Source organism: Hyalella azteca, unplaced genomic scaffold (genome assembly GCF_000764305.2).
Source record: "Hyalella azteca isolate HAZT.00-mixed unplaced genomic scaffold, Hazt_2.0.2 contig12726, whole genome shotgun sequence".
NCBI lineage: Eukaryota > Metazoa > Arthropoda > Malacostraca > Amphipoda > Hyalellidae > Hyalella > Hyalella azteca.
In genome coordinates this window covers 325,926-398,014 of record NW_025942676.1, presented here as the reverse complement: position 1 = coordinate 398,014, position 72,089 = coordinate 325,926, and the positions used below count along the sequence as shown (strand labels likewise).

The window sequence follows — 72,089 nt, the reverse complement described above, 5'->3', positions numbered from 1 at the left end:
CCTGCCTGCCGTCCGCCTTCAGTGCTGCTGCAGACGCGGCGCTGCTCCTGTCACCTGCAGATCCTGGGTACAGTGCCTTGTATCTTGTTGAAACATGTACGTGAGCAGAGAACGCATTATGTTCCAATTTTCAGGTAGTCAACTTTCCTTGTATATCTGTATATTTATTGCCATGAAGCTGCTTCATTAATACTATATTATCGTTGTCGCGTCATAGCATTTTTAGCGACAATTATGGTGATGAAATGTCTCGTATTATGAGAGTTCAGGGAAGAACAAAACAACGCTGTCATTTGGGCAGCACCTCGCAGCTGGCGACGCGCGTTGACCGCGAGGCGGCGCGGCTGCAGGAGCTGCTGCACGCCGTCCTCTGCGCCGCCCTGGACGCCGTCGCCCCCGACGCTGCCTGCCAGCTGGGGGAGGAACTTCCTTGTGGCCTCACGTGGCAGACAACTAAGGTGCGTCTGGCCTTTTTTTTCCTTCACGCTGACCTCATTATAGATTATTTGGAACTCGAATATTCACTTTTATTATTAGTAGCATGATAATATTACTTAATTAATTTTTGGGTAAATGGTTATTAATTTTTAGGTAAATGGGTAATCATTTTTGAGTAAACAGTTCAATTCTATCCAAAATACTTTTAACTGTTTTTTTTTTCGTTAATCAAGTTCAATTCTAGACTGTCTTCAACTTTGCCCGCCAATGTTTGGCGTTCAACTTCAGTACTTGTACAAATGTACTCGCGCCCAAGTCAAACATCCTTGCGCGCAGGCCATAGGCCAGCCATCCCGTGCCAACTTCCGAGCCTCCCAACCGAGTTCGCAATGCAGCGGTTTGCTTATGATGCGAAAATAACGAAATGGTCCACATATCATCTTGATTTTTTGTATTTAGCTTGCTCGTGGGTTAATGTGTAAAATTCAACTGAAGAAATGCAAGTTTACTTTGCTTAAGTTTTCTGTGAGTGCTCTTGACAGAAGTTGGCCAGAAATATGATTTTTATTTGCTTGCTCAGGGAATATTTACTTTTTATTTTTCATTTTTTACATCCCAAGTAGTATTATTTTATCCTGTTTTGGAATTGAATCGCCTGTTTCATTATTTCAGAAAATGAAGCGAGACCTAGAACTCCACGTGTCGGCCCTCGCTCGGGATCTACTGCTGGAAGCGGAGAAGATCAATCGTAGGACGGATTTCCGCTCCATCATCGACAAAACTTTCGGAAGTGGCTCCTTGTTGAGTTTGTTGGACGCAACTAGCCGACCCTTGTTAAATGTCATGCCAGAAATTGACGCGTTAGTCAACACCATCTCGGGCCAAGTAGGACTCTTGCGCCACTGCTGGTTATACTCCGAGGACGAAAGCAAACCTCGTCATCAGCAGCCTGCAGAAGAAGTTTCCTCTGCTGCTTCTCTGACCCACCGCATGCGAGCTTGCTTGCTCTTGCTGGATGACCTCAAGCCTCTACTTGAAAATTTATCCTCAATATATTCATCGTTCCCTACAAACGAAGCTTCACCAGACAAGCTGTTGATCATAAATCAAACGTACGATGATATTCAAACTAAATATTCTAAAATTAATGATGAGCTGAAACTATGTCAGTTTGATGCAGATGTTTTAGGGTCGAGCTTGTCGTCTCGAAAGTTGCGTTTGCTGGGACGTTGTGGTGTGATGAAGAACACCAACGCAGACACAACAGGTGCGGCGTCAGTACCTGATGTCGCTCCAAACGCGTCGACCTGCCATGCTGAGGATTTGAACATAATTCCTTTCATGCCTCATGTTGTAGAAGACGAATTCTTTGAAGCCACGACCGATGGCGTTGATGATAACGTCGAAGAAACTACTGTTTGGTCCGCGGATTTTGAGCAGGAAGAGCAGATCAGGAAGCACGTCATAGCGTGCAACAGGCGCGTGCTTACCGAACTCCAGCCAATCCTCAGTAAAAAGAAAGAAGAATTTAAAAATCGGGAAGAGAAAGCCAGGATACGTATGAAGGATGAACGCCTGGACCAACGTGCTAGTTGGCAGCGTACGGAGCCAAGTGAGGTAAACTGCGCTCGGTATTGAAAATAGTTCGTTGTTTAAGGCAGTCGTGCGGAAGTTTGACGTTCTGTCTAGGTAAGGTGAAAATAGGCTGAGTTAAGCTCTTGCAGAAGAAATCAGAAACGCATGAAAGCTCTCGTTTTTATATCCGCAGAGTAGAAATTATGTGTCATTCGTATCTCGAAAACCGTTTGCAAATTTTAAGTGCTAGAAGTACTTATTTGAGTCAGAAGGTTGTGGAAATTATCGGAAGATGTATGACTTGGTCATTTAAGATTCCTTCTTCGGTATAATTTCATGCTTACATGCTCGTGTCTGTAATTGTTTTCGATCGATTTTTGGTGATTTTATCTTGGTATGAATTATCAATGACATTCGAATATTCAACTTATTTTTCTCTTTTAACTTTGTTTTGATGGCCTTGAACAACGCATGTGTTTGTCGAATATGTGATTTGGAAAAGAGGTGGGCGGTTCATGCTTGATCTTCATTCCTTCAAGACTTGCTTGCCTAGCCTAAATCTATTTCCACAGGTCCTAGCGGCGTCTGATGGACCTGGGGGCGTCTCGAGCCTGGAAGTATTAAACGTGGGCGACGCAGCGGCTGCTTTGGACGCCTCGAAGACCGCAGGCTCGTCATCGCCCGTCTTGCGCACCGACGGAAAGAAACAATCAATAGACGCGGTTCATACGCGAGATTCGTTGTCATCTCTAGCTAAGAAAAGTGAATTGCATTCCAAACAATATCACCAATCTATAAGTGCTTGTGAAAGCATCCACAAAATAAAAGATGATCAATTCAGTCAGGCTTCAGAAAGTAACGAGCCTCATATTCCTGTCAACAACAAATGTGTGGTGAAACCGTTAGTTGATCATTCTGGCCTTACAATGTCAAATGAACAAGATGGATTTGTTTATGAGAGTGCGGATGTGCCGATCAAACATGATATTGCTGCTGATGGCTGCTTATCTAAGCTCGAAGAATTCATATCTGATCCCAACTTGGACGACACAGGCGGTGAGTTGGAGTGGCGAATGCCCGGTAAGCCTAGAGACCTTAAGGAACGCCTGAAATTGATGATGGAGAACCAAAGACGAGAACATAGTGATGCTGGTCCGGACGAGGACGTCACCTACGAGTCATGTGGCGGCAGTCGCTTCCATTCTCTGCTGGCGGCTGAAGCGGTGCGTCTGTCGAGTAGGTTTGGTGGCGAGGTCGAAACATTCGGGGGCGAGGGCGAGGGCGAAGAAACGCTCGGGGACGAATCAGACGCCAGCAGTGAGGAGGGCGCTAGCGAGAAGCCGGGTGGGCAAAGTGAATTATGATATTTACTTTCAATTTGAGCCGAAGGGACTTTCACTGTTGAAATAATTGTTCCTTCGAACAATAATTATTAATTGTTCCTTCGAAACCATAGAAGTCATGTGACGGCTTCTCGTCGTGGCTTTGTTGGCTATTTGTTATCGCGTGATTTACCACAACATAATTGATCGATGATTATACTTTATGCTATATATGTTATGATAATGTGATGATGAAATAATGTGCGATTCTTGTTTATAAATCTTTTTGTAAAGGATGTTTACTTGAACCTTTACTGTTTACCTCCATTTTAGACGCACTGTCACAATTTTTATGTAGGAAATGTCAGCAGTGGATTCAGTAAAGTCAATTAATGTCCCAGTTCTGTACAAGGAATAATTTATTCCTATAATTCCTGCGTACCCAGAACATGACAGGGGGTACGCAGCCGTGCACCACTAAATTTGTGCACCAATCAGCCTTGAAAGGAACGCCTAGCATATTTCCGGATGACCACCAATCAGCCGCGGAGAAAGCCATCCGTCGGTAACCAGCCCGTGACATCATCTTGCTTTAAATATTAGGAGCTTTACGCCACCACACTCTGAAGCGAATAGCCCAGAGAGTAATGGTTATGCACCACTGAACGTTGCACCGAATCATCACTTCATACCCTGACTTTAGCTCGAACTGTAACTTGCGGACAACGGACTGCGACCAACCAGCCCAGGTCGCCAGTGGAACTGCATGCATCCTGNTGAGCACGCGCGTTTTTGAGCTATCACTAAACTATTCCACAAGAGCACGGTCGCTAAGCGCTGCGTGCTTTGTGATTAGTAGTGACGGTTATCTAAGTCTGGGGACGCCTGTCGGAGACCACCACTGCCGTGCTTCGAATGAACTCTCATGATCCCTTCCCTGAAGAACGTAGCCTACAACACATCTTGACTGTAACATTATCAGCCGCACGCCACCAGACAGATCACATCCATTGAATTAGATCAATCAGCCCACAGGAAAATAAGCCTGGCGGCGTAGGGCCCAGTGTCGTCTGCCAACACGCTAGGCGTTCCAATACACGCTAAGCGTCTGCCAATATACTAGGCGTTCCTTTCACGGCTGATTGGTGCATAAATTTGGTGGTGCACGGCTGCGTACCCAAGATTTTACGTGTTGACAAACGATGTTAGTGCATCAGACTGAATGACTCCCAAAAAGCTACGACTAAATTTACTGCAAACTCTTTTCAGCAATTGTTTTCTTACTGTTTTTCTCATTTTTTTAGAATTGGACTTTAAGTTGGCTATAAAAGTTGAAAGATAGTTTTCCGTATTTCATTTTCTTACGTTGATGTGACATTTTTATAAATATAAATATACGTTGTTGGTTCTACGGCGGTGACCGTCGCGCACGTACGGTCTGCAGCTATCGGACGTGACGGCCGCGGCCGTTAGGCCGGCGGTTTGTCGTTTTCGAACAATGACGGTCGCGACTTGCGAGAAACTTAGAATAGAAGTGTCGGCGTTGAAGAAATAGGCCCATGGCCTGTTGCCGATTCTTGAACTTTTCGTGACTTGGTTCACAAGGGATCCGGCCTTTTCGAGTCACCGACATGTGGAACAGCCTCCCTGATAGCATCGTTGAAGCTCCGAGTATGAACATCTTCAAAAGCAGACTAGACGAAGCTATGCAGGAGCATATGTTCAGTCTTAAAATGCCTAGCAAATTACGGGGCAGGCAATAAGTCCAGCAGCTATCTCAATCAATCGTCAGCTATAGAAAGATAGGGTTCCAAAGGCCGGATCCCTTGTGAATCAAGCCACGAAAAGTTCAAGAATCGGCAACAGGCCATGGGCCTATTTCTTCAACGCCGACACTTCTATTCTATTCTATAAGTTGACATTCAGTAAAATGAAGGTTTTGACACGCTTAAACTTGAGGTTTCGGAAGAACATAGGTACAAAAATTGTGTTTGTATTATAGCTACAACCTGAGAACTTTTTAAAAATTAGTTCTAAAAATAATTATTTGTCGAGGTCCACGCAACCGGTAGTTTTTGAATTGCTAGCTGACGACGAACCATTCTTAATGGGAGCCTCAGCTACTGTTCGTTTTGAAGCGTAAAGACATCGCAAGGCTAAGCTTGTGCGAGCTTCCAGTGCCCGCGTGTGCTTGATGATCTCGTGAGCTGGTCTCCTGTCTTCGCTAGGCCATCTTGCGGCTCGTTGGGCCACCATGTTTCGTTTATGCCATTATGCGGTTCGTTGCGCCATCGTGTGGTTCGCTAGGCCATCTTGCGGTTCGTTGGGCCATCATTTTTTTCGTTAACACTTTGACTACGATTGCTGCATCTTGTACTATTATTTCGTTTTTCGTACTGTTTTCTAACAGGGCTGCCAGACGGTATTTTTTCCGGATTTATCCGTGATTATCCAAATTCCGTGATTTAGTTTTCCTCAATTGCGTTGGCCGGCTAAAATTTATGATATAGGGGTACTTCCTAATTAAATTTTAAATACTCTAAAAAGAAAATAAATGGAATTTTCATAGCGGAACCTACAAATAAACTAGTATATATTGAGTTATCTGTCTTTTTTTAGCCTTTTTTGTTCTCGGATTTGGCCGATTTAAGGCAACCTGAATAATGTACCACTACGTCCTGGAGAAATACATTTCGTGGTACGCATCTGTACCACTTCGGAGTCAACGTGTTAAGGCCATCGTGCGGTTCGTTTGGCCACCATGTTTTTCGTTACCATTGTTTAATTCGTTGGGCAATCGTGTGGTTCGCTAGGCCATCTTGCGGGTTGTTGGACCACCATATGTTTCGTTAGCCATCGTGCGGTTCGTTGGGCCATCGTGTGGTTCGTTAGGCCATTGTTTGATTCGGTGGGCCATCGCGTGGTTCTCAGGGCCATCGTGCGGTTCGTTGGGCCATTGCGTGGTTCGCTGGGCCATTGTGTGATACGGTGAGTGGTCGTGTGGTTCGTTAGGGTACGCGCTCAGTGAAAGCAGGTTGCCAGCGTGCTGGTTACCTGCTCAGGCTGGCGCCTGAAACCATAGAATACAGAAGCCTATTCGTACAGGTTTTCACTGTGAACTTACTGTGTGGCCATCGTGTGGTTCGTTCGGCAACCTTATGATTCACAGGGCCATCGCGCGGTTCGTTGGGCCGTCGTGTGGTTCATTGAAACCTCGTGCGAAACACTTCTGATAAAAATGATGCAAGGCATGTAACGTACGAACATGCACTACCTGGTGGGTTTGAGCTTTTATGGCACACCCAACAACTTATCACTTGAATGATTTCGAACAATTTGCACAATCTTGGCCACAAGGCTTGCTACGTGATTCACGTTCTGCAACAGGTGCAATGCCAACTCATGTCTAGAAGAGTCAACTTACAACGGGGAAGTCGAAATTAATTCCTGTACCTCAATTTGAAGTCTTATATTCGGTAGCTTATAAGCTAAGGAATAGATTCTATGATTGAATGACGAGAGAATCAGAAGGCCCAAGGCACGATGTGTGTGCCAAAAAAAATAATTTAAAATAACCTTGAAGGCTTTTTATTTCAGAGTCTTTCGCGGATCTAAGTTTATCAGAAATATGTATAATAAAACAGATCAGTATTTATTAACGTTAATTTAGGTTTTCAAATGAATCAACAAATTCAATGACATTTAAGTAGCCGTTCCCCTCGGTATCGCGATCAGACAAGCTTCAGGGCTAGAGCGCTGAGGCATACATACAAAGCATGAACTCTGCGCGTGCCCAATCATTTTGATCGATACGTCATCGGTCTATAGTTCACAAAAGGTGCGAAGTGGAGACTACACTATTTTTAAAAAATTACCTGGAAATGTCTGCAATTCCTTATGCAAAATCCTTCATTAGGCTAAAAAGTTATTGGTAGATTGTCACACTTGATAAAATTATTTGATGAATAGCGTCAGAAATACTAGAATGATGCAAAAGTATTCAGAATAGAAATTGTAACAGTAGAACTAATGATATCACCAAGCCTTTCATAATGATCAGAATCATCGGTAATTTTGTCATCTGCCTTTGCTCACATAGTTATTCATTTCAAGGCCAGCGTTCATTGACGCAAAATATTTGAGTAGGTTCATTTTGAGTGTTCAGTATTGTATCAACATTACTAATTTTATGCAGAAAAAAATTAATCAAACCAATATTCTTAAACACATTGACGCGAGCTGAAGCCAAACATTGGGTATTTCATGTGTATTTTATATTTTGAAGGCATCAAAAACTTTTTGCATGCATGTGCGTGAAATTCGTTTGAATCTAGGTTCTACGAAAATTATATCTCTGCAGTCTTTTATTATTTATTCTCACGTTAATACGAGATAGCATCAATAACGAAAACAAAATTTATTCTGCATCGGATTCAATGTTTATTTGGAAAAAACTTGAATACGAATAAAGATCACACACTCAGAATACCCATCGATTTACTCGTGCATTGAATATTTTGCATTCTTTTATAACAAAAATAAGAAGAACATCTGGCGCTACATGAGAGGATTGTTAAAAAATTAGGGGGTTGTACTTCAACAAAGAGTGACGGGTGATCTCGACGTATCAAGTTAATCTGTATTGACAGGGGTTGACCGTCAAGCCTGATTTGGCAGGTGATCTCGGCGTAGCTGCTCCACCAGATTGATATATTTAACTGTGTTAAATCCTGCTATGAAATGAACGGAAACGCAAAGGAAGGAAACGCAAAGTTTCCTGTAAAGGAAACGCAAAGTTTCCTGTAAAGGAAACGCAAAGTTTCCTGTAAAGGAAACTCAAGTTAACATGGATATCTTCCTTCCATGGGTTCTAGCTCATGCGCATCATAATAATCGCAATGATATCTGCTCCTCAAAAGTGCAAGAAAGAACACTGTGGTTTCTATCATAGGCGTTATACGGGTGCGGCGCGGGAACTTACTTATTTGAATTGCGCGCCACGTGGCGGCCATTAGTCCTAGGAAGGTGGCTATGTATTGAACAGCATGGAGGTCACCTACAAGATGTAATATTCAAGAATTAAACTTGTAAGTAAACCCAACGAAACTTTAAATGTAGCTCTTTGTAAAAAAGAAAGAATTAAAACGCTATCTTTAATACTTTTTACTTTGTGATTTTTTTAAAAGAGTAAGTTCCCACGCCGCACCCTGTAGCTAGGCGTTATATATGCAACTGAATTTGCGCTTGCTCCTATTGGTTGGCCGGTTAACGATCGAGATTATTGAACCGGAATTGCGTGGTTTTTCGATGTTCTACGTGAGACGATAAAATTTTTACGATGAGTGCTCAAATGCATATGATGGCATGAAGAAATTCTAATTGATATAATTCGATGACATTTCCTCTTCAAACAGACCATCCACCACGATATATGGTTTCAAAACCCACACAAACATTAATAAATGCTACATAGTATGAAGATGCTAATTACTGAAAATGCTTACGCATATAGGTGATCAACTCGTGCTCCTCTATAAAATAGTTCGAAAATTTTTTTCGTATCAGCTAGATATTTACCCTCTACAGATTTTAAAGCTAAAATGGTAATATTTAAATTAAATCTTAATGTTAACCAGAAGTAAAAGTACGACGTTCGTGGTAAGAAAGTTTGACGCAGGAAAAATTTATCTGTCTGAACTTTGAATGAGGAATCGGTAGAAAAAATTAAATATTACAAACAGATACATGAAATTCAAAACTTTTAACAGTTCTTTTCAAGTAGAAGGAATTTTCCCGAGCAAGCAAAATGACATTTGAGGTCAAGTTTCTGGGTTAAGATTACGGGGTTACTTGCAAATTTTGTTTTGCACGAGTCGTCGCTTTGCATATTCAGTTATAATGAGCTTTTGAAACGCTATGAGACATTGGTATGAAATTTTAGTTAATTGTTGTTTTTTATTTAATTTTTACGATTCAATTAGCAGATCGAGCTCACAAAACAATTATAAATATCAGTTTGCAATTTTTCAGCTGGTAGCGTGACTCGTAACTTCAGAATTTGACATCGATGAGTATAATCCGGTGGTAATCGTTAAATAATTTTCGTTCATAGACTCTGATCGCACAGAAGTGCTAAGTGTAAGCCATTTTCTCACTATTTAACTTGTCTTTCATGCTATTAGCGAATATTTCCCAGCAAGAAAACCCCTTACTGCTTCTCGGAAATCAGCATGGGGGTTCTTTGCGCGTTCTCTCGGCAGTGTTTTAGTACAAGTCGATGACTTCAAGTTCCGCTACCTCCATGACGTAGGTATCGAAAGGACGTGCGATGTGTTTGTAGACGGCGACATAGCGGCTGCAGCGCGGAGGCGACACGTCAAACTCATGCCACTTTTCCACCCTGGGTACGGGGCCGTCGATGGCGCCCACCAAGTCGTACTGGCTGAAGTTCATCGCGGTCGGAGGCTCGTCGTTGCCAAGTAGAAACTTGGAGCAAATTTAATTATTTCATTTCCTAAACTTGATAACTTTTAAAAACTCAATTACGAAAACTTATACGCAAGTTCACACGTAAAATGGTCGAATTGAGTTAAACGTCAAACATTAATGTCAAATGCGTAATTTGTATGCAAGAAACTACAAATTTTTGCTTTAAAAAGTTGGCTTGGCAGTTGATAAATATACATGAATTTGGAAAATTTTATATATTTTCAAGTAGCACACATCATAACATGCAGTTTGTCAACTTTTTAAATGTGTAAATTCGGGTAAATTTCAATTTACCTGATAGTCTGTAACGCGGTATGGTTTTCCGCCAACGTAGGGAAGCACTCTAATTTTCTTCACCCACATGGAACCCACTAAGTTCACGAGCAGCCATGGCTTAGGATTCGCCCCTGTGGTGTCCGAGTGATACTTGGTGTCGTTGCGACCGTCCACGGCGTTTTCTTTCACACTGGGCAGCGGATCGTGAGAAGTAAGGTATTACAACAGATCCTTTATGTTTAAAAGCAATAGGGCATTAACCGTTGCCATCATTTAAGAAATAATCAATTTTTTACAAGTTATGCCAGTTGTTATATTCCAGAGTTGAATTGTTAGGTTTGGTGTTTACATAGAATAAAGGGAAGGCAATTATCCCTGGTAAGATTAGCCTGATATAACACGAATGATGATAAATGAACTCATCAATGAGTGTATATCTAAATAAATAGTCAGCCCGGACTTTACTGGTCAGCCCAGTTGGGAGAGGCAGTGACGGGCCTGCCGCGCGCCACTTCCCTCGAGGCGTTGGTGGGCGTGGGAGGTCTGTAGATAGCGCCCTGGCTTGTCGGCAACAAAACTTTCGACATCGTGCACACGCCTAATGATAAATTTGTCAAATAATAAACCATTTACCAACTATATCATACCAGGCATGATATTAAACAGAGCTGAGTATCTACCAATAGCCAAGAGGTGCATTTAAAAAATAATGCCGAGGGAGCGCCGCCGTGCACCACCAATTTTGAGCACAACCAAGCCCTGAATCGAACGTCTTGGATCTCTCCGGACATCCACCAATCAGCCGTAAACCACTCGGCTTTGTCCACCTCCAGCCTGGCATAAAACCTGCCGTGCACCACCAGGCCGCGGATCGAATATGACTTCCGGGCATCGTTAAATTACGTAATTTTACGTTCACCGTATCTAAGGTTAGGTTTCAGATAGCAAAGTTATGTTCCAAAATTTGTCGTCCTTCGACGAGTGGCCGCTCGACCGAGGGCTGGTTCGACCCACAGCCTATAGATACGGACGGCTTGAAGTGTTGAAGGCTACGTTCCGAAAGGCAGGAATCATGATAGTCCATTTCATCCAGGGCAGTGGTGGTCTTCGGCAGGCAACCCAATGCCGAAATAAAAGGATTTATCTCAAAATGTTTCATAAATGTCGGTGATAACATTAGTCTAAATAAATTGCACTGTTTTAAACTAAACAGTCACAAGTTCGCTAAGAATATATACAATAACGAAAAACTAGATGTATCGTCAAATAACCGTATATAGTGAAGAACAATTATACTTTACCACTACATCCAACAAAGTCAATTCTTTAAAAGTCAACCTCGAGTGTACATCTCTATGCATCAAAGCATGCATGTTTATTAACTACGTTTTCTCGTGGTCAAATATAAGTTGCAACGCTCAGTATCTAATATATAAATAAATAATTTAAACAAAATTTTAGTATGTGCACTTACCGTTTTCAAATTTGAACGCTTCACAATTCCTAACAGCACAGCGCTTGCTGCACACGAGTTGGCTGCTGGCTGCAACAACCAAAAGCTGGTCCGACTGCGCAAAGCATGTCGTAGGGCGTCGGGAGTCAACCCAGAAGGTGGAATTCACCTCTTCCCAAAGAAGAGTGAGCCAGAAAAAAATGATGGCAGCCCAAGCACTCAAGTACATCTTATATTTAGTTGATTTAATGATAAAATTGTCTAAAATTTAACTCCTGGATTAATGGAGTCTCTGCGAATCAATCAATTTATTTTACTGCAAAAAAAAATATAAAAAGTGTTTTGGCTTTGAGTCAGAACTGTGGACTGACTAGAGATATATTAGAAAAGGTCGATTTGACACAGCAGAACTGAATAGCTGCTAGTCACGCTAGATGTAAGCATGAATAAAGCTGAACAATTATTTGAACGTTAACTCATTGCTTCCCTAATGTCCCAACACCTGGTTAAGTATGAAAATTTTAATCGAACTCTCATGCTGTGTGACGGTTAATTGAGTCTCAGAAATTTACCTGTGATTGATTTTAATATATATAAAACTATTTTTCATTTTTGGGCTAGATGCTAATCATTGTCAGCGAAATAAAAGCTACGATACTCTTTGCACCAAAAAATTCAAGTTGAAATTCCAATTCATGCTATGCACCATCTGATCGCAGCATTGATAATGATATTATTGCTTACCCGCTCCACTGTTTCATACTTTCGCTTGCTCCAAGTATCACCTACAGCACAGACCATTGCAAATGAAATGGGTTGCAGATCTAATGTTCTAAAAAAATTCCATATGAATTTAAGTTAACTTAATATAAAAAATTGTCACGAAAAAGTTTTGTACTACCTTAACGTTTTACTTCAAGGAAACATTAATCTGTAATGTGGATCGTATTATTTCAATAGATTTCTGTATTTCCCCAACTCCTTTTAGGCGTTTAATGCCGCTGAGTTCAGCAGAAGAGACTTGTGTATAGCATCTCGGAATTAGGGAAAAATTACATGGTTATTTTGCACCTAAATTTAATTCAAATCTCGAAAGGAAATTCAGGCTTCATTCAGCAATTAATATTGTTTTAGGGACTGCATCAGCTGTTTGCTTTAACTAAAATTTCTGATAGCGCTGAATGCTGAAACATAATCAAGGTATTGAATGGAATAATTTTATACGTAGTTTTTAAGGGCGTGCAAAAATTGCTACCGGTCAGATGTTAAAAATTGTTCGCATTTAATAAGCTGCTAATGGTGCATGATGTTCGCACCGCACGCACTTCTGTCACGCACTCCACCAAAGTGAGGTGGAAGTTTTTCCCGTTCTCCACCATTGCTTGATCATAATTAGGCAATGGTGGTTCAATAGGGTTTCTTAATATTTTAGGCAATATTGACGCAATCCCTTTTAGAAAGGATTTATGATCTAAATCTTCTACCACTTAATGTTATCCAATGAAAATTTATCAATAAGGATTTTTAGCATAATGTACGACTGATCACTAAGGGTTTCGCATTTTAAAGGAATTTTGGCAAGTACGAATAATGACCAGTTTGTAGGCTGGTCGACGTCCTGGCGCGATGGATGCTTCAAAAACTAATTGATTACTCAATGAAGAGTAAGACTGTGGGCGGAGCTTGGTGATGACATGTTCTAGACTCGTTCATGCAAGAACGTGCGTTTTTGCCCACTGCACAACTATAAGTGTTACCGCGATTGGTTCAAACTCTTTAAGCTGCACGATAAGCGATATATTTTATATTATGGATGAATTTCAGGTAAGCTACTTGGCTATAATAATTTTAGGATGTTATCTTCCGAATCGATTGGGACGTGTTAAATCAGATACTAAATTTTTATACTGCCATCAAAAAGTATCTTTGCACGAGAACCAACTCATGTGGGAAAATGTTTCTACCAATGTTGTATGGAAAAGGTGCAACGTGAATCCTTGCGTATCTGGTGGTAGGTCACACTACTAGAGAATTACTTAGAATAATGGCATCCCTAAAATTTCACCCGATTTGAATATTAAAAAATAAAGCTTATTTATTATGCAAGATTTTACTGTTATACTACTTTTTATAAGTTTCATTTAATTTTCTGAAGTTGTTTGATGTTGTGATGAGTCTTGGTGGTAGGTATACCGTGTATGTTGTGTAACGCATTTTAGTTGTGCTTGACCTTGTCGGTGTGTCGGGTAATTTTGACTATTGCGTGTGAGGTGGGTTGGTAAATGGGGGCTCAATTTAACCAGCATGCTCTTAGAAAAAAATGATATGCTAGAAACGTCGCAGCATTGCCAGGAGTGCCTTTCATCACCATCAATAAATTCGGCTCTGCACTTGAAGTCGTAATTATCTGCTGTGCTTTCCTCTTGGTCGAAGAAAAAAACGATTCATTAAGCAGTGTATAGTTGCCTTGCAAGGCTGACGATGTGTGCTTTTGGCGTCATTGCTGTCAGTTTGATATGTATTGTGTTGAACCGTCTTGGATTGAATTTGAAGCAGGATCGGGTTCCAAAGGCCGGATCCCTTGTGAATCAAATCACGAAAATTACAAGAATCGGCAACTGGCCATGGGCCTATTTCTTCAGTGCCGACACTTCTATTCTATGCTAATGAAATCTTTTCATGTCAGACAAGTAACGGTAAATCCAAAGACAGCAAATATAAACAATCTTATGTATTTTTTTTCGTGTTTAATGCCGAAAGATTCAACCGTAAAGCTGCAATCAAGAATAGGAATGTAATATCTGCACGAATAAATACCTAAATGACATGAGTGGAATATTTTTGATAGAATATTTTTATCGAACCTGATCGAAATCTTGACGCCATCGTTGCGGTGACTTCAAAGTTTGGAACAGAAACAATTTAGAATATTACGCAATTTGACGAATAATAATAATATACTAATAAAGGCATTTTCCTTATGAGATGTGGCACGTCAATCCTGTTCGTCAGCTCGCCTTCGTGTATATAAATAACATTACGATTTCTCAAAAGTACTTTACAGTTTACACTAGTCAGCGTAGAAAGCAAAAAATAGGGAAACTCAGCTACAAGATAACGGCAGAAATTAATCTAAATCAAACCTGGTCGAAAACCACAATTTAATTCCACAATACAACAGACGAGGCCTGTAAAAACTGATTACGCATGTAAAAATCCACACTGAAGCCTAAATAAGCGACCCTGACACATAAATTTGGAAGTCCTCCAGTGAATCTGGGTGGTCTTAAGCTTACGCGTCACGTACAACCTCCCACCCCAACGTTTTGAACGAAAATGAAACGATGCGCACGCCGCACGGGCAGGCGCCTCTCGCTAGTGTTGCCACCTAAACCGAAGTGTTGTCACAGTTACGTGTCGAAATTTGAGTGTACTTGTCTTGGGCAAAACTGAATTATAAGTGGAGGACAAAATTATTAAAAAAAGTTGAGAATCGCATTTTTCATAAAAAAGGCCCAAAAAAACAAATAAATTTTATCAGGCCAATGCATTTTAAATAATATTCGTTTAAAAATTACTTTGCAAAGACAACACTTCCAAAGAATCCAGTGTCTCTAATCATACAGATGTACAATGAATTTCTCATTTAATTTTCGAATAATAAAAAAATTAGTTTTTCATTTTTTATTATATAAATTTTTTTCCAAAATTAGTTATTCTGTTAATTGATTCATGCATTGCCTCGGATTTCACACAAGTGTGCAAAATTTCAGATCAATTACACAGGTAAAAGTGTGTCAAATAACAGTTATAAGATTTGTAGCTGACAAAATTATTTTTTCAATATTTTTACAATTGGAAAAAAATGTTTTTTCAATTTTTTAAATAATTTATTTTGACATTTGATTCATGCATTGTCTCCAACTTTACACAAGTGTGCAAAATTTCAGATCGATTGGACTGGTAGAAGTGTGTTAAATATCGATTATAAGATTTGCCCTGAAAAGGCTCACCTAACAACACTGCGCACGGCGGCACGAGTATCCTAGTTACTCCGAAGCAGGGCTTGGCGAATGGTTCTCGGAAAATACGAAGCACTAACAATAAAAGTCTTGATATTATCTCGTGAATACGCGACACAGTGTTTGTTGCTCTAATGTTGTTGTGTTTAATGAATAGACGAAACTTTTTTGTAGAGCCATGTTGTGCGTATTCGTTTTTATCCAATCTTATGCTCTATCGCGTTTATTTGCACACAATCAAACTTATGTGTAACGTTCTCTTCAAGTTTGCTTAAACCTTCGTAGAATAATAGGGTAACATGGGGCAGCGAGCACACTGCGGGTCATGGGCCCATAGCGGGTTTCCCGCTAAGTATGGCAGATATTGGTGCGTGTTCTCTACCGCCGGTCGACAGTTTCACTGGGATGAAGTGTACGGATTTACGTTTTGCTAAGTGTTTGCGTTATTAAGTTATTTGTAAATAACTTTTAACCCAGCTAAAAAATTTTTTGCTGCTAAACAAAAAATTTTTCGATTACTGTAGATGAAGCTTTTGAAATTACTGTGAATTTTATTTTGAAAGTAATATTTATAGGGATAATTTTGAGATCAAGTTTAGACTATTAGCTTTTAAAATAAATTGTTGACACGATATAAATTGAAATGAGTATTAATGTCACTTATTTGCTTAAATGATACCTAGGGGGGCAACGGGCCCACGCGTGTCACGAGGCAAAGCGCCCATGGTGAAGTCTTGCGTTATACATCATTAGATTTGTCTCAATTATTGTCATTTGCAAAACTATGACTAGCGTTTGAATTACAAATTACATTTCATATTGCATGATTTTTTGATTTGCCGCGTCAAGGCAGCAGGTTTAGTTTCTAGTTATGCGTATTTATGACCCCTTATCGAGTTATTGACTCTTGTCTTGCCAAAAGTTGATTTCAGACAACACCAATGAGCCAAAAGTTGATGAGAGTTTTTATGGTGTTGGCTGAAATCACGATTAGGTACGAATTCTCTGCACATAATATCTGGATTATAGATGAAACTAGAACGAAGTTTTTTTCTAATCAACTAAATATATTTTTTCTAGTCAAGGATAAATTTTTTCATGTCAATGACGAATTTTTTATCGCAAGGATATATTTTTCAAGTCAAGGATATTTATTTTTATGTCAATGAAATATTTTTCTTCACGTCAGTGATAGATTTTTTAAACCAAGAGAATATTTTTTCAAGTTAAGGATATGATTTCTTGAGTTGTTAATAAATGATGAATGTCATATTTTTATTACATTTTTCTTGTTTTTAACTGTAAAGTGTTGTTTTATCATTTTTAAACGAAAAATATGCAATCGTAGTAAGGGGACCATGGGTGGGCGCCTTGCCCCAAGCCCATGGGCCCATTGTCCCAAGGGTGGGGCAATGGGCCCATTTTGACACTTTTTGCAAAATAGTGTATCATTAAAAATTGAATAACTCTATAGGCGTCTAATTCACATCATACATTCCTCATTAGTTGTACATTTAAACAAAACAAAGAACTACCTCGTATCAATTAAAATTTCATCAAAAATTTAGTTTAAAAAAAGGGGGGGGCGCTGCCCCATGTTGCCCTATATACAATAATAGCATGTTGGGCTATTCCAGAGTTTGTTGTTAAGACTTCTCTGTTGCTTGCTCTATATAGTGTTATTTTTGTTTGTTGACGGCTTCTTTCTATGAATGGGCATTTGACAGAAAGTTTTCTGTGTCTCTGGTGGCAGTCGAAAATTTTGTATGTGTTTTTGTATTTTGTGTAGGTGTGATCGTGGGATGTGCACCACGAGCAGGCTTTTTTATGGTGGAGTATCGATGAGTACGGAATTCTCCAATTTAGAACACGTGTAGCAGATGGGATGCAAGGGTATTTTTAGTGTTCACACCGAATGATCATCTTAATAACGTTTTTATAGTGATTGACTTTGATTACGTCTTGAATAGAGATCCAGTTCTGCAGTCCTGAGATTTCGTCTTTCATTTCTGTCTGAGTCTTCCTGCCATATGCCTTTGTCTAGTTGACGTACAAAAATGGCTAATTTGGATCGGAGGTCAGTAAGGTTAAATGGTTTTAAGTTAATTTACCGAATATTACCTTTCTATGATAGCATTTTATTGATGACTGAGGCGTTGTACGTAATGTATAATGATCAGTCGTGGTGTCGGAAAGGTCTTCTAGTTGGTAGTCAAGGGTTGATAAACTTAAGTTGAACTATATCTGTCAGGTTTCGAGCGGGTAAATTCAATTGGTGGTTGTGGTTTGAAGGATGATAATCGTGCACTGTAATGTGATGTGAATGAGTGTCACTTTGTGGTGAAGAAGGGACACTGCCTTTAGCCCTCCGCGGCAAACCATGTCGGATTCGGAACGTGAGTGTGGCAAAAACAAAAACTCCAGCATATGCTGGTAGTGCGACCTGCCGCGAAATGGTAGGCACAGAAAGAAATTTCGGAATTGGTTTTCATTGACACGCAATTCCTAGTGACGCAGTAGCAAACAACCCGATAGGCTAGAGGGAGACAAGTCATTGAAAAATTGAACCACATTTAATAGTCATGGGGGCCTGCAAGGAGAGCAATTCCAAATGCGAGTTTGTTTTTAACAAACAGGACATCGAACAATGATTAGGATTTACACTGCAAGGACGGTGACTTTGACTTGGCTTCGGTCATTAGGGAAGAGGTACAAGAAGGAAACGGGAGCGCAGCCGTGCACCACCAATTTTGTGCACCAATGAACCCTGAATCGAACGCCTTGGATCTCTCCAGACCTACAACAATCAGCCGTGCACCTCTCGGCTTTGTCCTCTTCCGGCCTTGCACCACCAGGCCGCGGATCGAATATGACTTCCAGGCATCGTTAAATTACGTAATTTTACGTTCACCGCATCTGAGGTTAGGTTTCAGATAGCATAGTTCTGTTCCAAAATTTATCGTCCATCGACGTGTGGCCGTTCGACCGAGGGCTGGTTCGACCCACACTGAGAGAAATGGGCGGGTCTGGATGACCCACTTTGATGAGTCAACCGCGTCCGAAAATCGATGCACTTTTTTGACTCACTTGCCCCATTTGTGGGTCATACTGACCCATTAAATTCCAGGCATGACTCACTTGTGACGTCAAATCCCTTATGACGCCACCCGTAGCATGGATACGTAGTTAGCATCTGAGCGTCAGAGCGATTTAACGCCACAAGTGAGTGCTTGAAATTTAATGGGTCAGTATGACCCACAAATGGGGCAAGTGAGTCAAAAAAGTGCATCGATTTTCGGACGCGGTTGACTCATCAAAGTGGATCATCCAGACCCGCCCATTTCTCTCAGTGCACGGCCTAGTTACGGACGGCTTGAAGTGTTGAAGGCTACGTTCCGGAAGGCCGGAATCATGATGGATCATTACATCCAGGGCAGTGGTGGTCTTTGGCAGGCGACCCCAGGAAACTTTCGTCGATATTCGATTTGGTGACTGATGCGCCTCGGGTCGTTATGAGGATGATGTGGGGAACTAGCATCGACATACGACACACACATTTGCCTAGTATAAATTTCGTTACGTAAATTCTGTTTCAACAAGCAATAATTCCATAATTTAATGTGAATAGGCAAACTTGACAGATTTGCACCAGTATTTTGATCTCTTGAGTAAGTGCCGATTACGTCAACACCTGAATAGATTCATCCATTAGATTCATACAATACAATTCTGCATCTTTGGGTGGCCAAAAACTGTGATACAAACCTATGCAAAGAGTTTTCTTTGAATTCTTAACAGAAATGCATTAAATACCACACTCTGGTGTACCCTGAATATTTTTGTGCGTCGTCAATTGTGATCGTGGACACGATATTTCCAGAACTGCAATCAAAAACTCGCTAATGAATGGTGCAGATGGCAGCATCCGTTCTGAATTGAGGAGGAAAAATGGCACATGAGGTAGCCACGGTTAATAAGTATGTGAGTTCCTTTACGCGATATGCAAGCCTATAATCTGAACGTAGGGTTGAAGGTTGCATTATGAGCACAATAGTTCGGCTAAATTATTCTCTATCCGAAGCTCTTAAGGAAAAGAAAATTAAGGAAATTGTATATACTTTGATGGGTCAATATTTGAAAGTGAAAAGATCGCTGATATCTAATTCTCGAGTCAATAACTTTTCAATAGGAATGACGCCCGTTCAAGAATTTTTCATGCTAGTCGCTCAAGACTCGTTATACCAATGATATATTAGTGCGAGTTGACGTATGACAGAACTCCTCACCTCGAGACCTCGAGAAAGAAATCCTCTGCTGACGTTAAACTAGCATGTCAAGATCGAAGTCTCACGTGTTTCCAACGTCCGATGAGTAAAACAGTCATTAAATAAATCAAATGCTATTTGAACATTGTCTTTAAGTTCTGTCTGTTTAAGTGTTTAAGTTATGTCTCTGTCTTTAAGTTCGGAATTTATTCAGATTACTTGTGTATCACATTCGGCACCACAATGGATATCATCGTAACAGTTTCAGCGTTTATTAGGCTGTAGGCCTGTCGTCGATTCTTAACATCGTAGCAACTTCACAGCTCGTTGCGGTCTCGAACACCCAAGTCACTGCACCAATTATTGATATGCTTAATTAAGGGGGTCGTCTGGGTCTAAAAAATGTTTTGTATTTACAGGCCGATCTTTCTGAAACTCGACAGCATATGCAAAACACGAAAACAATAAGTTTTTGTTCGTATAAATTTTTTCCAAATCATGTAATCATGTGCAATACGCCTTTTCATCTCCTACTGTCCTTTCCATTTCCCCTTCCTCTTTCTGGTCACACTGCTCCACCTCTTGTTCTCTTCCACTCTTTCCTAGTGGCACCGCAACAACAACAATGTGCACGAGATTGCAAGTGGCTGTCAACTTAAACTGTTATACCCTGGAAGAATACACGAGATCGTATAATGACTACCATGAGACGGCAGCCGTTAAACTGATCAGTTCTGCACATTTGAAAGTGCATGGAGATCCAGCGTCTGGCTGCATTTGTATGATTTCCACGCATTATTCTTAATTAAGCTAGGTTTAAATAGCTCATTCATTATGAGGTGTTAAAAAAAATTATTATCCCACATAGATTTAGAGATTGCTTAAAAGAAGACTTGTCTAAAAACAAGTACCTAGGAAATTTGTGCAATATATCTTAAATATTTACGGGATTATGAATATTTTTAAATACCTCATAATTATGTCTACTTTTTATCGCTTGTGAAGGTCCATATGTTAAAAGTCACACGTATGGTCGGTACTTTATGATTAAGTCAGTGAAAATTAATAATGTTCACTGGAAATTAAAGTTTTAACTTAGAAGTAAGATTTCGTGCAGATATTTCGGATGGAAAAAGAAAGGCACTCAACGCATAAGTAATTACTGATGAAATATATTAAAATTATTCGGATTTTCTTTTCGATTTGCAGCCGTGTCGTTTGACAGGAATTGTTTATGGTTTACTTATGGTTGTTTATGGTTTATTTATAGAAAACAACATGTAGAATTCACCGTTGTCACTGTTATGCTTTCTTAACTTGATCTCGTCTTCTTCTTTTCACAGATGCCATGAAACAATCTTACGCATGTCGTGCAAATTCCGCCAAATACCTAAATTTAAGCAATAAATTTCTTGCTTATTTGTGTTCAGTTTCATAAAATCAGTACGGGCCCACTGAAACTTTGTTAGCGTGAGGCATTCACTCAGAGCCAAATTCATTATTCAGTAAGTCAACGATTGTTCACAATAATCAATGGTTGTTCACATCGATCAGTGGTTGTTTACATTGACCAATGGTTGTTCATACTGATCAATGGTTGTTCTCATAGATCAGTGGTTGTTTACATTGACCAATGGTTGTTCATACTGATCAATGGTTGTTCACATTGATCAGTGGTTGCTCACATTGATCAGTGGTTATTCACATCGATCAATGATTATTCACATTAATCAGTGGTTGTTCACATTGATCAGTGGTTATTCACATCGATCAATGATTATTCACATTGATCAGTGGTTGTTCGCATCGATCAATGGTTTTTCACATTGATCAGTGGTTGTTCACATTGATCAAGGATTATTCACATTGATCAGTAGCTGTTCACATTGATCAATAGTTGTTCATATTTATCAGTGGTTATTCACATCGATCAATGATTATTCACATCGATCAATGTTTGTTCACATTGATCAGTGGCTGTTCACATTGATTAGTGGTTGTTTACATTGATCAATGGCTGTTCACATTGATCAATGGCTATTCACATTGGTCAATTGCTGTTCACATTGATCAGTGGTTGTTCGCATCGATAAATGGTTGCCAAAACTTTGCCAATTCATATCTTACAACGGAATTTATTTCTGCATGCTGATAAAATATTCCAAATTTCGCCCCTGAAACGAATAATTTATTTTATGCGACACAATATTCATAATGTAGTTTCTAATTATTCTTCTCTCCTCCGCAAGGAAGTTACACACTTGAGGGATCTGCAGCGCAGACACTAGGCAGGTATCATTCAGTGTGAATGTCTCGCAGATATTTACAGCATATTTCCGTTGGCATACGTTCAATCCGATATATGTATATTCCTACGTACGTCATCAGAACAGAAGTTGCCTGTAATATTGAACTGATTTTGATCAAAGTTCGAAATAAAATAAAAACAGACATTTTTAAGAGGCTTGATTGAGTGGAGCATTTCATTTTGTTTATAAATAATTAAGGCTTATCAGTATACTAAATCCTACATTAATACCTAATACCGACACGTTGTCTGCACAGAAGCCTGTCTCTTTGCTTACCTGAGTGTGCCCAAAGTTCTGGTCCATTGTTCGACTATTTGTGCTTGGGAGGTTTTGCGCTCAATTGAACTTGGGAATAAAATTGTTTTTATCAATCGTTGAGCGCCGCATAACACATGCTGGCTTGATTTGCGAGAGCAAATCAAGCTTGATTTGCTTGACTTGCGAGAGCAAATCAAGCTTGATTTGCTTGACTTGCGAGAGCAAATCAAGCTTGATTTGCTTGACTTGCTTGATTTGCGAGAGCAAATCAAGCTTGATATGCTTGACTTGCGAGAGCAAATCAAGCTTGATTTGCTTGATTTGCGAGAGCAAATCAATAATGATTTGATGATACATTTCTATAGCAGCTAATGGACGTTTAATATTGCATGAGGTCGACGGTTCACTGAATATTCAGTGTTAATGAATTTCGATTCGAGAGTAAACCTAGCGTGTAAAGTACTTGAAACCGCGCAGTGCAATTATGCTTCAGGTTTCATCATTGGGACCTCACGATCATGGGGAGAATTAATGTTTGATTTTGGTTTAACGTTCAGAAGTCCAACGAATCAATTGTACAAAGAGACAGAGCAAATATCACTGCATTACGGACGAAGGCCGGGAAAGTTGCTTTCATTGTCCACCGACAGTGTTGCGCACTGTTCGTCACGCAAATCTGACAGAACAAATTAACGTTCATTGATCACGAATATTCTCTATGCATTCGAATTTTTTAACATAAATGGAAACAACAACGAATTTTGCTTTATAATTCTGATTTTAACGCCTAAAATAATCAACAATCAAATTAATATTCATCCCAAAAGCGAAATAATCAGGTATTTCACTAGTCAGAAATGAATGGAAATGAATTTAATGGCTTTGATCAAGGGATTGGCTTTAAAACCGATATCATTTCAGAGAGGCACCTGATGCTCCTGTACTGAGCACACCATGCCTCTGTACTTGAGGTCTGGAGTTTAGTTCTATATTATTATCAAATACCAATTATATGTTTTCAATTAAATGGAGCGTGTCGGTCAGCAATCGATAAATTTGGCTTTTCAATTTTTCTTGGCTTTTTTTTGTAGCTGTTGAAAAGGCGCGCCTAGCGCAGCAAACCGCATGGATGTGCGTGCTCTACAGTTTTTGTTTAATGCAATTTCATAAATATATGAAGGAACATTTTTAAAAATATATACAAAGATTTTTTTTAATTAAATTTGTATTTATAAATCACTATACTTATTATTTGAAAAGTGGCAAAGTGTTTAGACTCGTTTGAAAGTTACAAGCAAGACGCGTTCAACAAAGCTAAAACCATGGATGCACATGCTATAATTTTCGCGTAAGTCTGTTTTGAACTTTAAATAGACGAACATTTTACAACAATGTATACAAATTTCATTTAAAAATGGTATTTATAGATATTTATTCAAAAATGTTTGCACTCGTTTGAAAGCTACAAACGATGCGCGTTCAAGAAAGCAAATACCACGGATGTACATGCAATGTTTTTTTGCGTTAGGCAGCTTTGAACTTTTACAAAATGAACATTTTTTATATATGTATAAATATCAAATTAGTCACATTTATAGCTTATTATTGACGTTAAACAGGACAAGAATAAGTCTAAAGACGCACGCTGGTGCCCTAAATGCAACTAATTGGCAATGGGAAAGCTTGGGCTACAATATCAAGCATTTGATGGCATATTCACTATATTTTTTAAAGAAATTTTACTTATTTGGCTCCCCTGAACAATTAAAATTTCCAAAAAAGCCGTCTTAAAAATCTATCTCATCTTATGATTTGAATTACTCAAGCTACAGCATTGAGAGATACACCATTCGATTTGTAAGAATAATCGCAAGAGATCATCTGGCCAATTTTTTTTTTGGCCAGATTTTGATTTTTGTTTTGATTATATATTGAAAAAGGAAAGGAGTCAAAATTGAAAAAGAAATCAGGAAAAAAATCGTAAAAATTACCAGATGATCTTTAGTCGTGGTCTTTACGCATCGAATGATATGTCTCTCGATGTTGTAGTATCCTTTTTTTTGCCGTTTTCTATGAATTTCACGTTATATGTTTTTCGAAAACTTGGCATGAACAAAAAATTCATTGATTTCTATTTTACATGTGTGTACTAACTTTCATAATGATCCGTCTGTAAATAAAGAGTTTTTTACCGACATTCTGCAATTTAAGGAGTTTCAAGGAATCAGAACGAATACTGACAAAGCTTTGATAAACACCTAGCATGAAATATATAGTGTGTGAAATAACGAAATTTTTTAAGAACCTGATGTTGCGTTTCGCAGGAAGTTGGAGTGAAATTTTAACTATTTATGAAACACCTTAAAAATTATTCAATTTTAATTTAATAAATTAGTAGGAGTTATAGTTTAATAAACAGTGTAACTTAAAATCAGTTTAAAAACTGTCGAAAATTAAATTCAATTCGCGGTTCCGACAGTTCAAGGTGGATGAATACGGGATTATTAGACAATAACTGAGTAGCTTGTGAATAATCGCCGAAACGCGATGACTTGCCCAAAATTGAGCACGTCCCAGTGCTTTTGAACACCAAGATGATCATTTGATCGTTCAAATTCAAGAAAGCTACTGTCATGGGTCAATGATCAATTTGATATGTCAAACTTCCATGGATGTGGCTCTGACGTTCGTAGAAAAGAGGGAAATTAGTCAATATGACCGAACTATGCCGACAAAATAAATGAAACACCTGAGAAATCTGTAAAATATATTTTGGTATGGTTAAATCCACCTTTTTGGCAATTACAGCCTCAATTCTACGAGCTGTTGATTCATAAAACTTGTGTATTGTTTCCAAAGGAATTTTAACCCAGTCTTCAGTTAACTCCCTCCAGCTCTTTTAAAGACGATGGTGGCGGGAATCGACCTTTGACTTGCATCTCTGAAATCGGTCATCAATGCTCGATAATATTCAGGCCTGGTGATTGTGGTGGCCAAATGAGATGCTCAACTTCATTAGAATGTTCTTCGTGACATTTTTTTAACAATCCTAGCTGGATGGATCGGGGCATTATCATCGTGGAAGATGGCGTTTCCCTACGGAAACAGTGCTTGAACAGTTAGATGAACTAGGTCCTCCAAAATTCCTAAATAGTAACGGTTGTTGATTCTTCCACGAAGAGAAATAATTGGTCCGCCGGATTTCCATATTTCTTGGAAATCCGGCGGACCAATTTTCTCCAAACGTAAACTCGACAGAGGTTGGAAATAAGGTAAAAATAAGGTAAATATTTTTCAGTGACCGAGGGACCATCTTTGGATGTTTTTAATCCACTTTAAACCCTTGAAGCATTTGTATTTGAAACCAAAGATTTTCTAATTGCAGCTCTTCCATAGAATCCAGATCTGTGCAGCTATCGGCAGACATTCGTTATGGAAACTGGGTTTTGTAGGAGTCCATTGAGGTCTGCAGTGATTTTAGCAACCGTGGTCTCGCGTCCCTCACACATTGATTTAGATGCTTAGATTTAGACCCTTGGCCAGACCTGTACTTTGCTGAGGACGTTTTTCTTCTCTTTCAAAAGCTGTCATTACTTTAGAGACAGTAGCTCTACAAAAGTCAAGCATTCGGGATTTTTTTGTCACATTAGCATCTGCCATACGGGCACCAACAATTTGGCCTCTTTGAAAGTCAGAGAGGTTTGCCATTTATAGGTTATAGGTTGAAAAAAATTGCAATAAATATCTGCGCAAGGATAAAATATCAGTTGGCAACAATAATAAGCAATAAAACATTAAAATATTTCTCGCTTTCATTATTTGTGATAGGTTCAAGAATTACGATATCAAAATGTCAGGTGCATCTCTTATTTTGTCCAACCCTTGTAAATACAAGGGTATATGCAGATGGATTAAATTCCAATAAATTACAAACAAGCTTCATATGTTTTCTTCATAATTAAACCGCAACGTTTGGGACAGTTTGAAATGATTATCAACCTCCTTGACATGCAGAGCTCTGAGTGGATAAGTAGGTACAATAATTCGATATTGCGTTTGCTTCATTTAATTTAGCTTATGGAACGAGTTGGAATTGTTGGTTAAACTACTAATTTTCGTATGTCACACAAATCCTAACAGTATATGCAATAGAGTTGAACTAAATACTTTATCCATAAATAATTTCGGTCGTATCATCTGGAATTCGTCCTTTCCGTGTATTTGATCGAGCAAATACTATAAAATGTATAACGTCGCCGTAGGTTTAGGGATATAGTTAATGAACGCAAATAAATGTTTAAAACTTTTTATTGACATAAACGAACAGAATTCAGCAAGCAATAACGTGGAATTCAGCAGCAATTCTGTTAACTCAATGTTTGTGAAAACCCTTCATTGAATGCCCGACGTTCCAGTGAATTACTGGGCTTTTTACTTTCAATTGTAATAAAATACAGAAATTCAATGGTTACAATGCCTTCGTAAAACAAAAAAATGAACATAATCATGAAGATTTTTTTCTTTTTGATCGTTAAGAAAACAAAGTGTACCGAATGATCCTCACGTAAATAAAATTACGTGTCATTGGAATGATTGTAAAATTAAGTCAATTGGGGAAATCTGTGGAAGTTACTTCTCAAATTTAATTTACTATTGCACACCATGAATGGACAGATAAATAAAATTTTGGGAATGTGTTCAAATTGCGGGAATATCCGGAACCGCGGCTTATTAAAGTGATTCAGAACGACGTTGAATTGAAGTAATACATACCATAGAATCGCTCGTGTTTACATTTCACCTATTATAAATGATATTTTTTTATGTACTACGTGTCCTGATATATTAGCGCTGATTCTTCTTTTGGCTTTACAAGATAATTTGCAGGAAACAATGACCCATATGCAGCATGAAAAGTTGTCAAAATAATATGAGCAAAAAATTATAATATAAGATACGATGACAATGCGAGGTGATGATACACATTTTTTTTCGCATCATTATATTTCGTTAATGGATCTTGTGCGGTCGAGAAAATTTCGTCGGAAAAATATTAAGGAGCATGAAAAATATAAACTAATACTTATGCTCAATTTTGCATCGCTTCCGCTTGAATTTCTTTACGTTTTTGCAAGATGTGTGCCAAAAAAGAGCAAAAACAGCATAAAAAAACATAAAAAAAAACATGAGAAAAAATGCTTCTAAATTCGCTAGATCTTCGCTTAATGAATCGAATGATATGTCTTTCATGGTTGTAGCTCAAAAAATAAAATGAAATAACATAATAATAATCTATACATAAAATTTTTAACGAAGAAATTTTTGTAGAGTTGTTTTACAATTTTCATTTTTATTCAAACTAGGAACTGCCTCATGCAAAACCTGAAGCAAGCCCATACATACGATTTTCTGCGTTAAATGCGCCATTTCTGCATCGTCAAATGAGCTCAAAATCAAATAATTATCGCGAATTGCAATCTTTAAATACGATTTTCCTTGAAGACTATTCTAAACATTGTTATAAAATGTCCATTTATACAAATTAGAGATAGCCACACGAAAAAAAGCACCCATATACACACGGTCTGCTGCGTTAGATGCGTCTTTCTATAAGCTACAAAATGAGATAAAAAACGAAACAAGCCATATTTTTCTATTCTTTACCCAGACGCTTCTCGAAACAGTTCGTGTTTTTTGTGGCTCTTATCAATTGATCCTTTTGTAGTCAATTTAGTGTAAAAAAGTACTACCTCTCGACTGCGATGATATCGACCCCCTGAACGGTTCGTGTTTGGCATACCAGCCATCAATTGATCCCACTAGCTTGTGAGTCATCTTGGTGTAATGCAATATTAAGTTCCGTACATTCAAAGCCAAATATTACTGTTGAATATCTTAAATGGCTGCATACACTATTATAAGATCTCTAATTTGCGTGCAAGATGATATTATTTATTCATTCAAAAGTCGCTCTCATCAAGCGTCGGAATCAGTAGCGTGTGGAAGTCGATGCAATTGATGAATCCTGTGGATGATGAGATGTATGTTGTTCGGATTGTGAAGGGTTCTTGTTGAGAGTCAACTGGAACGGTTATTTGTGTCATGTCGTCTACAAATGCTATGAAATCCGTGTTGACTAAAAGGAGATCTTAAATGTAAAAGCTTGAATGAGTGGGGTAGAGGCGTAGTTGATGTAGGTAGTCTAAGCGGTGCAAGATGTGCAGCATTCCTATTGTGTCTATTATAATTGCGAACATAATGAATTCTAATGTAGTTTAATTGCTAAGACTGCTTCGGTGTGAAGTTTTTTGTCTGTATTGCAGGTATGGACATTTTAATTGAATATCATATGTTGGGTGAAGTCATCTGTAATCCAGCGATCGTTGAGGTATATTATGTTTGAACCAATTGGTTTATAGGTTTCTGCTAGAGTGAATCTGTTTTCTGTACCAGTAGCGAACAATGTGTGGTACTATCTGTTGTTAGGACTGATGGATCATTGTGCAGGATATTTGATTGTGTATTGTTGCCATATGTAATAGATTGTTCTCCCATTATTATCGATGCTTGCGAATTCGTCGTGTGGGATGATGTTGATTAGTTTGCATAATTAGTTTCAATTTTTTATATCTCTGGTAGTCGAATACTTCGGAAAAGTCTACACCTTTCACCGAAAGCTTTAGTCCGTAATAATTCTTTCACAGTTCATCGACGTGCCAAAAATTGGGAGGGGTTAAAAGGATTTGGGTGGAATCTTTTAAATTGTTTGATGGTGATTAGTCTGTCCAGTCCTGGTTCGGTGATGGTTGAGACTCCTAAACTTTTCTCCCCTGATTTTTATATTTCCGAGATTTCAGTTTTTGTGTTAAGTCAATACTACTGAGGTCGAAGGTCATTCCTGGGGGTTTTCGTCGTCAGCTTGTAGTCGTGGCTCAGTGATTGATCATCCTAGGTCTCGCCATGTGTCGATACAGTTCAGAGGTTAAAGTTTGTGTCGGGAATCTTGGTCTCAAGTCTTGGTCTCACAAGTTGCTGTCTAACCCATCCGGGTGGCAGAGGATGGCGACGAGTATAGCAGCCTTCGAGTATAGAAGCCGTAAATTTTAATTGCGTCTAGTCGGTCAGCGTCAGCATCTTCTTTGTTGAATTGCTTGTTTGGCTATTATATCCAGATATGGCCGGTGGGTTGGTTTAGGTTTTATGTTTTTGTTTTTCTTCATTGTTTTTAGTTTTGTATTTGTTGTTTGGCGGCTAGGGTGCGGTGATAGTTACGGCAGTTCAAACATTTTTGTAGGTGTTATTGCAATGGGTGAAGGTGGCACCTCAGGTGGCACATTCGGAACAGTAGGGAGTGATGGATGTGCATTAGTATACAGGGTGATCTCTTATGTAATATTTGTAGCATATAAGTGGGAGATGAAAAATAAGATACGTAGAAGCGTGTACTGTTCCTGTTCACCTTGTGAAGGCGTTATTTTAGTGTTCTATATGTAGAATCCGTTTGTTAGTAAGCGCTAGGCTTTTTTTAGTATGGTTTTTGTTAGTATGGGCTGGTCTTTTCCGTGTTGATGAATTTTATGACATACATGCTACATTTATTTTTGATGACACCCTGTATGGGTAGCCAGTTTTGTTTTGTAGTGAATTCGTGCTATATTTTGTCGTCGTTCGGTATCCCAGGGTCGATTCTTTTAAGGTGGATGCGGGAAGTCTTGGGTCTCGAGCGATCATATCAGGTGGAAGGTTTGATGAAGATGAGGGGCGAGTGACGTGACGAAAGATGAAAGTCGGGGTTGTTACTGCATGCTTCTCGCCTTCTGGGGCAAGCCCGTCGGGTTTGAGGCAGGGACGCCCTGGTGGAGGGGGCATGAGGACGAGGAAAGAGGAGGGAACTAAAACGCATGTATATAATGGGGTTGCAGTAGTACATACAAAAAATGTTAAAAACAAAAGCATAAAAAATAATAAGTCACACTTTCTTAGAGACACGCACTTTCTTGTGCAAGGCTGCTAAAATTCCTTAAGCTTTGGGAGAGTTCAGGCACCGAGGAATAGAACCATAACTCATGGTTCTATTCCTCGGCACCTAAAATATGGCGGCACCTAAAATACTCTCAAACGGCGACACAAAATCCCTCATTCGTCCTCACTGTGTGCTTTGTATCGTCAAGGTGGCAGTTGAATGACCCGTCAGATTACCGTTGCAAAGCCTGACCGTGCGACTTTACCTACGACATCTTTCCTATCGTCATCCCCGAACGCCGGACTGTAGCAAGGTGGCAACGAGAGTCAAATGCCTGTGGACTGTCAGACTGTGGTGGCATTCGTTGAGTGGTCTGACTTAGCAGCTTCCGCCCAGCATGACTTACGGGAAAATGCACGTCTAATACGTCGATAACGCACGATGCTCCGCGGCATCACGGTGGCGTGTTGATATCGCCTGAGTCTCAGTGCGAAAAATTAAATTGTTTCATTTTATTTTTGCAGATGATCTAGGACGATAAATGCTTCATTGCCTAACACCCGTCTGATAAAAATCATGAGCAATTTTGCACAGGAGTTTCCCTACGAAAGCTTGGAAATGTCAGTGCCTCCAATAGACACCAGTGAAGGTAATGTAGCATCGAAAGCAGCGATCACGCAGCACCTCTTTTCACAAAAGCTGTCTCCTTCGCCTCCATGTCGAACGTTTATTTTTTGATATAGCGGGATCTTGGGTTAATAATTTTCGATAGTGCCTGGCATCGATAACAAGGTTCAAGGTTTTCACATCACTGTTCATTGTTTCCCCATTATCGTCTTATTATGCACGAACAAACTTATAATTTTGATACAAGCCTAGATGTTCACGGATGCTCCAAAAACTTCAAAATTGCTTCATGCTTCCAAACTCTCGGAAGTTAATGGACTAATTGAAGCTGACATTTGAGCCACCGGAAACCACTGCAAATGTGTGTTATCTTCTAACAGCAATCGCCAAAGTACTCAATGCGATGGGTGTTCACCCATTCAAACGTTCCTTCTCGCATCCGTCGACCTGGAGTACTGCATCACCTCTGCGCCCTGCAGCAACTTTGAGACGATACCCTACGAGCTCACTTCTCCCCCTCCCATCATATTGCGTTAGTAGAGTCCGGAACTGTAAATGGCAGTTGCAGGTTTTTATCTCCATTTGACAATATTCAGACTGAGCCCTAGGTGATCAAACGCGGCTTGCGACGATGCGCAGGCAGCAAATTTCCATGCAAAGGTAAGTTTCATTTCTCAGCATTCGTCTTGATTCAGTCCATCTAGCAAGTCTCGACTGTTCACTTTGTGCGATGGGCACATGACTAAGGTCCAACGTAAATCTATCAATATCCATTGAATGAGAGCTTCAAGGCTCAGTCGAATTTCCCGAATTTCAGGTTCAATGATTTTGATTTGCGACAGAAGCTTTTTTCTTTACTGTCGATTTCATACGGTTTAATACAAATCAACCACTACTACGAATAATACATTCGTTTTCGCGTGTTTCAGTGAAGAACTGCGGCCAGACGATCAAACTCCCGGTCTTCAGCCTGTACGGGATTTATGTCATCTCCCATCCTGGGCTCGGATGTCGGTATTTTCCCAACGAGGCTGTGACAAAATGTTCTGTGAAATTAACGCACACGGCGAACCCCGAGGCAAAGTTCAAAGTAAAATTCGGCCAGTCTGAGTTCAAGGGGAATGACGGGTGCGACGGGTACAGCGTTGAGGTCGACACGGACGGGGCGGAGGATGGCGCCAACATCAACTACTGCAGCAGCAGTGAAACCGTGAGCGTTGAGCGCATGATTGTGCCTGTTGTTGGAATATTATAGATATTCTCACATTATCTATTCAGACGCATATAAACAGTTTCATTCGCTTCTTTTAGGTCTGTGTCTACTCTTGGGCTCCCGACACGCTCGTTCTCCTCAATCATCGTGTTAATTCCCCAAGCTCATACCTGACCTGAATTATATCCCTTTACCAACAAACATGCTTCAAGGAGGTATTTGAGAGAGTTGCTTGTGGAGGTGTTGTGAATTAGTGTTTGTTAGAGGAGTTGCGGAGCGTTGCTGGGAGAGGTGTTTGCAACAGGTCATTTACTATCCTATTAACGCAATGTGTTTGCTTGGCAGGAGGCTTCGTTTACGGGAGAGCTCACCATCTTTCTGAAGGTCTTGTCAGCTAACATGAAAAAGAAAATTGGTTTCGTCTTCTGCATCGAATTTGGTCAATCCATCGAATAATAGACTGGCCATGAAATGGAAGTTGAAATTCGGGGCTATGGATGCGCAAAGGACTGTCTTGCTCAGACATCGACGGTCTGAAGCAATGCTCAGGTGTTAATTCCTCTTCAAGTTACTCCCCTGCCTTTAATTAAGTCATCCTGCCATCAGCATAGGTTTTAGTTCCCCTCAAGTAACAAAGCTGTCAGTGTAGGTATAAGTTCACATTAAGTCACCCTGCCATCAGCGTACGTATCAGTTCCCACTAAGTCATTCTATCATCAGCATCGGTGTCAGTTCCCCTTCAGTCACCCTGTCATTAGCGCTGTTGTCAGTTCCCCTTAATCTTGCCATCAGCGTAAGTGTCAGATCCTATTAAGTCACCTTGCCATTAGCATCGGTATCACCTCCCCTTAAGTCGCCCTGCCATCAGCGTAGGTGTCAGTTACAAAGTGAGTAACCACGTCATTAACGTAGGCGGCAGTTCTCCTAAAATGACTAAAATGACACACGGTCAAGTTAATAAAGCCAATAAACGACTTGGACTGATCAGACGCTCTTTCGAGTTCCTAGATGCAGGAACGATGAAGCAGTTGTTTGTTGCTGTCGTGCGCCCGAACCTAGAGTTTGGAAACGTCGTATGGTCACCGAAATTTGAAAAGGACAGAAATTTAGTAGAGAGTGTTCAAAGACGCGCAATCACGAAAAGTTCAAGAATCGGCAACAGGCCATGGGCCTATTTCTTCAGCGCCGACACTTCTATTCTATTCTATATAGTCGACATAGACGCCAGTTTCCGCCTTGACCGTGCTGCGGTCTCAAGCGAGGCATTACCGAGTTAGATAAACCAGCGAAAGCGTCAGGCCCATAAGGGCACTAGTTCCCCTTGACGTTTGGTCATCGTCGAGTCTCGCATGATGTCCCAAGATTTTTTAATGCAGTCTTGAGTGCTGCATTGATGTTTGTCGTGAGATCGCACGGTGTTCTGAGTGAATAACACTTGATGCCATTCTGTTGTGTGTCATTTTACCTTAAAACTTCGATTCTACCATAAGTCGGGTGAAGTTCTACAACAGCAACGAAAGGACATCACACTTTACCCGAACAATGTTCCTCCTGAGAGTATGCGTGTAAATTTCATAACTAAAGGTACGTTCTTGATGGGACATGAAGGTCGAAAACAATGTCATCGGATGATTTCAACGGCGCGAGAGGGATTTCCAGCACAGTAGCTCATAAACGATTTTTTAAATTATGCCTTGAGATATGGAAGAACTTTGCAATCCACTAACGTGATCACGCCAATAGTTGTGATCGTGCCCCGAGGTATCGTAATGCTTTGCGATCCACTTTCGTGATTCGTGCACGCAGTACATTTGCTATCGTTACTCGAGGTATCGTTCGGCTTTGTAATTCTCTGACGTGATTTATAAGCGTCTAAAAGTAGTCATCTTGAATCTGCAGAGCCTTTCTCTGTGAGGCAAAGTGCAGGACGTACATGTGTCTACAATGATGATGTTTCGCCAGCTCGTCGAGCTGTACACGGGGTAAGGCAATTAATAACGACCACATGAGAGCACTTAAATTGCAGTGAAGTCGACCTACCAGTAGCTTGAAAGATTGAAGAGCATCGAGAAACGTCATTCTTGTTTATTCATTTTATAGTTACCACGGAATGAAAAACACACAATAGAAAAAAATGAAAAAGTACCCCAAATGGATGCGCTGTACCGATACATCTTTCCGAATTGTGTGTTGATCTGCAGTGGACCATTTCCTGACGCTGCGCGATACTCTGCAAGCGAACGGCGCTCTTGGTAGCTCGGCATTTTTATACCACGGTAATGTTGCTCAAGTCTATGTCACAGCGCTTCCCTCGGCATTATTTCTGCTGTCATCAATTTCTGTAATGATTTTATCGTAAGCGGTACCGTGGGAAAACAAACGAGGAAATGCATCGGCAACGATCGATATTCAAATTTTCGAGCATGTCGTGCTATTATGTCGTACTATTGCGCTTGAATATTACATTGCGTTAATTAAGCGTCATTCGGCGTTATCCGCCAAAATAATGTTACAAGAGACTTGTGAAGCATTGAAACTGACACCTGGTAGCCAAGTGCGATGTATAGGAATTCCCTAAACGCACAAGTCACTGCGTGCGCTTCTTCTTTATATTGTACTTTAGATTACTGCATGCGCTTCTTCTTTAGTAATGTGTGTTTAGACGTCTCTCTGTATTACTGAACATTTTTGATGCGATGGGTCAACTGCTTTTTTACCCTAACTTATGATATGTCTATATGTGAATGATATGTCTATATGTGAATACAAAGTTCAGGGCTCTCATTAACTATTTCAACATTCGATCCTTGGTTGGTTTTCCAAAATATTTATTAATAGTATGTACGGTGTTCATTAAGTTGGCTGACTTTCAAAAGCTCATTCCAAAAAAATCTCCTTAATTTCGTCTTGGTTCATAGTAACATAACATAACATAGCGATGTCGGCGCTGAAGAGTAGGCCTGATGTGGCCTGTCGCCGATTCTTGTACTTTTCGTGACTTGTTCACGGAAGATCTAAACTCGTGTCATTTGACCGGAGCTTTTCAGGACTGACGATAGTTTGAAATAGCTACTAGACGTCCACCGGATTCGATATGGTGCTAGACATTTCACATCTGAACATTTATTTTTCCACAGCTAGTCTGTTATTATTTAGTTGTCTAGCTCCATACGATTAGAATCATTTTTACTTGGACATCTGCGTGAAAAATGCAAAAATCCAAGTCTAATATTTTTTTTAAAGACATAGAAATTACCACTTATCTATAATAATTGACGGTAAAAAAAAGAGAAGAAAAAAATTGTTAGCTGTGAAGGCTTTACATAATTTTGTATCGAAAATGCATTGAGACTATTCGATATAAAGACTAACATTTGCTTGCAATTTCTAACGTGAATATAAAAAAATTTAGCCCGTGACAGAAAAAAGATTGAAATTTATTCACTAGTGACACGATTCACTTATGAGAAACGATTGAAATTCATTCACTAGTGACACGATTCACTTATGAGAAACGATTGAAATTTATTCACTAGTGACACGATTCACTTATGAGAAACGATTGAAATTTATTCACTAATGAAATTTATTCGCAACTATAAATTATCTGTTTGGATATGAACATAAATCTTCCATAGTTGGCCGTTTTATTAGTGACATGAAGAGTTCCAATCGATTCACACTCTAAAAAGTTATGAGTAACTCCACTAATTACGCAACATCAGAGTTGTCATGAAGTTACCTACTACTTGTTGACGTAACTTTGCGCCGAAATCTTTTGATAAAACCACCATTTCAAGTTACGTCTACTAAGTAATAATTATGCTCTGCGTAAGTCGCTACGTGTACTTACAGGTCTTAAGTAACCCCGAATCTTTCCTCGTCTTTTATCATTTATTTCTCTCTATCCTATTTCTGGATATTATTTGCCACCTTCTGTTTTTCCATTCTTTCGTTATGGCATCGCAGAACATCCAAATAATAGGCTAAAAAATAAAAAATAGGGCAAACCTGTATATATATCAACCAACCAAAACACACGTTATTTGTTTAAATTAACAACGCTCCTCTTCTATTTATATGAGAAGGCAACTTTCAAAATTCGTTTGCCTGGTCAAATCTAATTACGATACGATACAATATGTAATATCCGTTCGAATTTTTATATGAATGATTGATTAATCAGAAAGGCGGTGTCAAAATATTGCGTTTTTTGTACGCCTCTCTTGCGATGTTGTGCAAGCGCTCCGCGGTGGCGTCGTCGGCCTGGCGCACGAGGCGCGAGAAGAGCGAGGCGCGGTCCTGCAGCAGCGAGTGCGGGGCGTCCAGCTCCTTGAGTGGTAAAGATCTTATGGGAATTGTTCTTCTATGAATTGTTGCTCTCAGGCATGACGAGATGAAAGCTTAGCTACAGTTGAGCAATATCATTCTGATTATCAAAATTTAATGTTATCGATATTGATATAAAAAATTGCTAATGCTCTTGTCGTGGTAAAGATCTTCTTGGAGCGATGTGTTTAAAGCAGGAGTAGGTGCAGTTTTAGGTATATTTTAACTACGTAACTTGAACAAAAATTCTGTACATACCGAAGTATCAAAATAGTTCAAATCAATCCTTTAGAAGATCAAACGATAATTCACGATAAAGTTTGAAGCTTCAATTGCACACATTTAGGCCTGATGTGATTAGCATAAGAGTAGCAAGAAATGTCCTGGAACAAATTTTAAGATTTAGATGAGTGATTGAATCAACATCCGGGGCTGGAAATTAAATTTTTCTCATATTTTTTAACTTCTCATGAATTCTACTTCCAAAGAAAAATTTTCGTAAATTTAATAATTTTCGAAAACGTTCCGATGAACTCTGTGCAGCAATATCACTATTTGTATCATAGTTATAAGCTGCGGTATGTAGGACTTAATCAAATGGGGATGGGATTAAGCATGAACTTGTGTTAGGCAGGTCAATATGAAACTGTCGGTATGAGATATTTAAATATAAAATTTTTTCTTGCCATCTAAGTTGTGAATATCTGACTCTTGCGCAGGATCCTTTCTATATTCTCTAATCGTCAGCTGTAGTTAAAATAAACTGAGTTCATTTACCCTGTTGATGACTATTGGCAAACGCGTACAGTTACAATTAATACATATCAATACTACTTATACGTTTGATAAATCTCAATAATATGTTTCTCTGATCTGAGTAAACACGTAACGTAAATCTAAGATTCTTATTTTATTTACTGTCTTACATGGATTTTTCCAGCACTAATCACCATCACTCTAGTGCTGTCCATGATAGTTTGGAGTCTGTGGGCCACAGTAAGCACCGTGCACTGCTTGAACTTCTCACGAATGGTCCGCTGAATCAGCTCGTCTGCCCTATAAGGTCATAGTTTCTAGTTACAAAAATCATAATCCTAATTCAGATAATCAAGAGGAACATCATTTCGATATACCTCAGAGTACTAGATAAAGTAAATATACATTTTTTTAACAATCGAAATTTTGAATTTATTATCGTGAGGTCGCCAGATTTTCAATCATAACAAAATGTATTCTCTGGATTTTATTGGAAATAATTTACCAAACTTGAGTTTAAAAATTGTAAAACATGGTAAGAGAGGTAAAATTAGTTTCTTGTAAAATTTATCCATAAACTTTTTGAGTGCAAAGTTTTGGAGGCAGAGTGTTAAAGTTCATAATCGTTCAAGGACGATGTGATTCGTATTAAAGTTCACACGGATCCAATTGACAAATTGGAAGAGAAATTCTAAATTAAATTGTGAGGTTTTAACATCTGTCTCTAAGAAATGCACTTGGTGAAAATGAAATGTAAAAACAAGAAGCTTTTGAAACTGAGCTTTAGAAACTAAACGTCCAAGAAATCCTGACTCCATCAACTGTTTTTTTATAAAAGAGCGAAATGTTTGAGAATGATTTCTCACTCGGTTATGGAATGTGTGTTCTTCTCTTCAACTAAATAACAAATAACTATACAAAATGGGAAACAGTATAGACCCCTTTACCTACAGCTTTTTGGGTGTGAGCTGAGTTTAGTTTTTGCATTATAGGGTAGGCGTTGGCGCCAGGGCTTGTTTACGAGCTAAATTTGTGGTGCAGGGCTGCGCTCCCTACAAAATTAGAGTCAAATTGAGTAAGAAATATGTTCGCATGTCGATTTCATTTAATATCAGAGAATGAACATATAGTTTATGTCGTTTTATAAAATCGTCTCAATTCGGGCATTTTTATGAACTTTGCTGTCTCCATGCAGGACAAGAAAGTCTCTTTCTATACGAGTATACCCGTCAAAAATGCAGATTGCTCTACGTTCACGCTGCTCTTTTCTTTTAAACATGATCTCTGATTGTCAGTAATAAGCAATGCTGTAGCTCAACATTTGCCTTTTTTTGCTTCATCGCTATTTGCCCTCATGAATACGTTAAGTGAAATTACTTTGTAAAACAATTAGCGAAGAACGAACTCCATATATACAAGAAATCAACGTAATTCTCACTTTGAGTCGACGTTGGCGGTTGCCTCATCGATGAGCAGGATGCGGTTGTGCGAGAGGATGGCGCGAGCCAGACACACGAGCTGCCGCTGCCCCACACTCAGGTTGCTGCCGCCCTCCTCCACAGTCTGATCCAGACCGTCGGGGCTCGCCTGCACCCCCTCCTTCAGTTGCACCTTCAAACATCAAAGGAACATTAGCTACTCGAGTGAAAAAACTCTTCAGGAATTTGAAGCGTAGTGCTTGAGCAGATCATTCACTTTTTGAAGCTTTCCACAGCTCTGCTAAGTTGATGAAAATCAACACTATCATAGCAGAACAGCCATACATTCCGCTGTCCCTGACGGAAAAATTTACACTTTTATCAGTAAGAATGGATAATCGGCTAGAGATAGTTTCTGCTCGCTCAAGGCTCACAACAAGGCTCACTTTTCCCAATGAATTTCTGTGTTCGGGAGATCTTAATCTTTTAGCTCTACATCATATGATGCGGCGAATTGAATAATGCAAAAATGGCAACTAGATTACCATACCTCGTTGAGTGCATTCCATAGTTGATCGTCTGAGTACTCGTCGAACGGGTCTAAGTTCATACGAAGAGAGCCATTGAATAATACAGGGTCCTGTGAGAAAAATATACACATATCTATAGTACCTACTAATATCATATGCGCGCATGCAAAATTGTAAAATGATTGTACAACTTAACTTTCGCAAAGAAAATTGAAAAGCTACAGAAAAAATAGTATCAATTTAAAGTAAGGTCAATTTAATAAATTTAATGCGCAAATTAAATTAATTTTTCTTCCCATCTTGTAGACGAAAAATGTGATTTACACCACCTACCAGATTTTCAAAATAACCAGGTTATCCTCTGACCACAAATAGAAATCCTGGCAATTCCCAAATGTCCCACTTGAGGGATGATGGAAATGTTCTTGCGGAGAGTGTGCAGTCCGAGCTTGCCGATGTCCACACCATCGATGTTGATCTGTCCGGCGGGTTCCGTCAAGCGCAACAAGCACGAGATGAGCGATGACTTACCCGCCCCTGTACGGCCCACGATGCCGATCTGAAATAAACATCGCCGGTAACTAAGACGAGTTATTATCGAGCAGAAAATTTGTTCCCACATAATTAAACTCATAACAGCTGCCTATAACGCGTTCATTCACCACATACTTGAAGAAGTACATTATGAAAAAATTCGACATATTTTGATGAGGTCGTTCCTGAGTTTAGCTTTATCCTTATAGCTAAGAAGTACGAGCAATAAGAAATCATCATAGAAATTAACGCAGGAATTTTAAATTTATTGTTCAATATAAAATTTTTATTATTTAAGCAAATTTTGATTGCTTTTTCATTGTTTTTACCCGAGCTTCTACACGAATGAATTTTACCTAAAAACCTTTTGATTGAATTATGGGAACATTTCTCGGTATTTTTTCAGTAAAGTTTTAGTAGAAGAGTGGTTTACCGATCACATGATCTTGATATTTTATATTATTTTGTTGGGCACACACCATTTCCAAAAAATTAATAAAATCGACGCACTTTTTCACCTGACGAGATGGTGAATGAGATATTTTTCAGAACCATGGGCTGGTTTTCCTCATAACGAAGGCTTACGTTCCTGAAGTCAATTTGTCCAGAGGTTGGCCAACCAGGCTTTATGTTGGCGTCTGAAAACCAAGTGTTACAAATTTTGACAAAATTTAATAATCATAAGAAATATTACTCCAGTTGATTTTGCTGTAATATTATTTGAATATTCGCAGAAACATTAAATTGTAGCAGTTGACACTGACGTTTCTCTGGCTATATTATTACAAGCAATTCAACATATACAAGTACAGTAGATCAACAGATTCGATTTGGATTTAAAGTGATTATTATTCAGATTTTTCATTATTACCTGTTATATACATCTTTACAAAATAACGTTATTTATTATGAGAATAAAATGATAATGATAAAATGGGTAATTTGGGTGTGCCCTCGACCCACTAAAACGATTGCCTTTCATAATCTTTTCATGTTTCGAAAAATTCACATGAAGAAAGTGACATAGTCATAATACATATTAATGAACCATCCTTTCATTACGACGAACTTGGGTTACAATCGTTCATTGAAGCCGACTGAATTTTCACTTCACAAGTGCTTCTCTCCAGCCATTTCATGCATTGCCTTCATAACTCTTGGCGTTCCATTACATCAACCTTTTTCGCTATCAGAAACAATCGTTCAATATAACGGCATTGGTAAAATAGTTTTGAAACACAATATCAGAACTGAAACACATTATGTGGAACAGATATTATAAGCGGAAAACGGCACTGACATGAATAAACACAGAAGGTGTCAAGTCGAAGGGGACGATAATAATGAGTCTAGGCTCAGAAGGTGCATAAAATCTTATAGTTACTGTGCATATCTTAATAAATTCGTTCAAAATTATAGAGCGGAGGGTTTTTTGGCGATTAGAATATTCGTGGGAATTTTGTGGAAAGATGATCAGGTTGCCCTTTGTTCTGCTACAGCCACTCTCTTCTTGTTCAATGCGTGATTTCAGGCCAAAAAACTTTTTTATTGAATTATCTGCATCTTCAACTTTTCTTATCATGTGTGGAGACAAAATTTCTTGAAGCTGAAATTCCTCAATTCCAAAATTACATGTCACTAATTCCACAGATGAACAATATTCACAAAATAAACTACAAATTTATAGAGACATCATGAGGAAGTTAAAAACAACTCCATTGCATTACACGGTGTTTGACGAGCAATTGAAGTGATACAAGTTGCGTTGTAGACATGACGTACCATAAAACGAATATCTGAAATGTAAATTTTCATGCATGATATTTTCTTATGTTTGTCAATAGTATGCACGATATTTTCTTATGTTTGTCAATATTCGCAAACTTTGTTGAAAAGATAAGTTGCTAGAAGCACCCTGCAAAGCCTTTTGTTGTAGTTATAGTGCCACGAAAGAAACGTGAAAAAATTGAGGCACAAAGTAGCCAGAAAGAAAAAGCACAACCGAAAAAGGAAGTCAAAGAATATTATAGGTGCATAGCGAACAATTATGTTTGTTATGATGTATAGGATTAATTTGGGTTTGGAGAGGGAAGAATAGAACCCGGCCGTCAGAGCTTTGGAAAGTTTGCCCGAGGAGTGATGGGAGGGACGATATTTTTTTATTACCTAAGAGCACCAGCTCCTAGGAAAACTTCTATCTACTGCGTGACTCGCCTTCGTCCGAGATCAGTGAGGCCTCTGGCTGCAGTTCACTAAGCGCCAGCACCCGCTCCACAGAAATCATTTGGTTCTCCACCTCGGCTGACTGCCGAACTCCCCACTGAAGAGTGTTGGTGAGCATCAGTGCGCAGTAGATGGCCAGTCCAATGTCTCCACTGCGGTGGCCTGTTTGCCGCATTAACGATCGTCAATGTTTTACAAAAATATTTGCATTCAAACAATTTTCATATAAATGAAATTGTATTTGTGTGAGTAAATGAAATTGTATTTGTGTGAGATTTTTATATTTAATGCTAAAGGTTATTTAATTCAGACTTCCGGACTTCTATGTCTAAGGGTACACAGGCCTGCTAGATTCTAAAATTACCACATAGTTATGAAGATGATAATAACCTTGCGCATGGCACCCAAAAGATTGATTACAGAACTGAATGAACAAAATTTTTCATATATATGAGTTTGAACTACTTTCAGAAAAGTAGACTGTCAATATCATATCATTTTAGGCTGCTAGATGCACCTTGGCCGTACGTATTATTCACATAACAGTCATACAAAAAAATTAATCCACCGTCATCAATAGCTTTAAAAAAAGAAAAAAGGCAACTTATGCTAATGGCTATTTCGTAGGTATGTTAAACAATTTGGAATTTCGTTAGCAGAAAAGCAGAAAATCCATGAGTAGAAGTTGCATCAAATGTGCGCTATTATTCCTCAATGTTTAATTAATTTGAACTATATCATATGAATGATTGGCAGATTTGCTCGAGAAACGAACCTTGCTCAGCGATACAAGTGATGATGACGCAAGCGACAAAAAACGCTGAGAGGCCATCAAGTGAAAATCCGTACCATTGCGTCGTCGCTGTAATCATCGAATACGACGACGTGTGCAAATCCTGCGCATCCAAAAATATCCTACGGTCAATTTTGTCAAATAGGGCTCTTCAACCTAGACTCATTACATTCAAAATATTCAATTCGAGAAATCTAAAATGTTGAATCTAGAGCGAATTGAAGTAATCGTTGAGCGAGTGCAACTGAATGTAAACAAATATATCACCCAAAACTGCACAAAAACTGAATTGTTCCAAAACGATGTTAGCACAGCAGCAATGCAAATGAACTTCTAATATGAAAGCAGTGTATATAGGCTATTGGTAAGCATGATTTGTCAAAATCTACACACTGGCACGGATATTATGAAAATATGCAGATTTAATTGGTCCAGTGCAGAATTTTACTTCACCGATATGAATTCAAACTCTCTATCAACAGAGAAAGTTTCATATTAATTACACTTTAGGTCTTCTCCGAGTTTGTAATTCCTCTTGTTCTACTATAGATTATTGTAGAATTTTTTTCACATTGCACTAAGCACCATATCGGATCAGGCACACGACTCTGTTTTAATCCGCAATCTGCAGTTAAAAATTTCCAACCGTCCTGTCTCCATCGATGAATATTATTTTTAATTTTTCCCTCAATCAGAAGCTCTATTTTTTCAGCGAATGTCAGGATATCAGAGATAACATATCCACTCTATACTATTATAGTAGAACTCTGCCATAACACAAATGGACTTTCGATGTATTTGAGTCCATTGAAGGCTCAATGCACAATATTCGTTTAAAATGTATGAATTGCTTGAGACAAATCGAAAAACCTGTGTGTAACTCTTTAATTTGATGTAAAATTGCAACGACATTAGTTAATCACGATTGAAGTAAAAATTTAACGATAGATTTCATTGCTATTTAGTGCAAATTTATGAATTTCAATAGTCAATTACGAGAAATACATACTCGTTATAGCGCAGAACTTTTTCTCCACTTTGGAGCAAAGGCTCTCGTACAATGACGAGTTCATAACCCCGTGCCTTGTGACAGTAATTTCCGTTCCCGGTCAATAGATACTGGGGCTTCAGATCAGAATGTCATTGAAAAAAATTCGAGGTTTGAAAATGTTACAATTTAAATGTACATATAACAGAGGTGAGAGGTACATGTTGAGATATCAGATGTACCTTCCTTTACTCATTATTTTGAAAGTTCGTTTAATGAAAGCTCGTTTTTGCTTTTTTAGCTGGAATTTCATTCAAGCTGTAATTAAGCCCTGCGTTGGAGAAGCAACAAAAAAAAAATGGCGAATTGAATGATAACATAGCCAGTAGTACACTCTGAATGCTCAAAAAATAATTGTGAAATTATAACGTCCATAAATAAAATTAATTAAAGTTACTGATTGAACCTGAATGTGAATAATTAATCAAGATGCACCAACACGATTTTCTCACTTTTCAAAGCGCACCGGGCGGGCCGTTTGCAAGAAAACTTCCATACCATTCACATGTAATGCTAAGCGGGATTAATGAACGCAAATGGTTCCGATTGGGACTAGAAAGCCTGATAAAATAATGTATTTCTCAAAATAAATGTGAGCTTGGAAACTTAGAAAGAAATAATAAGGATTTGTGCTTACATTGTATACACACGAAATACAATCAAAATTAACTAATTCCTGTTCACACTTGAAATTCGATTGGATGAAAACAGTTACATTTGCATCGTTCCGAAGTAAAAAAAACTTGTGGTGCTATGAAAGCTATTTTTCATAGAAGCTATTCTATTACCGTTTTCATTATCAAATACAGATACATTTTATATGAAGAGAAAAAATTAGTTTTATTATTTAATTTTTTACGGGGTTCTGAGACTAGTTAAATCATGGTTGAAACTCAAATTTTATGGCGTTGAAATAAGGTTTTGTTTAAAAAAGGCTCGAAAACTTTTATTTCGAACAGTCGTTGTTCTCTACAACAGGATTTGTTTTCCTATTTATTTAGTACTAAATTCTTTTTATGTATTTTTCTTTATAAACCTATATAGTGGCAACAATCTAGAACACTCACATTATTCGGTGGCCGGACACAGACGACGACCAGGTTACATTTGCACTATCCCAGTTTCACTTTTTCAATGTTGACTTCGAAATATTAATTTAGCGTTATCTTGGCCTGGTTATACGTATAGTCTTATTTATGTACATTTGCTTTGTCATTTGGTTTTTACGCAGATATTAATTGATTAATCACTTAAAGTTGTGCGCTTAGAGCCTTATTGCAAGGAAATTGATCTGTGACAAACTTTCTCACTTAGGATTCAGATATTTATAGTTTTAATGATCAATTTATGAAGTTCTTTCATATAACGACACTATTATTGTGATATGTGGTTATGTGGGTCATTGTTCATTTCATATCACACTACTTAGTTCGATCTTAGATTTATACCGTCGTTATTTTCAGATCCACTTCACACGAGTATTTATCAAAGCCAAAAATTTGGACGTTTTTTAATCCTTTCGCTGGTAAGGCCAAATAAAGTTTGTGCCAGCGTCATACCTGAAGATGATCGAAGCCTCTGATGAAGGAGCGCTGGGTACGGAAGGCCCTGATGGTGGTCAGGCCGTCCAGAGATGTGCTCAGGTGGGAGAATACTGGACTGCGCGCTGCAGCAAAATTATTCTTTGCAGTTTGTAATGAAAGCTTGTTAATTAAGGTGTCGATCGAACGCCTGAATATTTCTAGACATTAATAGCTCATGTTTACGTACAATGATATGCAAAATATTGACGAAATGCTACCTAACTTCATGCTCATGATTGACACCACATTTTTTCAACCTATAGTTATTTCAGAGCAATTGATTGACGTTAAAACTAACATCTTTGATTTAAATGTTGTTAAAAAATCCTGGAATATTTCTAGAATTGCTAAAATGGAGTACACGGTCTTGACATCGAATGTCATCACCTGAATTAATCAACTCACATTTTTGTGGTCGTCTGTTTTTGGTCGTTCATTTAATTCTAAAAGAAACGAGAAAAACTAAAATCCCCAATTATTGCAGCGTAAAACGGAGTATGAAAGTACAATAATTTGTGGTACTAAATAAGTGGATTAAATGAAAAATCAAAATAAAATAGAACGAGAGTTTGACCACACCTGAGGTATCTGGCAGCAAATTAGCAACGAATTCGCTCAATCACGCATCCGCGGGGAAATGAGCTTAGAAAATGAATCAGAGCTATCATATATAAATTAAAATTTCATTAAGTTGACTTTAATTCCCGCAATTTTTTTCGAGGAATAGTGAGAAATTATTCGAAGAAGGTTCAAAGTAAGAGCTCGAAACCCTGTTCACAAAAGATTGTTAGTAAAAGTTGTGTGCGTCATGCAATGTTCAACTCTCACTGATTGCTTCCAGCCTCCTGATGTCTCGAGCGGTGTGCAAGTAGAGACGTCGCAGCAAGATAAGCACGACGACGAACACGGCGGTTGGGATGAACATGTAGGGGAAGACGAACCCGATCATTGCAATGATTCCCACTGTGTTCAATGATATCTGGCGAGAAAAATACAAATGTGCATGATGGGATGATTCAAAATAGTATAGCGCCAGTTTCTGATTAGACAAAAGTTAAAAATTATGATTATGGACATTAATGCAAAAATAATGCCAATATTATTGTTGTTGTTGTTGTTGCGGTACCACTAGCAAAATAAGGAAATAACGAAAGTTTATGCAGAGTGACCAGAAAGAGGAAGAAGAAATGTAGAAAACAAGAAAAGGCGAAACATCAAAACCTCGTTGAAAGTTTGCTTAACAAGGTTTGGGTGGGAAGTTTCGCTGTCTTGCATGGTTTGAAGATTTTCAATAGTACAAGACTAAAAATATGACATTTCAGATTCAGCTGTATGATTTGGCATTAAAACATTGATATATTCAAGTCAATTTTTTAAGCTAATTCACTGCCCAAGTGGAATATCGAAACAAGAGACTTACTGTCAAAAAGTCCCACAGACACATCGGCATAAGATCATCAATTTGTCCCATATCTTTGGTGAAGCAATTTAGCACATGACCTGAAATTTTGATAAAAGACCTGTTTAAAGCTTTATAATAGGAATTAAACTGTATTTTGAGTCTCATTAAATATGATTGAGAAACTTGCTCTCCATTTGTTTCAATTTCTCCCGTACCTGCTTATACATGCTGATCGTTTAGAATTTATTAATCTCAGAATAGTTAATGAATCCGTTATAGTTAAGATTAAAAGCATTTACAACGAATGCGTCATATTCTTCTCCTTTCCTGATTAGACGAATCTACTTCACTACGGTAAAAACATCTATGTATACAAGAAGCAGTTTTTGCGCTTTTCACTGCATTTTTCAATGAATTAAAAAAATATTTTAAAAATATCCAGACCCTAATGAAATTAATGTATTTTTTATTTGAAAAAATCATTGGATTGATTTTCCAATAAATAACTTCTGATTGATCTTATGAAAGAATGAGTCAATGTTCCCTGATCATTTTTAATATTATGCTGGAACTAATGCAGTTATATGGCATACAGATACCAATAGGCTGAGTATCGAAGTATCTCATGGGCGCGCGCATGACCGCTTGAAACATGTTGTCGTGTAGGCGTCGTGACGACACACAGCACATCATGAAGAATAACACAGTCCGTCCCAGAGACAGAATGAGTACGATACATACCAGTGCTGCTCAGAGATCATGAGAAGTTCAATATTTTATTATTGAAATAAATGAGACTAACGCATATAATCATGAAGAATAACAATGTTCGTCCCAGAGACAGAATGAGCACGCCACATACATGCTCAGAGATCACGAGAAGTTTTATATTTTATTATTGAAATAAATGAGACCAGCGCCTATAATTTTTTAGGACTAGACTGGTTTGCTGAACGTTTCAGAACAGAACTAACAAAGAACAAGCTCCATCATGCTTCCTTGAAAATCCTATTACACGATCTCAAAATTTTCTCCCATCGCCTTAATTATACTTCGCTTTCCAGAATATGATTGATGACTTAATTAACATATAAAAACTGCTAAAGGATTTAGAAGCTTCGTACGGTATAATTTGATGATTTCAAACCCAGAGTTGAGATTGATAAGAATGCGAAATACGGACTCAATCACAGGAATTTGTGAAATACCGCATTTGAGCAGTGATTTTGTCACTTTACGGTCATAAATACATCATTAGCACTCTTAAGAGAGTAAAATTTCGTCAAAAGTAAATTTCGGACTCGGTGGTTTTGAAAGATCAGCCAATATCTAAACCTTTAAATGCGCGGCCACAGCCAAAGCCGGACGCTAAAGGTTCCGATAAGCGACGGCCATGAGGATCTACGAGTTGTTGCCGAAATATGACAGCTGTTGTCAAACAATCTATAATTGACGACTCAGTGATCTCTGCGCTAGTGTCGACAGCGGGCAGTGTGATAAAAGGTCATTGCTACGGAAAATAAAACGGCCGTAAAGAATACCAGGGTATAGATGACGATAAACAAAAGCGCGGTGCGACAATAATTGTACATCAAGTGATCACTATTAGGATGTATGTCTCCCGACAAAGTGGGAAAGATTTAAAAGTCATTTGATGCATCTTATTGTGATAGGATAAATTGTCTATTAATTGCATTAAGAGCACCGGTTATTGTGAGCAATTTCTTGATATATAGATGATCATGATAGCTTGAAGATCATTATATTATTTAGAACATATGTATATGAAGACTATATATTTGCCGGATAGATGCACTTATTTTCCAACAATAGTTCTATATTTAGGCTGTGTTTCATCCCAAATTCTTCTTCTAAACTTTTTTCCTTAATATTAAATGCTGTAGTTCCATATCATCGCAAAATTTCATACGACTCAGTGAAACAACTTAGACGTATAAGGAAGCATTTAAAAAATGAAACAAAGGACTTTATGTGAGAAAAATTTCTAAATTATAGGAAGTGTAATTCATAACGATAAACTTGAAAATAAATGAAGGGTAAACTCACCGCCGTAGACTTGCGCAAAAGTGAACGACGTGAATGGCACGTCAACTTCCAACCCTTTCGTGGTCTGGTTAAAGATGTTGTGGCCGTTGATTGCGCCTTGGTGTGTTTGCCCATGCAGCTCATTAGTCCTAAAACAATTAATTAGTTATAAACACCTCATTTATTGTCATATAAAAGTAGTATTAGATCGTTTGACCATTCTGTTACCACAAATGTGTTATACGATACTGTTCGTACTTAACCCTCGTCCATAGTACAAATATTTCAGTATCGGTATCGGTTTTAAGTCATTATTTGACTTCACTTTTTGAAATGTTTGTTAAAAATTCTTTATCATATCATTATAAATCTATAATAAATTTTTATTATGCCTAAATTCGATTGATGGAGAAAAAAACAATGGATTTTATTTACGAAATATCCGTTCTCGGCGAATGACGTCGACGTTTGCCGATGTTTGCAGTGTCCGACATCGAACAATTTGCATTTTTTTGCGCGCACAACATATCTTGCTTTGCTTACGTTAGAGACTTCAATCTCCTGCATTAAATCTATTGAAAATTTTATTTTATTACTGACTAGCTGCAAGTGAAATATCCTCAATGTGTTATTTAAATCTTGATTAACAAATGGTTCCCGTTAGCATGTATTATATTATGTTACATGTTATACTCATTTTTATAACAGATTCATTAACCATTACTAATGTTTTTCATGGTATGGTAATTGGAGTTTTCGCCTGGGACAATGAATTATGTTCGTGATAGAACTTCAATATAAGTGAAATAGGCATAAATTATTTTTCTGACTACTAAAACTGTCAGTGAAGTGACATGCATGAATGACGTATAAAAACTTAACATGTTTTTAACCATTACGGAGAGCACGTACTATTTAATACCAATGTATTTTCAAATTTAACCGTGTGATATACCACAAAACGAAGTCAATTGTTCACGTGATCAGCCAATTGTTCACGTGGTCGCTCGCCTGCCACAAAATTCGAGTATTTTTGTTTTATAATGTCTCGCTAGCCATTAGCCCAGCAAGTAGCCAGTACCGCTCTACACGATGCCATAAGCACCTTAACTATAATTGGCGGTTAGTACTGGCCCAAAGTAAACGCTCCTAGAGCTTGAATCAATTTTTAGATGTGTATTGCATTACCAAAAAGAAAGGTTTATAATTTAAAGCGCGCACTAAAATTTTAATGTGTCAATTTCATAAATTTGACAGAAGTAATAAAGTATTATTACTTCTATGCTCATATTTTCCATACGCGTTTCCAGTGAGTATTGCAAAGAGCAAAACAAAAACTTGAAAGGATAAATCTGTATGATCCACTAGGTTGAAATATTTTTTTAGAATTGGCAAATAAGATATATTTACCGAAAGACGAAATGAGAGGGTGATGTCACTTAGTACTAAGGCGCAAAGTTCCAAAAGATTTCTTCAAGTTACCATTCAGCCAGACAAGCAATAAACTACGTATGCTATTGGTTTATTTGATAATGCAAATAAGATCATTTCAAATTATTTAAAAGAAGTGGACGGTTGTGCGAAAATAGTACATTTACCGATAGCAGGTAATTCGAGCCGAAATTTATATTCTCGTCTAACTTTTTGAATAATCAATGGCTCACCATAATGATAGCCAAAAATCTGATCCTGTATAAGCAACTTGAGTAATGAGGTTTGAGAAAATGAGTAGCGTGATCCAGGCCCAAGATCCGCCATTGAGGAAGTACTGCAGATACACGGCTGAAGAGACTGAGCCCACCGAACGCTGTTCCTCTCGTGCAACGATAGGCATCTCTTCTGTTGAACTTCCATGTCTCTCCTGTGTCAGCAGCGGATAAATTATATCTTTGCCACATAAGAGTTGTATTCAAGATCTTAGTTAAGCAGTAACAAAATTATCAGTTATTTAATCACGTCATTAATTTACTACAGTTGAAAAAAATGATTAAAGCAATTTTACACTCGGTAGCAGAGGTATCCATCGCACAATATGAACCCAGTTAATCGAGCATCAATAAAGAAGTGATCTGGCAACTCATGATGCTAGTGGAAAGAAGAGACAAAAAGCTTGCAGAACAGGAGGAAGAGAATATGACATATCTTTTGCAGTTTCAAGAAATTTTGTCCGCTGTCAATCTGGTGTCTCATTACATTAATTATAATTATATTATATGATTAGATCATATGTAATTGAGACGTAATATTCACTTGATCTGATAGAGATTGATGGAAAAGTACTAGACATGAGTCAGTGTCTGGAATTTAGTAATGCACCCCGCAGTAGTTGACAAGCGCTCTGCGATGTAACGCGTCGGTTGAGTTCTCTGACCTTATACGGTCGACGCGGTAGCTTATATACCTTTATATCGTAACTCTCATGTATAACCACCCCGTATATCAAGATATGTATGTTATCTAGACAGCTGTGTCTTACTATGTCCTTCACGACCTTGATCACGTATCACGATCCTCAGGTGGCGCTTAATAAATGAGTAATAAGTGAGCGCTGATAATTTAAAGAAAATCAATGTCAGAATGCCGATGGAAAAAAACATAATTTAGTAATCGAAATAATAATACAAAGTTGGAGATTTCTATCATTCAAATTCTGATTTAAATTGGAATTAATATGCATGAGAGATCCTAACTGGAATATTTGACTGTTCGAAAACTGGACTGCAGCAGATTTTTGTAGAAACATAGTATTTTTCTAAATTTTTCCACTTTTAAAGCGCAGCCGCAAATTCTAGAAATTTAAAATAAATAAGTTTGGTCATTCAAAGAGGCTTTTCCTCTTAAAAGAGAACGCTCGGTTCTGCAGTAAAATAATCCCTTAATAGATGCAAATAGAATTTGCCAGTATTTACTGCTATTTCGCGATGAAGAACTTCTACTGGGAAATGATAAGAGCATTGATCTTTGATCCCACATACGAGAAATCCATTCCTTCGACGTCACAAATAATCTCGTCATGCTTGATGGCCCGGCACTTATGATGAAATCGGCGAAACCGTTACATACTCCATCATTGTTTTATTCAGTTTGATTATTAAGACGCACTGACAAATTAAAAGCGGAAAAAATAGATTTTTCAGTGAAATTCGGATTTGTTCAGATTTCGAACAAGAATCCGAAAGTTTAATCACCAGATTTCTTTCTTGACGCTGATGAAACGTTTCAAAACCTTCTTCCGAAGCCATCGGAACTCTTTTCTCAGTGTTGGTGTTAGTCTCCATGCTCCCATACTTGGAGGCATTAGATTGTCCTGCAATACAGATATGTTTTTAGTCTTTAACTTGAATAAAATGAACGATCGTGTTCAGAAAAAATATAATATTATTAACTTATACAATTTATCAAATGAGACGTGCATGTGAACTTCACATTAAAATATTCGCACGAGCATCAAAAAAATTTTGATATGTTTGTGCTTCAAGTTCCAAGGGTGTAATGTGATGTTTTATGGTGCGACTTTATGTTTCGGTGGCGTTCAGTGCGGCTTGCGTCCAACTGTCTAAGTGTGTATTACTTTAATATAAGATCGGTTTGTGTGGATACTGTGTGCTGTGGTCATAAGAAAAAAATGCATGTTACAGACAAGTTTTCCATCACTCATGCTATGTCTGAAACAAATGCCTTGGATAACGGGATGCTCTTTCCCGACGACTATAGAACTGGTTGAAGCTCGGTTATGCAAATAATATTGAAATATGACATTTTAATTCACGAGGGACTTAATAAGAATTAATAGAAATTGTTATAAAACCAAATGTTTTACACACATTCACAATATTATAAGAACAGCGAAAAATTGGTATGAGCTGGTAAAAAAAATTAACTGTAATAATTGTCGTACCTCGTTGTAGAATATTTACGGTGAAACGGGGAGATGAAAATGTGGATGAGGCGGGACTCAGCTTCATAGAGTCAATCGTCATCATCTCTAGCCCGATGTTGCTCCTCTGAAGTTCGATGAAAGGGCCAAAAAATTCGCATTTTCCCTGTGCAATTACACAAAGATTGAGCTGAGGGATGTTTAACCAAAAATCACTGAACAGTCAGTCAATGTCAATCGAATATTCGATTAATTTTGTCAAATACTTCATCACAAATTTCCATGCATAACTGCATTTGGATGTCATTGGTGGCTCATAACCCATTTGACACTTTATTAAGTAACTGAAATTCCATAGATACCATATACAATGAGGTATTGTTTGGGAAGGATGTGCACACGAAGACTTGTGTTCGATAGTCACATTCATCACAACACATTAAATGCGATCAACATTTCGTTAATATTTTCGTACTAGGACAAATATTCTTGCCACAGTTATAGAATAGAATGGAATAGAATAGAAGTGTCGGCGTTGAAGAAATAGGCCCATGGCCTGTTGCCGATTCTTGAACTTTTCGTGACTTGATTCACAAGGGATCCGGCCTTTGGAACCCGATCTTTCCATAGCTGACGATTGATTGAAATAGCTACTGGACTTATTGCCTGGTCCGTAATTTGCTAGGCATTTTAAGACTGAACATATGCTCCTGCATAGCTTCGTCTGGACTTATTGCCTGGTCCGTAATTTGCTAGGCATTTTAAGACTGAACATTGCTCCTGCATAGCTTCGTCTAGTCTGTTTTTGAAGATTTTCATGCTCGAAGCGTCAACGATGCAATCAGGGAGGCTGTTCCACATGTCGGCGACTCGAAGCGAGAAGAAATGTTGTCGCATGGCTGTGTTCCAACGCTGTTTTTTAGTTTATAGCCGTGGCCCCTGGTGTTGGTTCTTGTTTCAAATTCTAGCAATCCTTCTGGGACCTTGTATAAGCCATGAGTATACTTGTATACTTCAATGAGGTCCCCACGCAGACGTCGATAACGGAGGCTTGGAAGCTTCATAATCTTTAATCTTTCCTCATAAGACTTGTCTTTCAAGCCCGGAACTATCCTTGTTGCGCGTCTTTGAACACTCTCTACTAAATTTGTGTCCTTTTCAAATTTCGGTGACCACACGACGTTTCCAAACTCTAGGTTCGGCCGCACGACAGCAACAAACAACTGCTTCATCGTTTCTGCATCTAGGAACTTGAAAGAGCGTCTGATCAGTCCAAGTCGTTGATTGGCTTTATTCGCTTGACCTTCAATATGCTTAGAAAATTTCAACTTATTGTAGATATTAACTCCTAAATCCTTTTCCGTTGTCGACTTCGACATCATCACTCTGCCGTTGCAACCGTGTCTTCTCATACTGTAATCTTGCTGTTCATTATTCTTGCTAAGGTGGATAACTTTACATATGTCTGCGTTAAAACGCAGCTGCCACTTATCAGCCCAGTCAACCAGCCTGTCAAGATCACCTTGCAACTGTACTTTTTGCGACGTATTCTTCTCTGTATTATAAATTTTTGTGTCGTCAGCATACATCGAGCAAACGCTAGACACAGCTTCTGGCAGATCGTTTATAAACGCAACGAATAGAATAGGCCCGAGAACGCTTCCTTGTCGCACGCCGCTGCGCACTGAAGCCCAGTCTGATACGGACCCATTAATAATGACACGTTGTCGCCTCCCTACTAGAAAATCTCTGATCCATTTGAGTACATTACTCTCAATTCCCAAAGACTTCAATTTACGCAACAGCCGCTCATGTGGGACACTGTCAAATGCCTTGGCAAAATCGAGGTATACTGCATCTACTGGCTCCCTTTCATCCAGCAGGCGGGTCCATTCGTTCAGAGTCGACAAGAGGTTAGTGGTGCAGGATCTCCCGGCAATAAAGCCGTGTTGACAGTCTGATAGGAGATTATTAGCAGTCAAATGATCTATCGATCGATCCCTCACAACAGATTCCATTACCTTGCAAACGACACTTGTCAAACTGACAGGGCGATAGTTGCCCGGGCAGCTTTTGTCACCTTTTTTTTATTATAATTGGGAAATTTTGAAAGCTATGTCGTCTTTCGATTTTGTTTCACAGATTCTGCAATAATAATATTCGATATAAATTTATGTTGTTTTCAAACCTAAATTTCGTAGAAGTTTACAAATGTCAATACCTCATCTGAGGGATGACTGGTTATTTTACTAAATTTATGCACATTTGCGTGAAGAAAAACAAATAATTTGCTGTGGAAAAATGTTGTTTCACTTTTTCCTATCATGTTACCGTATTCTTATTAGGGTAATTACTCGTTGATTATTATTTACGGTTCAGGCTCGTGAACGAAAACACCAGCACGGAAAAGTTATGTTTTATGCTATCCCCAATAATATCTTTAAGAGGTAACAAATACAATCAAAGGACAATATGATACCACTGGTTTATTCTCATAATTTAGTTTGAAGCGAGTCAAAATAATCAAAAGAATCTATGAAGTTTTCTCATGTAGGTGGAATGGAAATGGAGTGAAGTTCATGCCTTCCGTCACCTGATTATCCATAAATTAAAACTGAAAACGACTTTATAGCAATAAACATTCCAAATGATTGCGTCAGTTCTTGACAGTGTTAGTGATAATGTGTAGCAATTGATACCAAAAAATCTTCTCGCCTTCCATATTTACCACAGAAATCTGAAATTGTTTGTGGAATAACACTGTAATTAAGTTATTTTTGGAAACACTCATTAGAAGTGTCAGGTCCTTTGCTATTTCGTGGCCGGACCTGAGGCTTCCTATGGCGTTGAGTACTTAATAGAAGTCCTCAGGGTCCTGGATAGTCTTGATTATCGTCCTACTCTTAGACTGACGGCAGGAAGGGAGTGAAACATCACTTTACTCATAATAGTTCACTATTGACAGTTCGATGGTGCGGAGGTTTAAAGGATTGACCGGAGCTGTCAGCAAGCACCGCAGGTGCATGTTTATAGGCTGACACAGGCTATCTGACTGCTCCGCGGCCCGGCTTATTTATGGCTTCGTTGTGACGTCACTGATGGTGACGTGGCCAACTGCCGATGGTGGAAGGCGGATATCACGTTTTCTATTTTACATAGGTATTTAACTCCTGACAGAAGCTCCGTTTCATTTTTAAAATCTTGGATGCATGGATCACTCGCTTACAAAAATTTATCCACAAACTGAGCTCACATAATATTTTTTTCTATGATGGTAGAAAAATCGTTCAAGTTCGTTCATGCATATAATTCCGCTGCTTGTAATTCAAGAGGATCGACGGTCGGGTATGATGCTGTAATGGTCTCATATGTCTGCTTTACATCATTTTCAACCGCTCCATATCCTCGAAGTTTCTTTTTAAAGAAAAATACGTTATCGATGGAAATGAGTTTTCCTCTTATGATGTTTCCTTATTATGCCTTGTCTTTGCTACGTCTTTTTTTTTGACTACCTTAGGTTTTTTCACCTAAATACGTCTGCGTCTTTCTTTTTACAACCTTAGGTTTTTTACGCCTTGTGCAGGTTGCTGAATCAAATTTTTCGTGCTTATTAAATAAGCTTAATTTTACACCTTTGCTCCTGCATGCCATTCACAAATGTGGAAATCAGGTCGGAGTGATTATGAAATTCTTGTGAAAAAACTAATTTCAAACGAGTTACTTAGAGCTTATGTAGAATTATGCTCGGTCTCGGGATTATTTGATCGCATAATTTAAACATGTCAAATTTTTGCAATTCATATTGTCAAGTATCCACTGTCTTCCATATATACCATCGCATCCATGATGTCCGTAGAATAATATGGTTCAGCATCTTGTACCAGAACTCTCAAGGCTCATTATTCGGGGGATATTTTTGTTGCAATTTCAAAATGGAGTCATTTAAGTTTAAAAAGACTCAGTGTATACGAGAATTATCATTCTAAATCCGTTCATTTTCGGCAAACTTAACATAGAAAGACCACTCAGAACTCAGTTCTAAGCTACAGCATCTCATAGCAGTATTCAAATGATTGCACAATCAGTCAATGCTATTTCTTTGACAAGACTTCGAAATTTCAAATATTAGTTAACTCCAAAAAATTTGGATATGTGATTGTTGAATATGTCTCAATTTTATTAATATTATAAAAATATCTCATCAGTAACGAATAGGAAATGTAAAATTTGTCAAAACGGCTCTTAATTTGACGTATGTCATAATTAATGATTATTTTATATTTAATGAATTTAAGAAAATTTATGTTTGTCATGCTATTTTATTGTTTGATTGAAGCATGATACAAATTTACGATCGTACTTAGAACTCTAGTCCTGCACGTGGCATCGTGTCTTATGGGCGGCAACGCGCAAGCTAGAGGTCCCGGGTTCGATCTTGGGCAAGGTTCAGCTTTGTTCCAGCGGAGAGTTAAATGTAAATGAATAGGAGGGGTCTCTATATATACCTATATCTAATGTCGCTCTCAGTAATACCATGCTCATATAATGTGAAAGACATTATGGTTCACGGATATTGATTTCTGGCCATTTATCAGCATATCAGCATTGCATGATGATGATACCAGCCTTCTGAACTAGCTTACAACATCATTCTAACGCAGCAAACGAAGGTCATTTCAATTTAAAATCAATCAGGCAATTCCCGCTCGGAAGGAACTACTTTTTGTTTAGATATTGTATCAAGCTTCAGTAAACTAGCATCAACTGACAGATCAAAAATGACTTTAACCTGAAGCTAACTCGTACTTTATTCAGATCTAAATTGTTCATCAATTTACAATTAAGATCAAACGTATATTTCCTCATATTTTATTATAGGGTCAACAAAAAAAAGCGATGGATCACGGCAGGTTTTTCTCTTCGATAGATCGGTAGAATCATTTAATATTCGAAAGACATGCGTTGAAAACTAGTGTTTTAATAGTGATAATATCATGGATAGCTTCAAATGAAAGAACAAGTGAAAGATTAGTCAAAATTTTAACTCTAAAACCTTTGCTGTTAATTCATGGGCAGGCTAGAACGGTAGTGGGTAAGTTAATGATCAAGAATTTGTTCTCAGCAGTGAAAAATTATCAAGATTACCACTTATTTCACCTGAAAACAGTATTCGTGTCGGAAAAAATGATAGGGTTTCGAATATATTCGTTGATGGAATGTATTAAAGAGGCTCCGTCTCACCTCGAGCAGCACGAGGATGTTGTGGGCCGCGCTGATGTACTGCAGCTGGTGGGCTCCGTCTCACCTCGAGCAGCACGAGGATGTTGTGGGCGGCGCTGATGTACTGCAGCTGGTGGGCTCCGTCTCACCTCGAGCAGCACGAGGATGTTGTGGGCGGCGCTGATGTACTGCAGCTGGTGGGCTCCGTCTCACCTCGAGCAGCACGAGGATGTTGTGGGCGGCGCTGATGTACTGCAGCTGGTGGGTGACGAGGATGACAGCTTTACGACGCAGGTATCCGCGGATGCAGAGGTCGAACAGCTGCTTGCCCACAGCCGCGTCTACTGCGCTCAACGGATCATCCAGCAACACAACATCGCCATCCTGGTACAGCGCTCTGACCATATTTTTCAAATAGTGAAACAATTTCCGCACATAGTACTGATGCCTTTCTTTGCAGCATTGTAATTAACCAGCTGTTCGCTGTTAATTGTGTTTGTAATGTCTGAAATATCATGGCTGTATCACAGGTCAGTAATTGGTAGAACATCTAGTGGTTGTTATACCTTTATCGATTCACTTAAATCATAAACAAAACATTTCGTGATAGTAGATCAATTTTGATATGAGAAAATTATCAATCATACCGAAGCAGCTGTTCTTATGTTGCATTCCTTCGTTGTATATTGAAGTAAATTATTATGTTATGTACACGATGTTCTGGAGATAATATCTTGAATGTACAATAAGAAGCCAATCCCCTATTTCACCAGTTTCAATTGTTGCAAATTTAATTTCTTCGCTGAATTACTAGCTATAGTGCACAAATAGCTGTCAATATTTCATGTTCCGAAAAATCGTCGAAAAAATGGTCTGACCGGCATTTCAGTTACATATCGAAAAATGATAAGGAAATCTGCAATTTATATTGACTGACTGTAAAAGAGAGTTGATCAGCGTTAAGTCTCGAACGAAAGATCTCTGAATAATTCAGTGCAAATAAAATCTGTACGCGTGATTAGATATGTATTAAGGACTTAAAAGTAAGGATATTTCTCGTTACCTCTTCAGCTACCAGACCATTCGATTTATTTCCAAATATATGTCATATGATATCACTAATTAACTTAATTGATGAATCCAGCGTATAGTGATCAAATTGGAGATGCTGGATGCGTACTCACATATCGGAAAAACATTAATTAGAGCCGACCTGCTATATGTTGTTCGGATTTTGGAACACTGCCGCTTTTATCTTGAGTAATTACTGCGTGCACTGACAATAAGTTGAATTATTTAAAAATAATTTTTAATTATAGGATGAATATTGTGATTACCTGTTAAAGATGAGTTTTCAACAATGAGCGAAATCGGTTGCTAAGTAATTCGTTAATTTTAGATTAGTTATATAGTGCAACATTACTGCGTATAATAATGAGGCTTCATGGATTCTTAAAAGGACGTTCTCGGGTTTAATAGGGGATGAAATTGCATAAAATTGTCCACAAATGCATAATGCTATCAAATTAATTTTTGGCATTGAAAACCCCCGTCCATCTAAAGTACTTCTCCTATTTTAAATATGCCAATTATTCACAGTTTTCGAATGTTAGAAACTTCACAAATAAATTATTTCGATCGATAATTTTGATTATTTTACCGATTGCCATACAACTAAAGTTAACAGGATGGTTTAAAATTGAAATACAACAAATTAATTTTTTCTAAGGCGCTCGAAGGATTGAATAACCCAAACATGATCATTGTAAATTCCATGGTTTGACCCAAATCTAAATCTTCATTACCCACATATAATCCACAAGGAGGCCCACCAATTTAGTTGGCTTTTATTCTCAGTTTGACGCAAATATGATAGGATCGGGTCCGATTGCATGAGTATTAATCCTACTCCAAACCATTCGGGGCGCATGTACTCGATTCTCCATGTTTCTGCATTAATTCACTTAATAGACTTTGTTTAAGTATATAATTGCTGTGACGAATTAATCTTGAATAATAGCTAATTAATCGCGTCACCTCAAAAGTTCGGATGGTCTAATTGTCACGTCCACCAATGACCGGAAATTAAATACAACTTCCTTATTGGTTTTATCAGCTAGAGCTTGGACTGAGCGGATAGTTACTCGAACGAATGTTCTTAAATTTATTTATTAAGGATAAACGGCAAATAAATATGAACAAATAACACTATTGATCTTACAGAGGTGCGGCATATGAAACGCACTAACAAGTTAAATGCGGGGGAAGCTAAAGTGCGAGGAGAGCAAAATGCGAGGAGAGCGCTAGAGCATTGATATCTGAGAAAACGCACGATCCTACAACAGAAAACAAAGTAAATATCTACGCATGACAAGTCGTTATATACATGAAAATCACGATATTCCATCAAGAATTCCAAGCTAAATTTCACCACCAAAGCTGCAACTTACCCTGGCGTCTGTGTCAAAATCCTATAAGAGAGGAACCAGGACGCAAGTCGGGATCGGCATAGTATCTGACGGCTATAATCAATTTAGCACCGACGTCAGAGTCGGTCCTACTTAAATTTCATAGTCTGGCATACAGTAGTGGGAAATTTGCAGCAACACTTCATTACACGTCTTACAGTATACGTCTGGCATAAAACATAAGTTAAACCATGTTTTTTTTACTATGGTTACAAGGACCATGTAAGATGCAATGAGATGCACCAAACATTGAAGGAAAGTTTATTGTCGATTTCAACATTTATTTCCTTCTTGCGGTGAATCTTTTACCAACGTTTCGCCTTGAAATGCAGGACTTTTCGCAATGATCGTAATGTGACCATGGGAGCGAAATATTTCAAATATTTACTTATATCGTTTGAAAATCATGTACTTCTTATGGAAATTAGAAAAGCCCTAACAGATAAAGTCGACAATTTAAGGTTTACAACCTAAATATCACCCTCTAATTCCTGCTCGACTAAAAAAGCCACATACCGCGCTAAGCTGATGCGCGCTTTCTGACCACCGCTGAGTGTTGTGCCGCGCTCTCCAACGAATGTTAGGTCTCCATCAGCCAGCTGCTTGAGGTCCGCATCCAGGCCGCAAACTGCAACATAAGGGCTGAATCGAATGCATTCTATTTTATGTTTTTTCGAAAATTCTACTATTACGCTGGGTAATACAAATCCACTTACACTAATTACCGATCAGATGCTACCACCTTTAACCTGCATACATTAGTTTCTGCTTGATATAAACAGACTATTAAATAAAGACGGCATTTTTACAGGCTCACAACAATAATTGCGACTTCAAAGATTAGCAATTAGAATATCTTATGTCCGTGACATCGATTCACGCGATCTTGTCTAAAGCATCATAGAATTTGTAAGAATTGTGTAATTATATATATATGGAAAACTAAAAAAAGTAGTAGCTGTGTAGATTTTTTTTTAATCTACTAACTCCAACCCAAAGCTGACGTTACAGAAAAAAGTGACAGAAAACATTTTAGACGCTAAAAATGTATGAAAATGTTCGTTATTCGTCCATTAATGGCAATAGAATTAATAAAAAAAAAAAACGATAAAAATTTAAACATGCTCCACGAAAAAAACTGTTAAATAAATTATGAATGACTTTAGAATATACGCAATTTTTGCACCTTTAATAATTTCTGCGTATTTCACGGGAACGTATTCTTTTCCAAAAAGTATATTTTTTCTGATGGAGTCAGAGAAAAGCCAAGGTTCCTGAGCGGCATAAGCGATCTTGCCAGAGACGCGAACGCGGCCATGCAGCGCCGGCAGCTCTCCTAGCAAGCAGTGAAGGAGCGAACTCTGCACACATCAATTGTGATTGATAGTATTGATAGTATTGAAATCTTATTATAAATAATGGAATTTCAAGAAATTAAGAAGACTTTCCATACATCATATGAACCGCTTATTATTGCAACAGGTGATTAAAAAGAATTGCTCGATGGCCTAGACCTAGAACAATCCACGGTTTTATTTAATTTAAATTGAAGGTAAAAAGATTCTCGCTGATATATACACGTGTGGTTCCTTTTTCTTTCAAATAAATAATAAACAGGAATTCTCAACTGCAATCTTCAAGCTCATTACACACGACCATAGTGCGCCAAACTCAACTTTATAATAGCCCAGCATTACTTAGCCTATCTTTTATACTACAGTATTAATACTTATATCCATACCACTTATACTTATATTCTTATACTACTACTTGTTGCTTATCCTCTATACTTCTTGTCACCTTGCCAGCGCCCACGGGCCCCACAACCACCAGCAACTCTCCTGCCATCACCGTCGCCGTGATGTCATCAAGCGTTGTTCTTGTCCCTGTACACCACTGAGCTCTCAGTTCCCGGATCGCCACTCCGCTTTGCTCATCCTCAAACCGCTAAAAATATTAATTAGTTAGCGTTTTTTGAATATTTTTATTGAGTTTGAGGCCTTTTCGTATGATAAAAGAAGGCATAAAAATTAGGTCAGAACATTTACTTCTAGGTTTCTTTATTTCTTCAAGAAATGTATTTGTGTTGTGCGAAAGCGTGCAATAAGAACGAAGCTTGAAATTGTCTCGGTCACAGATACTAACCTCTCCACTGATGAGTAGGACGTTTTCCGATACGTGATTTCCGTGAACTGCAATTTCTTCTTGAATGAAGAATTCCTTTAATGAAAAAATATCATTAGACTTTGAAATTTGAAATTAGATCGAAAAATTACGAGTGCGGTCCGAACTCAGCATAGCACGAGGGATATCTAATATTTCAAATTGAGACTTGAATGTCCCGGAACGTTAATCGAAATTTTTGGTAGGCAAAGTGTGAAGTTTTACCACATGAATTATTGGGAAAATTCTCCGATTTTGACTTTATATAAAATTGATCTCTCAACAACGAACGTGCGATTTCACTATGAATTTGCCGTTCGCACTGGGCGCAGAAGTGACCTGAATGCTTTGAGCATGAACAAGTTATCCATCAGCAGCGAAGCGGCCTGGTACTTGCGAGAACAGAGATCGCATATCCGGCCACGAGTAAGTATTTAAACCAACCGTAATCAGTGCTTTTTTGTGAGCAGTGTTCGCAATCAATTTTTGATTTTTGAGAATTGGTTTTAAACAGATTTCAGAATCAGGTCTCGTCAGACCCTTCCCAACAGTGATTCTCTCTAAATAAAATCCTCAAATTCAGACACGGATATTTAACAATATTTAACATGTTGTTAACATAATATTTCACGAGTAGATTCTAAGATTTAAGAACAAGAATCAAGACATTGACATATAACAAGAAAAAATTCATCATAGTTTATGTTTCTTTGGAATGTTTCTAAATCTTTAGAATAACGCAACGTTGCTATACCAGATTTATACATCAGCACCTGTAGTCTTTCGCACGACACGAGCGCTTCAGCCCCGAAGGATATCGCGGATGGAAGGTAAAACGTCATTGAAATCCCAATGGCGTTTATAAGGGAGCTTGTCACGAAAATCTGAATCAAAAGAAAACAAGTATTATTAAGATTAAGTTTGATATTTAGATTTCAAACACTACTGCCATTTACTGATATATGTACATCCATTTACAGACTTTACACGTTGCTGCTGTCAAGTTATTACGTTTTACAGTAATCAAAGATGAAATACTTCTTCATATTTTCCGGATTTCTGTAAGCAAGAGTTTCTCGCACTTAACCTTTTTTCAAATAGAGTGGAACGTCATCTGCATCAGTATTGTGTTTATATTCAAAATTTTCAAGTCTTCATGTGAAGCATTTCTAGGAAAAAAATTTTTCCATCAAATTGTATTACTGCTCTGAATTTAATGATGGACGCTTAGTGCAAGCTCAATACTCGTACTTTTTCAGCGGTGACTAAGCTTCCTGTGAGCACGTAGGTTATGACTGTCAAACAGATCGCCAGCTTAGCAGAGCTGAAGAACAGGGCCTCGTTGACAGCTTTCAGGAAGTTGCTTCTACGGATAACTCCGATTTCTTTCCTGCAAAAATTGGTGCATTCCTTTACGACAGTAGAGGCCTAGTTTAAATTCAGCTTTTAGTTCTTACCCGCTTAAAATTGTAAATAGATAGGTTTTGCCGCTTAGGTTTTTTTAATCTTGACTGTACTAATTACTGATTTATCTGTGTTCTAGAATTTTCAAACTGACGACGGAGCTGGACTCCGATAGGTTTTCTTTAAAGATACTAGTATGAAGTTTTGTGGAGTTTTCTTTGCTTTTAAGTTTTTATTGTTCACCAGATTTGTAAATGTTGGAAGAATGTTCTAATCAGCAAATGTTCTAATATGAATTACGTTTTATTTATAAAATCATGAATAGATAAATTTGAAATAAAAATTGTTAGAGAATGATTGAAATTAACTTGCTCCAAAGATTGTCCTAACGGAATTAAAACAATTAACCTGGCTGAAAGGTAGAGTGATAGCAATGACATTTTTCAACCACATATTAACCTAGAACTGAAGATGCCATAGCTGTAGGAAAGAAAAAAAGTAATTCATGGAAAGGAGAAAAAGTCCCCAAAATCCCAACATCCATGGTAATGATCTCAGAGTTGGCGATGAAGTTCAAGAAGGAACCTTTTGGGCCACGGGAGTTACTGACGCACCAATACCAAGAAAATTATGATAGAATAGACGTTTAAAAGCATCAGAGCAGATTAACTTCATCCGAAGCCGAGTGAAATAATTTATGCAAACACAGACAATAATATTTTTGAATTTATAAAATCATTGTTTAAAATGCAGGAAAAATTAAAAGGTTCTTCATAAAGTTGGCAGAACCAGAGCTGCAATTCTTTATCTCCTAGGCTGTAATTAGTAGGAAACGATAATCCAAAAATGATCAAGATTGTGAAAAACCTTAATATCTAATGCTGGAAAATGCAGTACCTAAGTAAAGTCATTGCCAGCACAAAAATTATGTCGATAAAAATTTTAAAAATGAAAGCATATTATATGCGAAGAAATTTCATTAACTGGCATTTGTGGGACTGTATATGTATTCCTAGTTCCAAATGTCGGTAAATCAAATAATAATTTCCATTATAATTCGAATGGTGTTAAAAACATAATAGTAATTAGGGCCGGTGATCTTAATTGAAATAAGAACAAATGCAACTACTCTGAAAAGTGTTAAAGGTTTCCACTATTATGAAATTTTAGGTTTACTTAATAAAAACAACAATTTAGGTTGTCTATTGTAATTTGAAGATGATATTTCAGGTTTTGGGATCATGTGAGCACGAATGTGGAGAAAATAATTTCCGTAAATAAGCATATTCGTTCACTAAATTGTCATGAATGAATCGAACCTTAATGGAAGTTAGCACAATTTATTGAACACATTTTCCATTAGCGTCAACCAGGATAAATTTTTTTTAAAAGAATCCGGGTTTTACCCTAGCGTCTGTTCAAAAGATCATGTAAATTATTTCGCCTAACGCAGCTGAAGAAAGGACGGAGCACGAACTCATAAATAAATGATAACGATGTTGGTAAATTATTATTTATAAAACAGCAGAGCTTCCGTAAAAAAACTATTCAAAAACGATTCAAACTATTGAAATAATTCAAGCATTCAATAAATAATATTTGAAACTCACGACCAAAAGATTCATATTGAAATGATTTGAATAAGATCAAGATCAATTTCTTTTACCTACTAAATCTATTTTTTTTTTGCATATAAGAAACATGGATTAAAGATGATTATTTTAAGTTGGTTATCTAATTTTTAAAAATAATAAAATAAAAATTAATAATGTATTGAGGGGACATAATATAATAATGTAATAAGGGATCAGTTTTCTCGTAATTGATGCGAATACCCGGCAGATAGCGAGGAGAAAAGTTGTGTGCAGCTCCGCAGAGGTAAGTTCTTTCATTGTGTCACATAAAAAGGGTGGCCATATTTGGTGCACATCGCTCATGGTTGAAATTATGCATTGTTCCTGGCGATGTGTACCAAGTGAAGCCATGCCTGTTGTGGCTCATATTGGCTCACATCGCCTAGCGTTATCACTTCCAATACTGTGAGCGATGTGTACCAAGCAAAGCCATGCATCCTATGGCTCATATTGGCGCATAACGCCTAAAGTCATCACTCCTACTACTGTGAACGATGTACGAGTCACAATTACGCACATTGGCTACAGTAATCTCTTATGTTTTTGTGAATGATGTATTTTACGTATAGGAATGACAATGGAAAGAGTTTGGTGTCAGTGTGTTCATCATCCTGAATAAAATTGCGGGTATTTACGTTGTTTGTTCAGTTATATTTACTTTAGATAGATTATGCATCTTATAAGTATATCGTCGTGTGCTTCGGTTTACTTGAACGTTTGTCGGTATTATCGATGCTCACAATGTCTTTTTGTAAATTGTAAATTTGATTGTACTCATATTTAACTATTTCTTTCCACGTTAGCTCTATGGATGCGAGAAATTTCTACGGAAATGCTTCTATTATTTTTCCTAATTGTGGGATTATTGAAAATAATAATAAATTGGTTCAAGAAGTCAAGCATGAGCCAATTCTTATAACAGAAAACGTTTCTGATATTTTTTTCGAACCCTGGAGAAAAATTTAGTAAGTCAAGATCAGTTCAGATCAATCCGTTGACCTCAAGTTATTATTACTCAACTGTGCTGATGCATTCAAAGTCTATACTACTCACCTCACTCAGTAAGGACTAAGGAGCTTACAGATGTTAAAGGTTTATCCTACGCTTTTTAATGTATTGATTTAACTTTGAGAAAGTTTACCGCAAAACTGACTATCCAGAGTATGATGTTGAATTAGACCATATACACAGTTAAGGCCGATTTCTCACTTCCTTGCGTCAGACACGAGTGTCATGAAGGGAGGCTCCCAAGCAAACATTTTGACGACCTTAATGGCGTTGACGATCTCGTTCATTATGCGCACTCGCTCGTCTGTGTGTTGTGCAGTCCTTTGGCGCAGTCGAGAGAATACGTTCCCCATGTAGCCTGGTGATGTAAGAGAACGTAACCTGAAGTTTCTCATCGTCACTCCAGATCGTATACACAATACTTTTTGCACCGTGATATTATCGTGACCAGAGAGTTTATTCTCCCTCGCGAGAACAGTTATGGTAGAGTGACACTGCGTTTCTTCCGGGGAGCTGCCAAACCGGCCAATTGGCAGCTCTCACCTTGGCTACTTGTTCCTTAATTCGGCGATATATATTTCCCGTATATTATTCCAAGTTGTACATTTAATAGGAGTGCCGACGTTGAATAATTTCAGGATTTCTACAATTTTAAATTCAAAAAACTGTGTAGACCTACTTCTGCTTATGCTAATGGCTTCAGATACTCACACTGAAGTGGGATGAGGATGATGAGGAAAGCTACTCCTGTCATTCCTGACAGTCCAAACATGTGATAGAGCAGACCAAGAACCAAAGATAACTGCACGCAAACAAAAACCAAGTTTTGTGGATAGTTTTTGTATGTCAACACAATGTGTGAATGAAGAAAAATTGCAACTCTGCATGATGATTATTTAAACTACGTTATGCACAACTATGTTGTAATGGATCTCAGGCGATGCTCGTTAAATGCCAACCTGCAGTGGAGCAATCCATAGAAAGTTACAGAAGACGAGAGAAGTGTCGAATCTGTTGACGTCGTTGGAGAGAAGATTCACCATCTCCCCCACAGTTGTGTTGGCGAGAGCAGATTTACTCAGTCGCAATGACTTCAAATAGAAATCAATTTTACTGAAAATATTTGATGCAACTCACTTGAGGTGCAATCTATTTGAGAAAAAAGTATAGTATAAAAGTATATCGAGTGTAATAATAAAAAGGGATGAGTGGCATCGATGGAAATTTGTTATCGAAATCTATAGTTTATTTCCAAGCATTACAAGGCAAATTCAACGTTAGCACGAGTATTAAGCACGTGTTTTCACCTCTCATGTACGAATTGCCTGATTCTTGGAATTAAAATGCAAATTATCCACACATAGAGATGGTAAAATTTTGAACAAATACAATGGTTTTACAGTTTTTCTTTTTCCCAAAGACTAATTAATTAAATTCTGGTGGTTTAGCGAGGAAATCTTACGATGGTAATGAATATAAGTAATTATGAATGTCCGTGCCTTTAATTCAAAATTCTTTAAAAATGTTGAATTTTAATATTGACGATCGATGAACATGAATAGCCTTTGCAGTTGGAAAATTAATCGTTGCAATAATTGATTGAGTTCTAATTTAGTTGAAGTTTGTATTTTAATTAAATAGCCTATATAAAATGGAAAAAAACGTATGCATAAGAAAAGGAAATTTCTTAAACATTTCCTGTCCTGTTTAGAAATAAAACCAAAAAATTACAAACTTTTCTGTAGATGAGACCACAGCTGGCAATCCTCATCTTCATGCCAATATTCCGGACGCTAAAACTGTGGTAGTAAAAAGTGAAGAGGTAGAGGAGCGAGCAGAGGATGATGCCTGTTCCGAACGCCCAGCCCTTCCATACTTCCTCGTACCCCTGCACGCCGCCCAGGTGGCGCAGCAGCTGACCAAGTAACACCGGCTGCGCGATTCTGCGAGTTTTTTCGAAGACAGATTAGTTACGCATGCTATTTTTATCAGATCAAAGCAATAATGTATAACTAGCTTTTCAATTAGAAAAATCACATTTCGGGTTATTTAAGAATAAATTTTGTATTTTATCAACGCCCAAGTAAATTCTAATGGAACATCCACCTTAAGAAATTAAAACCTTACCTTAGGATGCACTCAGCAATCGCTGCAGAAAGACCGGCTTTGAAACAGCTGCCGCCAAAATATCGCATGAGGGCTCGCGCATACCGGGGTTCAGGTCTCAATGCTTCTTCTTGCCAAAGTCTGTGATGAAGTGGGACAATAAATTATTTGTTTCAACATTAGTTAGCACTTTTGAAATTAAATATACTTGAAGAGAAATTTATTTGTGCAGGCATACTCTGTTTCATCCATCATTCCTGGAAAATTGAGCTTTCTACGGTGCAATGGCTGTACTGTATTTAATGTACAGCCACTATGCAAATTTGTGTATTGTGTACATTGCGTACATTGTATACATTTAATTTTATATTAGTGCAACGGTACAGTATTAAAATTTGCACTTAGTTACAGACAATGAAGAGTTATGATGAAATAAAGGAATTGGGCTTTTAAATTTTGGGCTTCAACAGCCTTACTCATCTGAATGTTCTGCACTGTTATGTAACTTAAATTTTTTGACTGTGTAATGGATTTAGATCGAAAAAACCTTCAATTCAAGTTTTATATGAAAATGAAGACTAAACTCACTTCTCCATGTTGTCGGTGAGAAATTTCGAGGTCTCTGAATCATCGATCGCATGCAAGTCCTCCGTGCTGAGGTCATTATAGAGACCTTTCCGCAGCAGCGGTATGAGCCACCTTGCAAAGGAAGTAAAAGATGTCATTTTATTACCTCATCAATAACTTAAGTCTTATATTAAATGTGTAGAGCCGAGTTCCACAGATTTGTAGAGGAAATAGGCTGCATGGAAATTTTTTTGACAAGCACGAATAGCTTTATTAAGTTTGAAAATAACCGAAAATTCCAAGGAGACAGATGTAAGCGATAAAATAATATTTAGTTTTAATATATTTAACACTAGAAAACTTAGGAATCGCATCATGCATGATGTTCTACAAAAATGTCATCCTAGTTCCACTCCTAAAATTAAAGCAACCACGTGCGGCGGAAATGAAGTTTGTCTAATAACTACTGTTACTGCTGAAGTTTGTTTAATATTGAAAAAATATCTGCAGAACATGACTTAGCTACCTCTGATTTTGAGCACAACCCACAAGATGACATTTTTATATCTGGCACGGCTGATTTCACCCGAGCTGATATAATGTCCCAGACAGCTGTCTCACAACGTCGCCTTCATCTAAGTTCTTATACGTTCTCTTTTGAACGTCTTAGGGTAAAAAAATACTCGGAGGCCTGTCAGTGGCAGGTGTGCCATTGGGTTGAGTCTCAATGTGTGAAATTTTTCACTTTATCATCTGAATCGGAGGATGGCTTGAATAATAAAATAACTCAAATGTACACGGCTAAAAGCGTAATACAAACCGATAAAAACCACTCGCAAACCATTCACATCATAAGTGAAGAGAATGATAGAAAACTTGAAGAATGGTTTCGAGGATGATTAAAACCCAATGCGGACACAAGCACATAACAAAATTGATTTATTTATAGAAGTTCAGTCGATTCAATGAAACATTTCTTCATTAGCATTTAGAAGCGATCACGAGCTAAATTCATTATTTTAAATAAATTTTCATGTAAAAAAATATTCACTGATTATACAACGTTCAAGCCGCTTGTCCTGCTGTTAAAATATGGAACTATATATAATCTCTACCGCCGGACATCGCGCACTTTAATGCGGGAAATATTACTCTAAAATTGTAATGATGTGCGTCAAGAAAGATATAGAGCTGATTAATAAACTGTCTGTCTGTGTTTTAATTTGAAATATGTCGATTGAAGTGAAGCTTATGAGACTAGTTATGAAATTGATTAATAACAGTTGAGTAACAAGATAGTCACTGTATAAGGGGCTACCTAGCAAGAAACTATTGCTTCGAACTCAATTATGAATGGGATATATATACACAAGTTAGTATAATTGAAAGAACGGCCATCGTGAGATGGATGTCTATAGTCTCTCGTGTAGGTATCTATTAAAAATGAAAGGCTTGAATCAATTAACCAAGCAACCTGTTGAAATCACAACAAAGTATTCGCCGCAGTACGACCTGGGCCGATCGTCCAAGCCTTAATTGGAGGTCCGAACGTAGGACATCCCTCAAAACAATCAATCTACCCGTATTAATTTCTGCCGAATAATTGAATGAGCAAATCACAAATAATTGCATAATTACTACAAATTTTGCAAGTTATAAAAAACAATTTACGCAACATATATACAAAACATAATTGTCTTTCTTCTTGGCCACTTATGACTCAAATCATGCTTGTAATTTTTTTAGTATAATTTTTTTAAAACTCGTTTTTATGAACTTATGATGAAAAGGGTTTCGAAAAAAATTTCAGAAAAATTCACAAACTTTTGGGCTATAATAAAATCGTTACAGTACAAAATTTACGAGACTAATTAGCTGAAATATGACATCTTTACCTGTGCAGTTACAGTATAACTGGGCTATGAACTGATCCAGTCACATGTTACACGTAACTTGTCGAGAAGAATTCTATGCAACACTTCTATCACAGAAAATTTCGATTTGGGATTATTTGTCAATTTTAGTAAATGAATTACCTTTGTTGTATTTTTATTCTTGAGACGCTCTGGGTAAATTTTTTATTATTTTAAATACTATGTTTGATCGTTAATTGATGTTTTCAGCTCGATTGCACACTTGGATTCTAAAAAAACCGTTTGTACGAATTCGGACAAAAATAAATATTTGGCAGTTATTCATAAGTTCCTTAAAAGTTTTTACAGTTATTTACTCTTGTTTTAGTTATAGGCTAATTATTATTCTATCCAAGAAATTTATACCAAGCTAACGCAGCCTGTTACGTATATTCGTTTGGCGAAGGATTTGAATACACGTTTTTTTCGTTCAGTTGTCTTTATAAATCGGTTTCTGTAAACAAACAATATACAAAGGTAAAAATGGTTATATAAAATTAGTATTGCACATAAAGGTATAATCGAGAAGTAAAATCATTTATTTCGAACATATAACACGATAAAAGTCAAATATACACGTTACACGGATCTTCAAAATTAAAACACACGTACCAAACATTTCCTTCTTTATAGTCTAGAGCCAACACCGCAACTGAAAGTCTAGATGTCTTTAAAACTGAACTAAAGTAAAATGTCAGTGATACGCATGCATCAGGCGTACGAAATACACAAGAGAAGTGCATTTGAGAACCAGGAATTCAACACAGCCTATAAGAATTTTTATATTCAGAAGTTCTCAAAATTTTGATAATACCGTATGAGTGAAAACGTACCTTTGGCCAAAATTGAAGTAATCG

General features: G+C 37.9%; 3 protein-coding genes across 3 annotated transcripts in view; 1 reads left to right on the top strand and 2 right to left on the bottom strand.

Annotated features, from left to right (window-relative positions):
* LOC108668867 overlaps positions 1 to 3,628 on the top strand; it is a 10,452-nt gene extending 6,824 nt beyond the window's left edge. Inside the window, exons 7-10 of the mRNA XM_018156125.2 lie at positions 1 to 67; positions 302 to 458; positions 1,111 to 2,055; positions 2,586 to 3,628. The exon at positions 1 to 67 is cut by the window's left edge and continues 80 nt beyond it. Coding sequence (XP_018011614.1) covers positions 1 to 67; positions 302 to 458; positions 1,111 to 2,055; positions 2,586 to 3,377 — 1,961 coding nt within the window. The 3' untranslated portion in view covers positions 3,378 to 3,628. The remainder of the gene's footprint in view (positions 68 to 301; positions 459 to 1,110; positions 2,056 to 2,585) is intronic.
* A 4,926-nt stretch (positions 3,629 to 8,554) lies between these two features.
* On the bottom strand, positions 8,555 to 10,687 carry LOC125178784. Its single transcript, XM_047883365.1, has 3 exons — positions 10,566 to 10,687; positions 10,119 to 10,290; positions 8,555 to 9,821 (listed from the first exon to the last, which is right to left on the bottom strand). Exons 1-3 carry the CDS (start codon positions 10,685 to 10,687, stop codon positions 9,600 to 9,602), a joined length of 516 nt encoding a protein of 171 aa, XP_047739321.1. The 3' UTR covers positions 8,555 to 9,599.
* Positions 10,688 to 36,392: 25,705 nt separating this feature from the next.
* LOC108668865 (ATP-binding cassette sub-family C member 4) lies at positions 36,393 to 69,477 on the bottom strand. Its single transcript, XM_047883364.1, has 25 exons — positions 69,341 to 69,477; positions 68,774 to 68,893; positions 68,382 to 68,589; positions 67,606 to 67,737; positions 67,358 to 67,448; positions 66,848 to 67,004; positions 63,852 to 63,990; positions 62,583 to 62,657; positions 62,238 to 62,384; positions 61,624 to 61,798; positions 60,954 to 61,065; positions 58,055 to 58,366; positions 48,894 to 49,021; positions 47,426 to 47,572; positions 46,845 to 46,924; positions 46,253 to 46,403; positions 45,401 to 45,507; positions 42,776 to 42,896; positions 41,980 to 42,162; positions 40,288 to 40,415; positions 39,647 to 39,802; positions 39,264 to 39,353; positions 38,734 to 38,906; positions 37,466 to 37,595; positions 36,393 to 36,542 (listed from the first exon to the last, which is right to left on the bottom strand). Exons 1-25 carry the CDS (start codon positions 69,475 to 69,477, stop codon positions 36,393 to 36,395), a joined length of 3,549 nt encoding a protein of 1,182 aa, XP_047739320.1.
* Positions 69,478 to 72,089: the final 2,612 nt, after the last annotated feature.

Bases quoted from the DNA above. Each gene is read 5' to 3' on its own strand.
- LOC125178784 (XM_047883365.1), bottom strand. From the start codon at position 10,687: ATGTCGAAAGTTTTGTTGCCGACAAGCCAGGGCGCTATCTACAGACCT. The intron at 10,291-10,565 runs GTAAAGTCCGGG...TCCGCTGCCCAG, and splicing joins TCTCCCAACTGGGCTGACCA to TGTGAAAGAAAACGCCGTGG. The intron at 9,822-10,118 runs GTAAATTGAAAT...ATTTGCTCCAAG, and splicing joins ACCGCGTTACAGACTATCAG to TTTCTACTTGGCAACGACGA.
- LOC108668865 (XM_047883364.1), bottom strand. From the start codon at position 69,477: ATGACATCTTTTACTTCCTTTGCAAGGTGGCTCATACCGCTGCTGCGG. The intron at 68,894-69,340 runs GTGAGTTTAGTC...ACTTCATCACAG, and splicing joins CTCACCGACAACATGGAGAA to ACTTTGGCAAGAAGAAGCAT. The intron at 67,005-67,357 runs GTGAGTATCTGA...TTACATCACCAG, and splicing joins CATCCTCATCCCACTTCAGT to GCTACATGGGGAACGTATTC.